The sequence below is a fragment of the Desmodus rotundus genome, chromosome 8, assembly GCF_022682495.2.
Source record: "Desmodus rotundus isolate HL8 chromosome 8, HLdesRot8A.1, whole genome shotgun sequence".
Taxonomy (NCBI): domain Eukaryota; kingdom Metazoa; phylum Chordata; class Mammalia; order Chiroptera; family Phyllostomidae; genus Desmodus; species Desmodus rotundus.
In genome coordinates, this window is record NC_071394.1 from 122,450,083 (window position 1) to 122,522,171 (window position 72,089).

The 72,089-nt window shown below is 38.4% G+C and overlaps 1 non-coding gene across 1 annotated transcript; it reads right to left on the bottom strand.

Annotated features, from left to right (window-relative positions):
• Positions 1-34,877: 34,877 nt before the first annotated feature.
• On the bottom strand, positions 34,878-34,982 carry LOC112310015 (U6 spliceosomal RNA). The gene has a single exon (XR_002975334.1). It is a non-coding gene; the product is annotated as a U6 spliceosomal RNA (small nuclear RNA).
• Positions 34,983-72,089: the final 37,107 nt, after the last annotated feature.

The following is a 72,089-nucleotide window of genomic DNA, read 5'->3' on the forward strand; positions in this document are numbered from 1 at the left end:
TACAGTTGTTTGTATGCAAAATTATACAAAAATTAATAAATAATAATACAAGAATAAACTCTGTTTTGCATACTCACAGCTGTAGCCCTACTTTGGTCTCATCCTGGATTGTGGCAACTCTGCATAGTGATGCTCACTCTCCTGGGGCTTGCTGTACTGTTGCTGTTTGCTTCCTTGTTACCTGATTTTGCACAACTATTTTAGTCATAAGTCACTCCCTTGAGAGCCTAGCCTTTGGCTTGTGCATGATCCCCCTGGGATGACTTTGGTTTTAACATGTCTTCTTTAGTTATCTCTTTGCTTAATATCTTTGTTATTAAGATATTGGTTACTGTCTGCTTTTGTGGGTATTATATGCAGGTAAGAGACACCACTAATTGCCAGATGATTACTCCATTGATTTTGACAATGTTTCAAGGCATAAATTAAATTGAGGCCCCTTTGTAGAGGTAATTTCTGAAGCCAGTCTTGGAGGTTTGTTCTCATCCTAGAAAGGCTCTTCTTGGCTGCCCCATTCCCTAGTTTTCTCTGGTAAACTAGCTGGCCTAGGTTTTAGCTTGGAGCTCTGATGAAGTTACCCAGCCTCCACTTACTTGTAACACCCCAAACAAACTGCCATTGTTTTCAAGAACACCCTTAGTCTTAAAGTTCTCCATAGTCTTTCTGAATCAAGTTAGTCTGTTTGAGGAGAGCTTCAGAGCTCTTTGTTCTCATGCTCTCTTAACCTGGGCAAAATCTCTAATTACACTACTCCAGACTCAGGGTATGGGTGGTGGCTTGATTCTCTTGGAGTAACACCTGTGTTTTATGAGCTGGAGGCTGGGTGGGTTGAAGAGAGTAGCTCTTAGCATGTCTCTCCCAGCATAGCATCTCTGCCCTGAGCAGACTGGGAGGAAGGTGATGAGGACCTAAAATCCTGGTCTGTCACTTCTGAACTAGAGATTCCACCTGTAAATTTAATTTCTCCAACACAGAGGTGAGGACGTGTTGAGAAAGGTCCTCTTGGGCACACTCACATGGAGTGGAGCTGGAAGTGGGAGGAGCAGCAGCCTTTGGCTCGCCTGCCACAGATTTTTGCTCTTCTTACTGAGATATAGTAGGCTTTAAAAATGTGTCCTGCATTTTGTGCGTGCCCTTAGGACAATTTCTGGAAACTTTAAATCATTGTTTTTAAATATAATTGTCATCAGTGATAATTGTTTCCCTGGGGAGTGAGTGGGTCTGTATAGCCCCTCATGCTGTCATTGCAAAGCAGATTCTTTTTCATTTCTCTTCATTGTCTTCCCTTTCCCTACTTCCCTATTTAACTGTGTACAGTATTTTTATCAAAGATGTTAATGACTGTGTGGTTTATTTCTATATGTTCTATACTTCAATTTCAAACATCTGAACATTTTCCATAATGACTAATCTCTACATTTTTCAAGTTAGCCCCTAATTTCTTTAAACTTGATTATTATAGTTTTCTAATCTGTCACATATATGTTTGTAGTAAAATATAAATAACACAACACTTACCATTTTAACCATTTTGAGTATATAATTCAGTGGCATGAAGTATATTCACATTGTTGTACTTTTATAATTTTAATATCTACTTCTCCCATATGTTATTTCTGCTGGGTTTTGTTCATGGTGTCTGTTTTATTGTATGTTCGATGAATTTTTAATAGAAGCCACTGGTTTTCTTGCAAACGTATTTATGAGCATTGTTGGAGGCCTACAGTAAAGCTATGCTACTCTAAAAAGGTTTGGATTAGCTTCTTCCAGGTGCCAAAGAAAATATGCAATAAAGTACTTTCTGAGACTGGCCACTCTGAATTAGTACGCTACTAGAGTTTTCTGGGTGACCTCCTACAGTCGGCTGAGCAATAATAGTCCCTGAAGATGCCCATGTCCTAGTCCCCGGGAATCTGTGAATATGTAATCTCGTTACTTGGGGAAAAGATTTTGCAAATATAATTGATATAGAGATTATGAGGTAGAGAAATTATTCTCAATTATTTGGTTGAGTTCAATGTAATTACAAGGGCCCTAATAGAGTGGGGCAAGGGGGTTCGTTATAAAAAGGATGTGAGGAGGGAAGCAGAGGTCACATAAGAGAGATGATAGGCTGCTGGCTTTGAAGGTTGAGTGGATGGCCTTTAGAAGTTAAAAAAAGCAAGAAAACATTTTTTTCTGTGGAGCCTGAAGAAGGACCCTAACCCTGCATATCCTTTTTATACTTAGAGAATATCTAATTCAGATTCACTCTGATTTGGAAGTTTTTGGAGTTCTTAATGAGGAACCTTCTCTTATGAGATCCTTCACTTTGATAGGCTCTAAGATTGTAGCTCTCCCCTCTGCACCCGCTGAACTTTACAACAGAGTTCGTGTTTCACTGGTTTGGCAAATATACTCAGGAGAAAGTTCTTTGGGGGCCTTTCTTTATTCTTTCATTTTATGTGTTTGTATAGATATCGGCCTCCCCTCTTGGCAGCTTGCTAACACTTTAAAAATATTCTATTCTTTTGTTGTAATTTTGTTTTACTGTTTGGTAATCGTTTCATCTGGAATGTTTGTGTAAGTAACCTAAACCGCCATGTTATCAGAATCCAGACAGTCATATTATTTCTTCAATCCTTCCTCCACTCTGATCTTTTTAAAGCAAATTCTTTAAAAGCCTGTAATATAATCAGTACTGGAACTCCCATATCTGTATTTCATGTCTCATAACCCTTTTATAATTATATACTTATTTAATTTATTTGTTTTTTTAGGGTAATATCTGAATTCAGGTTTTTTAAAATTTATTTTTTAAGGATTTTATTCATTTATTTTTAGAGAGAGGGGAAGGGAAGGAGAAAGAGAGGGAGAGAAACATCAATATGTGGTTGCCTCTCGCACGTCCTCCACTGGGACCCCACCCACCACCAGGCATGTGCCCTGACTGAGAATCGAACTGGTGACCCTTGGTTTGCAGGCTGGTGCTCAATCCACTGAGCCACTCCAGCCAGGGCTGTAAATTCAGGGTTTTATTAAATTTTATTAATTTGCTCTTTAATTATGCATATCTTATATATATTTAAATATTCAGCTTTATAGTTAATAGGCTACCTAATTTAAAAATCTAATATTTAAATTACATATACTGAAAAATTTTACATAATACACTATTATCTCCAATCCCCATACTTATTTAAAAGTCCTGTTCTGCTTGTCAGCTTAGTGCTATGCTCTTGCCTGTAAATAGTTTCTTTTATTATTTGTTATCTTTTTCTTTCTTGGGGTAACTCTCCTGCAATGGTTGTTGATCCTTTGCTCTTATCACATGCTTTGGATTGTCAACATTTGCTAAGAATAGCAACTATAGAATTGGCCTTTTTGGGGAACTGTAAGTCATGCTGCTGGTCTTTTCCCCGCAGTGTTGGAAAATGAAAATATATGCTGATATATGGAATTCCTTCGTGGATCTTACCTGCATATTTTCATACACAGTTTAATCAAACATTGAGACTTTGAGTCCAATGCCCCTATTTATTGATCTCTCTTAATTCTGGCATCTTAACTCTGTCAGTACCAAGGGGGCAAGAGGGAGACTGTGTAGGGGAAAATTCTCCTGGCAACCTCCAAGGGAACCCACATTAAAAATCGCAAGGTTTTTAGTCTGAGTCTCCTCCAGTTCATACTACCTACATCTTTAAGAAGGAAGCAAGAACTTGTATGCATTAGTCAGTGGATCCTGTCTTCTCACCAACTTTTAGGAATTTTGAACACTTTCTGAGACACAGAGAAATCTACTTTTTCCTCTCCGGCAGAAAATGATAATTAATTCATATATTTTAATAGCTTTTGGAAAATACCAGTAAAATATAGCATGTATCTGGTCCAATACCTTGAAATCAATATATAGCATATTGAAATCAATATAAGATAAATTGAGTATGTAAGGTATGACTTTGCGAGTCAGTGAGGTAAGAGTAAATTATTCAATAAATTGTGTTGGTACAATCGTTTAACTGTTTGAAAAATTGGAAAATTTGTCATATCATCATGTTTAAGAGGCTCCTTTAATCATAAAACAAACAGGAAAAATGATATATTTGACAATGTAAAAATTGAATATTTCATACATCAAAAATACTATAAATAAAATAATCACACACAGAATTGGGAAAGATAAATATAGAACTTATGTTTTCATTTTGGGGGGTTCTTAAGACACAGAAGTACAATGAAAGGTACAAATATATTTGAGAATAATTATTATTCACAGAAAACAGTTGAATACAGTGATATTGTATATTGGTGTCAACAGATGAAAATAGTTGAAATAATAATGGGTATTCAGTAACAGGTCTAATATTAATGTTTCAAATATTAACCTCCCTGTATATGATTTAATTTAAACATATTAAATAAAGGAGTCCACTTAATATCAAAAATATAAAATATCCAGTAAAAATATTTATTCATTTTAATATTTTTGTTTATATTGTTCTATTACAGTCATCCCAATTTTCCCCCGTTGTGCTCCCCTGCCCCACCCACCTCCACTCCCACAGTCAATCCCTATTCTGTCGTCCATCACCATGGGTCATTGGTACCTGTTCCTTCATTTGGCCCTTCCCCTTCTTTCCCTCCTTATCCCTCTCCCCTCTCCCTTCTGGTCACTGTAAGTCTGTTCTTTTTTTCCATGCTTCTAGTTCTATTTTGCTCGTTTATTTGTTTTGTTCATTAGGTTTCACTTATAGGTAAGATCATATGGTAATTATCTTTTGCAACCTGGCTTATTTCACTTAGCATAATACTGTCTAGTTACATCCATGCAGTCGTGAAGGGTAAGAGTTCCTTCTTTCTTTCTTCTGCGTAGTATTCCATTGCATAAATGTACCACAGTTCTTTGATCCACTCATTTACTGATGGGCACTTAGGCTGCACCCAGCTCCTGGCGATTGTAAATTATGCTTCTATGAACATTGGGATTCATGGGTTCTTTTGAATTGGTGTTTCAGGATTCTCAGAGTATAATCCCAGCAGTGGAATCACCGGGTCAAAAGGCAGTTCTGTTTTTAGTTTTTTGAGGAAATTCCACACTATTTTCCACAGTGGCTGTGCCAGTCTGCATTCTCACCAACAGTGCACTAAGGTTGCCTTTCCTCCACATCTTTGCCAGCACTTGTTTGTTGATTTATTCATGATGGCCATTCTGACTCGTGGGTATAAGGTGATATCTCATTTGCATCTCTCTGATGGTTAGTGTTGCTGAGCATCCTTTCATATGCCTATGGGCCCTCTGTATGTCCTCCTTGGAGTAGTGTCTGTTCAGTCCTTTACCCATTTTTTAATTGGACTGCTTGTCTTCCTGGTGTTGAGCCCTATGAGTTCATTTATTTTGGAGATCAAACCCTTGTCCAAGGTGTCACTGACAAATATGTTTTCTCACATGGTTTGGTGTCCTTTGCATTTTGCTGATGTTTTCTTTAGCCATGAAGCAGCTTTTTAATTTGATGTAGTCTTGTTTGTTTATTTCCTTTATTTCCTTCCTTTATTTCCCTTGCCCTAGAGGATGTATTGGTGAAAATATTGCTTCATGGAATATCTGAAATTTTACTGCCTATATTTTCCTCTAGGACTTTGATGGTGTCACGACTTATATATTTAAGTCTTTTATCCATCTTGAGTTTATTGCGGTGTATGGTGTAAGATAGTGGTCTATTTTCATTTTTGTGCATGTATCTTTCCAGATCTCCCAACACTATTTGTTGAAGATCTATTTTTACTGCATTTTATGCTTCTGCCCCTTTTGTCAAACATTAATTGACCATAGAGACATGAGTTTATTTCTGGGCTTTCTATTCTGTTCCATTGATCTGTGTGTCTGTTCTTATGCCAGTACCAGACTGATTTGATTACAGTGGCCTTATAGTATAGTTTGATATCAAGTATTGTGATCCCTCCCACTTTGTTCTTCTCAAGATTGCTGAGGCTATTTGGGGTCATTTTTCATTCCATATAAATTTTTGAAATATTTTTTCTAAATCTGTGAAATTTGTCATTGGTACTTTAACATGGATTGTATTGAATCTATAGATTTATTTGGGCAGTATGGACATTTTAATTTTGTTGATTCTTCCAATCTATGAACACAGTATATGCCTGTATTTGTTTGTGTCTTCCTTAATTTCTTTCTTCAGTGTTCTGTAGTTCTGCGGGTACAGGTCTTTTACCTCCTTGGTTAATTTTATTCTGAGGTACTTTATTTTTCTTGTTGCTATAGTAAATGGCATTTCTCCCCCTAGTTTCTGCTTCTGATATTTCATTGTTGGTATACGAAAATGCCTTTGATCAGAATATTGGCTCTATATCCAGCTATTTTGACAGATTCACTTGTTAGGTTGAGTAGTGTGTTGGTGCAGCCTATATGGTTTTCTATGTACACTATCATGTTGTCTACAAATAATGACAGTTTTACTTCCTCCTTTCCAATTTGGATGCCTTTTATTTCTTTTTCTTGTCAGATCATTGTGGCTAGAATTTCTAGTACTGTGTTGAATAAAAGTGGTGAAAGCGGACATCCTTGTCTTATTCCTCATCGTAGGGGAAAACTTTTAGGTTTTCCCATTGAAATGTACAGGACCCATATGAAAACAAAAAAAACTTTAATTTATCAGAGAGAAATGAAAGAAAATGGAAAAAAATGAAAACACTTTTAGATAATCAATGATACTGTAAATATACATATATATAACCAATATATATGTATCAATATATATGCAGAGAGAGAGAGTTTGTTCAGAAGGTATCCAGCCATATAATATGAAAAAAAGAGAGACCTTTATTGAAGAAGATACAAGAAACATTGTATATAGAACCAATGACACCTCATGAATCTCATCAACAGTCTGAAATCTCTTCCTTTTCAAAGGTGGTTTTAGTTTTGTGAAAAGCCAGAAGTCACAAGTCACCAAATGTGGACTGTAGGGGGCTGAGTCACCTGGGTGATTTGACGTTTTGCCAAAAAGCTCTGCACAAGACGCAATACGTGAGGGGGCTTATTGTCATGATGAAGCTGCCAGTCACCAGTTGCCCACATCTGCAGCCTTCTGAATCATCTGAATAGTTTCTACAGAGGAATGTTCAAGCTTAATGCAAAACTTGATGCAGATTCATTGCTTTACTTGCTCAGTCATTTTGAATGTGACGGCCACACAGAACACATGCTCACTCAACGGCATCTGCCACCCCCACTGACTAGTACAGTGAAGTCATTATCATTCACGCATGTGCACTTTCCTTGGCTGCCAGGTTATATCGATGTTGCACGAACAGTTCTCATTCTATTAACAATGGCTGGACTTTTTCTGGACAGACCTCGTCGTGTGTGTGTGTGTGTGTGTGTGTGTGTGTGTGTATTTCATTTAATATATCATGTTGTATCACTTAATGATGAGGATGTGTTCAGAGATAAACCTTGTTAGGGAATTTTGTCATTATGTAAACATCATCAAGTGCATTTACACCAACATGGATCGTCTACTACACACCTAGGCTGTATGGTAGAGCTTACTGCTCCTAGGCTATACAGCATGTTTTTCTACTGCTATAACAAACCTTTACAGCATGTTATTCTCCTGAATACTGTAGGGTAGTAAAAATAAAGTCTTAAAGATAAATGATATATCTGTATAGGGCATTTACAGATAGAGCTTCCAAGACTGGAAGTTGCTCTGCGTGGGTGAGTGTTGAGGGGACGTGAAGGACATTACTGTAAATTACTCTAGACTTTCTAAACAGTGTACACAGGTACACTAAATCAATTTAAAAAATTCCTCAGTAATAAATTAACAATTTACTGTAACATTTTTGCTTTATAAACTTTTAATTAAAAAAATTGTAATATCACAGCTTAAAACACAAACCCATTGAGTAGCAGCACTAAAATATTTTCTTTATTATTCTTATTCTATAAGCTTTTTCCTAGTCTTAAAATTTTCTATTTTATTTTTTGCTTTTTAAACTTTTGTTAAAAACCAGTACATAAATGCACACATTAGCCTAGGCCCACACAAGGTCAGGATCATTGGTATTGCTGTCTTCCACCTCCACACATGACTCTTCAGGGTCAATAATATGCATGGAGCTGTCGTTCCCGATGACAACTTACTACTTCTGGAACACCTCGTGAAGGACCTGCCTGAGGCTCTGCTTGAGGAGGTGTCACTGTTTCCAGAAATATGTCCGTGGTGGTTTGCTCGGCTTGATTCTTCCTTTCATTATAGATTTGCTTGTAAGCAGATGCACTGTGGACAGCCCTCTCTATTAATGAAAACCTTTTGGTGTTGGGGTCCATTTTTAAAACTTTCTAATGAGCTTGTTAAGGTCTGCAAAAGCTCCTCTAAACCTTTCACTGTGCATATTCTCGGGAGTAATTCTTTTTCTTCTCTCGCGGTTTTCTTTTCTCTTGCTTCTTCAGCCTATACTTTTCTGTTTGGGTTCCAACAATTCCTCATTAGTCAGGTCCTCAGGAACCACTTCTAGGAGCTCCTCCATGTCATAAACATCCCTGCCCAGGTTAAAGTTGTTTGCTGTCTTAACCACAGCCTGGTTGATGTTTGCAACTTCTTTGTCCTTGGTAAATCATTGGAAGTCATGGGCTATGAAAACAGTAGGTAATAGGAATTTTTCAGTTCCATTATAATCTTACAGGACCACTGTTACATTGGCAAGAGTCCATCGGTGATCAAAACATTGTTATGATTTATTACGAAGTGTATGTGAGGAGAAATGCTCAGAGCTAGACATATAACCTGAAGTATTATAGTAAAATTTGGGAAAGGAAGAGGCAAAGTCTGAAAACAGACTTGGTAGTTCATTGATTCCCAAGTTGGCAGGACCAGAAGAGTGGACACAGGGACTGAATCCTTGTGTGTGTTTTATTCAGATGGCTGGCGATCTGAGAGGATGTCAGGTTATGTACCGTAACAGACCGTCTTACATTTCACTTCAAGCCAGCCTTTTTTATAAGGAGGAATAAGTGTAGGTAAGGGGTTTGGGATTCAGGAAAAAAATGTGTAGGTAAGGGATTTGGAACTAAGGAAGAAGGTTAATCAGAAAGAAGCTACAGTGTGGCAATTTCCCAGCACCCTTTCATCCATTGACCAGTACAATCCTTTTTTATCTGTGTTTTGAGCACCTGTGTCCTGGGTGATTCTTCATCTGTGTCCTGTGTCCTGTGTCTTGGGCTTCCGGTTGTTTCTCCCTGGAACACAAAGGCTCAGATACCATCTTGATTGCTTGCAGTGCCCCGTAGGGCACAGAGGTTGAATTGCTTGTGGTCTCCTGGAGTTAGGGTGGGTCATGTCTTCAGTTTCTGAAACAACAGCTTTTTACATTTATTCATTACTAAGCTTATGAACTATTACTTAAAACTAAAATTCCCCAGCTCTTAAGATCCCCCATCAGGGTAATCACTGAAAAGCTTTCTGGACTATTCCTGAGCATCCCCTCTAATAAGTAGTGATACTGAAGCCACTGAATTGCTTCTTTCTGAAGACACACATTTAGCCAAGAGAAGGAAAGAGGTGGGAACTATTTCCATGTTTCTTTTTATCTTTACAGGATTCTAATATTTTATTGCAAGAATAACAATGATTAAAGCAATGTATAACAAAATGAAGGCTTCATTGAATTAGCAATTTCAACTTGTGCTATATTAGCATCATGTTGAATTATTACTCATCCTTGCTAATATAACATTTATCAGGGAATTACACTGTCATGCCAGACTAGTGTAAAAAGAAGCCCTAATGGGGCATGATGTAAAAGCTATTATAAAATATACTCACTATTAGGAATACATGCAGTTTTTCCAATAATACAATTTTGGATTTTCCCATAGGTATCTTCACTAAAGTAGGGAGCAGGAGTGGGCAGAGAATATTGACAGTGGGGAACAAAATTTGAATAGCTGAATGTTGTCCCAAGTAAGATTTCAATGGGGTCTAATCAACAAAACAAACAAACAAGCAAAATAGAACCAGAGACTTTGGAATAAAGAATAAACTGACAGTAACCAGAGGGGAGAGGGTGGGGGTAATGGGGGAAAGAAGGGGAAGGGTCATCAAGGAACATGTATAAAGGACCCACAGACAAAGACAACAGTGGGGTGGTAGGATTGATTGTGAGAGGTGGGGTAGGGGAGATAGGTATGTGTGGGGGGATGGGGACAATTGTGGTTGAACAACAATTAAAAAAAGATTTCAATGGGAGAACTAAATTATTTTTGTCATCATCCCTTGGGAAATTTCAAGACCTATTTTGATATCAGGGGCTTCTCTTAACCTGTTGACTTTTTAAAAAATTTCTTCTTTTCAAATCAGTGCATTATTTTTCTATTCTAGTGGCAGGATTGCTAAAGGATTGTTCTTAAACTCCTTGGATGTCCCTAAATGTGTAGTATATCCTTAATCTAACTAAGGCCTTTACAGTGAGCCAAATGTACTCGGTGAGTAGTGATGTAGAACTTACTTTGGATCTGTAGCAAATGGTCCTTGGATTGTTTTCATTTATACACAGGGCAGTGAATGTGGCATTGAATATCTGCTGATGTTGGAGGAAAATATGCTGTGGGCTCCTTTCTAAGTGTTCAAAGGTGATCGTAGGCAATGTTCGTGTTCTTTGGGGATCATTTTGTTTTGTGATCTGTATGAATGAAAAATCTCAAAAATTTATTTGAATGATAGTTTTAAAAATCTTGTAATAGTTCCGGACTCAACTTTATCGTTATATCTTTAACATGATCTCCTTCTTTCTCTTCCACACAGTACCAGAGCCTGCCATTCTCATTTCTCTGAACGTTTTCCCTGTGTTTCTAGGTGAGCCCCGCCCCATTCTCACAGTCCTGGCAGTCCTTGGAAGCTGGCGCATACCTTGCCATTTTTCAGAAACATTGTCCACCTCTTCCTTTTATTTACCTCTTTTAAAAACTGATTTTAAATGATATTTCTTTAGAGAGACTTTCCCCATTTCTGTTTATTTCCTTACTGGGCACCCTTTTCCTGCCTCATCTTTCATTTGATATATAATATTTTCTTCTTTGTAGGTTTGTGGTTGTCTTAAATCTTGGTCCCTGGATCTACTCCAACCTATTTGTTCTCACTGGGACTGATACCAGCCTCTCCCTGAGGTAGACTCAGCTTTGATGGAGCCAATTGGTACACTTGCTGGGGGTTGGGATGAGGGCTCCTTAGGAAAGGGAACACAGAATTATGAATAAAATATTAGGTGTAAAACTGAGTCTTCATCTTGAATAAGAAAATAAACCATGAAAATTATTATACTATCATTATGAATGAACCACCTGCTATAACTCTATAATGCTTTTCCATGTATTTTTGGCTAAATAGTCTTTAATTCTTTGATAGCATCTTCATATAGACAGGAATTATTTTTGTACTGTCTTCTGTAGAGCGAAGAGGAGGGTAATTCAATACTTTCTCTAGTATTGGTGCTTAAAATCTGTTGTGGTAATTATTAGCAGTAGTAGTAATAGTAGTGTTAATAGACATAGAGGTTTATGAGAATCTTCCTCCCACTTTATAACCCATTATGAATAATGCTATTGTTTATAAATGTTGTCAACAGAAACTTTATTGAATTTCTTTCATATGTAAGTTGTATAATTGCAGTGCTTTCAAATTTTCTCATGTAATGATATAAATATGATTTGAAATGACCACATATATAACCAGTTAGTTGCCATTGTCTTCATTTTAGTGGTACATGAACATTTTTTATTATCTTCCTTGATCTTAATATTTGTATCAAATGAGCAAGAAGTTTATTTTTATAAATGTGTTCTTATGTTTCATACCTCTTTGCTAGACTTTTCAAATAATTTATGGGTTTAGGCATTACTTCCATTTCAAAGTGGGCTTTTCCTCTTAATGAACTGCCACTTTTATTGATCTAATCATTTTGTGGGGTTACATTTGCTTCTCTGTTTAAGAGTATTTATAATTTTATTGTTTTATGGGCTTTTTTTATAATCAATTTTATCTGAATTTCCTGTGTTTTGTTTATTAAATAAAGATGAAAAAAGAACGCTATTCTTCATAAGTCCAAATCAGAGTCTTCAAATTCTCAGTTATTTCACTGGAAGGCTGATATGTGTCCATGTTGTTGTTAAAGTGGAGCAATTCTAAGTAACCTCCTTCTGAAATGGGTCCTGGCAATGTCCAGTGTACAGACAAAGAGGCGAACTGTAAAAAGAGACAGTGATCTTAACTACACGGATTAAATGATTTACATTCCGAATTTTTACGACAACCTGCAAGCACACACGTGACCACACCACTGGAGCTCCTACCAGAGTTCCAAAAGTGATTCATGTGTGTGAGGGGTCTGAGAGTGTGAGTTCTTAAGTGCTATCCCAAATCCTCTGCCTCTGGTTCTTTCCATTTCCTGTGACATGACCTTTTAGTCTGGAGTAGAGAAGACAGAGTTTAGTTGGGTTTAGAGAAATTTAAGCAAACTCATTCACCTTGTCAAAAATGCATCAAAAGTTTGTGTGCAGTAGACAAGCATATAAATGAATGGGTTTTAGGCAGGAGCATGCATTTGTGAAAGTTTGTTTGCAAAAGACTGACTCAATAGGAGAGTGCAAAAATATGACAGTGTCCAAGAGAATAAGAGTTTACATGCATGCACTCAAAATATGTTGTGAAAAACCATAGGGTGTGATTGGGAGAATCTGAGAATAAGTCTGGGTGTGCATGAGAGTGGGAATGCATCCGAATTTGAATGGGGAACTATGAATTTACAGAAGGTGCTGAGTAGGGCAGAATGTTGCTTTGGAATGCATTGGGATAAAACAACCGTAAGTAAAATAAAGCAACAAATAAGCCAAAACTTCCCACTGCTGCAGAGTTCATGTCTTCTGCCCATTACCATGACAACTGACAAAACATAAAAAACATCCAGAACATTATAAGGAGAGATGGGAAGTTCAAGCTGCCAATGCAAATATTTCCTCTGCTTGAAAATGCATTTCATTAGATTTTATACCTTCTTTCCTTCTTTTAAGGTCTTTGTTTTTCATTTCACTTGTTTCATTATTCATGAAAACTTTATTTTGTTTAGATTAATGCACCAACTCTTGAGGCCTTGTCACGGAGGGCATCTAACATGAGCAGAGATGAATTCCACAGTTACATGAGGTTTACATATCAAACAGAAGAGAGCTGCCAGTGAGTCATTCCAAGATGAAATGGAGTATTTGTTATCAGTAGGTATTCTGTGATGGAGGAGTGTGGGGACCCCCGGAAGACAAAGGTTGAGCATGCTACGTAAACAAATCACCATGACTCTGGTCTCCCCACCCTTCACAATTCATATTGAAGTTCTAAACATCAGTTTCGGCTGCATATACCAGAAAACCAACTACAGTTGCCTGAAACAGTTGGGAATTTACTTTATTGTAACATAAAATAAATCCAGATGTAAGCAGCACAGGGCTAGCTGAGAAGCATTAAGTCATCAGGGACCCAGCTCAGCTCTTTGCCATCCTTAGGTCACCTACGGCAGATTAAAGCCAGTACAAAATGTTTGCATTTCTCGCATTGTGAAATGAGGTCTATGTCCCACTCCTTCAACCTGGACAGGATATGTGACTATTTTGAATAATAGAATACGGCAGGAGTGACACTCTGCCAATTTCCAGGCCTATGCCTCAAGGCATTGTCAGTTTCTACTTCCTTTTTCTTGCAACATTTAGAGCTCTGAGCTGTCATGCAACACATCCAACTACCCTACTGGGGAGATTATCCAGACAGGCTGAGACTACGTGGAGAAGGAAAGGGGCCGCCACCATTATCTCAGTGCCAGAGAAGATAGTAAATGGTTGTGCTCCTGGCAGACCAGCCCTACTGCCCAGGTAAAGGCTAATGAGAGACCTCAAACGATGTTCCATGGAATAGAAGTATCATCTGATACACAGAATTGGCATACACAATTCAATGTTTGTTTTTTAAAGCCGCTAAGTTTTGGGAGATTTTATAATGTATCAGTAGACACCAGTGTCACGTTACGGTGCAAGAAGACCGTAAGCCATCCTATCCTGATGCGGGGAGCCATGCAACAGAAAGGAGGAAAGGACAAAAAATTACATGGTCTCTACCTCTAGGGAGACTTCCCAGAATTCACATATAACAATCCGTGTCTACGCAGTTGGCGAAAACTTGGTCCCATGGCCACGTGCAGCTACAAGTACTGGATAATGTAGTCTTCTGGGTGGGCATATTGCGAACCTCAACAAATTCAGCTGTTTTACCAAGGGAAGAGAGGAATTGGATGTTTGGCTAAGCAACTAGAGTATCTGTACTGCGTCTACTCAACTCTCTCATGAATAGAATCATCTTTTTCTCAAAGGTTTTGTTCTTAAGATTTTAGTTTTTAGAGTAGATTTTGTTCACAGCGAAATTGAAGAGAAGGTACAGACATTTCTCCGTGTGCCCTCTGCCCCCACGTATGCGTAGTCTCCTCCATTATGAACGTCCCTTACTGGACCTCTGCCTCTGTCACACTGATGAGCCTGCATAGATGTCTGGTCACCACCCGAGGTCTGTATTCACACTGCACTTCACTCGTGCTGCTGTACATTCTATGGATTTGGACAAATTCTATCCACCATTGTTGTATCGTACAGAGAATTTCACTGCTCTAAAATCCTGTGCTTTCTACCTATTTTTCCCCTACCCTCACAGCGGCCCCTGGCAACCACTTCCAGAGAACTTTGTAGGTCTTTTTACTGTTTCCATAGTTTTGTCTTTTCTAGAATGTCGTACGGTTGGAATCATACAGGATGCAGCCTTTCAAGATTAGATTCCTTCACATAATAATATGCATTTAAGGTTCCTTCATGTCTTTTTATGGCTTGATAGGCATTTTTTAGCACCGAATAATACTCCATTATATGAAAGTACCACAGTGTGTTTTTACCCATGCACCTACAGAAGGACATTTTGGTTGCTTCCAAGTCTAGCAGTTATGAATAAAGCTGCTATAAACATCTATATTCATTTCGTGTGTGTGTGTGGATGTAAGTTTTCAACTACTTCGGGTAAACACCAAGGAACACAATTACTGAACCATATAGTAAGAGTATGATCCTTCGTAAGAAGCTGCCACATTGTCATCCCAAGGGCTGTCTAATTTTGCATTCCCAACAGCAGTGTGTGAGAGCTTCTGTTGCTCCACATTCTTTCAGCATTTGGTGCAGTCATTGGTATGGGTTTTGGCCATTCTAATGTGTACAGATCTATGGTATGCCACAGTGGTATCTCACTGTGTTTTAACTCGCATTTTCAGGGTGTAACCTATGATGTGGAACATCTTCTTATATGTTTATTTACCATCTGTATATATTTTTGATGAGGTATTTGTCAAGGTCTTTGCCTCATTTTTTTAATTGGATTGTTTTCTTGTTGAGTTTTAAAAATTCTTTGCATATTTTGGGTAAAAGTTTTTTTTTATGAGATTTGTCTTGCACATATTTTCTCCAAGTCTATGGCTATCTTCTCATTTTATTCATGTTGTCATTTACTTAACAGAATTTTTAACTTTATCAGAATCCACCTGATCAGTTATTTCTTTCATGGATCACGACTTTAGAGTTGTATCTAGAAAAGCATCACCCACCAAAAGTCTTCTAATATTTCCTCTATGCAATCTTCTCAGAGTTTTACATTTTACATGTAGGCCTAAGATCAATTTTGAGTTTATTTTTATGAAGGGTTTAAGGTCTGTGTGGAGATTTTAGTGATTGATTGATTGATAGATTGATTGCATTGGACTCTCCAGTTGTTCTAGCACCATTTGTTGAACAAAGCATCTTTGCTATTTTGCAATGCTCCTTTGTCAAAGATCAGTTGATGCTATTTATAGAAGTCTGTTTCTGGGCTCTCTGTCCCATTCTAGTGATCTATTTGCTATTCTTTGCCATTACTACACTGCCTTGATTACTGTAGCTTTGCAATAAGTCTTGAATTCTGATAGCATCAGTTTTAAACTTTGTTCTTCTCCTTCAGTATTGTGTTGACTGTTCTGGGATTTTGCCTCTCCATATGTATATGTTAAGATCAGTTTGTTGATTACCATAATAAATCACTGGAATTTTTATTGAGATTGCATTGAATCTATAGATCAATTTGGGAACTGACATACTGACAATAATAGTAAATTTTCTTATCCATGAACCAGGAATATCTCTCCATTTATTTCTTTAATTTCATTCATCAGAGTTTTGTAGTTTTTCTCATGTAGATTTTGTATATATTTTGTAAGATTTATAGCTTAAGTATTTGATTTTTTGGTGTGCTAATTTAAATGGCATTGTGCATTTGCTTTTAATTTTAAATTACACCTATTTATTTCTGGCATAAGTGACAGCACTGACTTTTGTATATTAACCTTATATCCTGAACACTTGTTATATTCATTGATTGGTTCCAGGAGTTCTTTTGTCGATTCTTTTGGATTTTCTAAATAGACAATCATGTCATCCATGAACAACATTTTATCTCTCTTCTCAATTTGTATACCTTTTATGTCCTGTTTTTCCATTACTGCATTAGCCAGAATTTGCAGTATAATGTTGAGAAGGAATGGTGAGAAGGGACATTCTTGCCTGTGCCTGATCTTAGTGGGAAAGTGTAAAGTTTCTCACCACATAATGTTACCTGTAGGTTTTTTGTATATTGTCTTTATTCAGTTGAGGCCATTCTCCTCTATTCCTAGTTTACTGAGAGCTTCATTCATAAATGGGTATTGGATTTTGTCAAACAATGTTCTTGCATCTCCTGATATGATTACATGATTATTCTTCTTAGCCTGTTCATATGATGGATTCTAGTTATTGATTTTCAAATGTTGAATCAGCCATGCATACCTAGGATAGATACAACTTGTGGTATTTTTTATGCATCTTTTCCATTCAATTTCTAATATTTTCTTGAGGATTTTTGCACTTATGTTTATGAAAGATATTAGTCTGTAGCTCTTTTTTTTTCTTGTAATATCTTTGTCTGGCTTGGAGATTAGGGTAATGCCAACATCACAGAATAAATTTGGAAGTGTTTATGTTATTTGTCTTCTGAAACAGATTGTGGAGAATTGGTATAATTTCTTCCTTAAACATTTGAAAGAATTTCCAATGCACCCATGTGAGCCTGGTGCTTTCTCTCTTGGAAGGTTATAGATTATTGATTCTATTTATATACTACATATAGGGCTATTTAAGTTTTCTGTTTCATCCTTTGTGAGTTTTGACAGCTTCTGTTTTTCAAGGAATTGTTCCCATTTTACAATATGCTCACAGGAATGATATCTCATCATATTCACAGTTCTGTGGATTACAAAGGAATATATTTGCAGTATCTATTTAAAACCTCTGTCCACCATATAATTCAATGCTATGTTAATATTCATATGAAAGTTAGCACTAAACCAAAATATATGGCAAAAACAGAGATTTGGGGAAAAACCTTGTTTTCAAATTTGTGCTCAGCTGGCCTTTGGGAGTATAGAAATTTTTCAGGCTTTCTCCTTCAAGTTTCTTTATTAAATAAAGGGTTTTTAAAAAAATATATCTCTGTGTTTCACCCAGTATATTGGTGTGTGTGTGTGTGTATATATATATATATATATATATATATATATATATATATATATATATCTGTTCCTTTGCCACATTACTCAGAATTCCCTTTCCCATATGTGTGTTAGTGACCTTATGTTTCAATTCAACCATTATTTCCTCTATAAAATATTTCTTTTTCTCCTCCCTGACCCTAATAACATTGATAATTCCCTTATTTGTGCCTTCCTTGTATGTTCTGCAGAATTTTATCATGAATTATTACCAAATTTGTTCCGATTCTACTACTTCTGTGAAACTAAAAACTTTAAGCGTGGGTTAGTATCTGAACATGTAGCCTTGATCATGAGACATAGATGTTTGCTATGCATTTGTTGACAAAAAGTGAAGCTATCAGACATGGCATCTAGGTCAGATGAGCGTTAAGAGGTCTCTGCTCTCCTGCACGGATGACCAGAGGAATCTGGGGAAAGAAACCTGCTTCATGAAGCTGTAGTTTAACATGCCTTTGTATTATTTTTCTACTGCTTGAGCTTATGAATAACGGTGAGAGGATTCTTTATTTTCTTTGTGGATCTAGACATATATTTAATTGTTTTCAAGATGGCTCCTATACAGTGTGCTCAATAATAAATAGTTAACATGTTCACAGTCGAGTTGAATTGTCTGTGTGAAGAGCTGGTCCCACTGTCGTCCTTCTCACCATGTGGTTTTGGGCCATCACCCTCACTCAGAAAGTAGGCATTGAGTTCCTATTACACACAAAATGGGTCCTGAGAAGAGTGGATAGACGTTAAGTGTATGTGCTCAACAATCTCAGAGTTCAGTGGGGGAAGCAGAGAAGTAAACGAAGCTGATGTTATTTGGGTTGGTTTGGTAATGGGCAGCCCAGGGACTATACTGAGAAATTGAAATGGCGTCTCTGATCTGACCGACAGTGAGGGAAAGGTTTCCATGAGAGGTGACAGCAGAACTAAGTGTTGAAGAAGGTGTGTGAGTCAGCAGGGGAAGCGTTGGTACAGAAGGGAGTTTCACGCAGAGAGTGTCTCTTCTCTGCAATAAAGGTGCAAACACTTGCTGTTGGGAGCTTACAGGGTGATCGAGCTGCACTTGAGGGAGCAAACAGCAAACTGTTACTCTCTTCGCAGTTTCTGTAGTTAAATCTGCACCCAAACGGCAAGATTATCACATAGGCTGCACTGGAAATGTTTATAAATAACAGTAAGAGAACTCTGTACTTGCTTTCGACTCTAGACATATCTTTTATTTGTTAAAATTAGCTGCTAAATATTGTCCTACGTTATTTTTTAAAAATTTCCACAATGAAATAGTTGATCAGGTACTTTAATTGCAAAGGGGAAATTGAAGGAGACTGTTATTAAATAGGAATGGCACATTGGTTACCTATAATGAAAAAACTCAGCAGACTGAATAATAGGACTTCAACGGGCTTAGAAAACAATGGGTTGATGAGGCCGGAGTTTTGAATTGCTGCAGGTAATCAACTTTTCCATGGGTCTGTTAGAAAATACTTTTTTTCTGGCTGCACCTGAAGAGTTCTATGTTTGTCCTCCCTTTGACTTTGAATCTCCGTGTGTAGTGGTTTTTAGAAATTAGCTTTTATGTGATCAAGCTGCTCATTTTTGATTATGGAGTCAAAGCTTTTGCAATTATTTTCAGAGCGCTGTAAGAAAAAAAGTGTAAATGCATCTTTAATATATGGAGATTGGGAGATCAGTAGCCAAGTGAAACTCTGCCGCACTGGAGAGTGTGAAGGAGGTCAGTGGGACTGTGGAAAAGAATAGAAATGAGATCCTGTCAAAAAGGGTGGAAGAATCGGACTGCCCCTAAGGAAAGAGCTGCCAAAAAGGAATTTAATAATGTATCCTTTTATTTGTGGAGGCAGAATATTAGACGCTGATGAGAATGCTGACGACTTGAAACTTGGCAATACCTACGGACTGCATGCCCACCTACCACTACCGAGTCATGAGGAATTCAATTACTGGGTATTTCAAACATCCCTGTTGCATGCATAGTATTGACTGAGGGTTAGTAGAAATGTATGGTAGTTCATATTATATTTATGAATATCCATGACTGAAAAGAAAGCATGTAATATACGTTAGGTTATGGGAGAGTTTTCTGACCTCCAAAAATAAAAAAGCTGCATAATCAAAAACTCCTCCTGTTCTGCTTTGTAGTGTGAAACCCAACATGTGTCTGGGAGAAACAGCTGTCTCTCACATTGGGTGGTGTATTTTTTAGATTTCAAAAAAAAATAATGCACCTTTTTGCAATAACCCCCATAGCAGAAGCTCATTACTAAGGAAAATAAAACAGTTATATGACTAATTAGACTTCACCTTATCAGTTCAGGACAAGCCTGACAACCCGCCCCTTGTTATCATGAATTAATGATGCCTCCCCACATTACACGGAACGATCGACGGTGGTTCATCACAGCCACGTCAGCGTGCTCTGTAAATGTCAGGAGATTCAAAGTGAAAGCTTTGGCCTCGCATTTTTTTTGTAGATGGATTTTTAAAAGTTCAATGTGATCAGAATATTTTAAGACAACAGGGGGAGTTTCTTCATGATACCAAAATGTCTAGTAGAAAAGTCTAAAATCTTGTTCAAAAGCTTCTATATGTTCTTACTTGTATCCGTGTCAAATACTCTGTTTCATTTGATTTTTTTTGACTATAATAAGCCACTGACAAGATAAGCCAATGTTTGAAGTTGTGCAGAAAGAAAAAAGATGATTTCCGTGTTTCTCGGTTTCTGGTGAATTAACTTTGCGCTCAAGGTAGCGCTGTTCTGTGCCCAGCACACGCTCACACGGAGACTGCCAGGGCTCTTTAAAGACCGCCGCAGCTTTCAGAAAGCTAATAGCGAACTTGTTCGACTTACTTTAGTTCAACATCTCCAAAGTTTTGTAGTTAAGGCAGTCTCTCCAAGTGTATTGTAACTTTTTGTAGAAATTTTGCTTTCAAAACAAACTATGGGAAAAACTACTCTCATAGATTACAATACAGCGTGTCTGTGACTCATTCAACTATGCATGAAAAATCTTAATGTCTCATTGGAATGGATTTTTATAGTAATGACTTGAAGAGTCTGTGGCAGCCTCATCACCAATTTTGGGCTTGTACTGTTCTGGAAACCCTGTCCTATTCTAGCTCTTTCTGGAATTCAGTACCAAATTAGAGATCATAGGATGGGTGAGCATGATGATTCTAGGAGTTTCTCCTCACCTAGAAAATGAGAGTTGCATTAAACTGTTTCTAACATCTTTTGTAGTTTTAACTCTGATGTCTCAATGACCTAACTCGGTGACTGACAGATTAATGACACAGGAAAATCACATTTCCTGTAGCTTTACCTACTTCATTATTATTTCTCAATATTCATCTATCTCAAAAGAAAGTACCGCAGGTTGACGGACATGGAGCATATAAAATCACTGGACAAAATAACTGTAATGAGACAAAATATTTCTTGATACAAGTTTTAATATGTTACATGATTATTTTAAGCTTCACAATATATTTAATTGTGACTAGATACTAATAATCCTCATATCACAGAGGAGAATGAATCCCAAAAAGTTCATGTAAACTCTTCTGCAGCTTATATCTAGAGACAAAACAGTTTGGATGCAAATCCAGGTCAGGCTAATTTCCGTCTCATTTCTTTTTCATGTTATTATGCTGGTATTAGCATAACACACAACCAATTTCAAGTTAAATTATGGGAAGGAGATGGAAGAAAATGACATTTTAAAAGAAGAAAAAATACTGAGCAGAACCTGCCTGGGGGTACCCACTACCAACCCCTCAGATATGACCATGGTGAATATTAAAACTAGTTAACTTAGGATATTTTCTCATAAAGTCAGAAATACACATAAAATTACTCAGCTGAACACCTGATTTGTATTCAAACAATAAGATTTTAAGAGCATATTTTATTTTATTTTTTCTTATTGATATTTGCATTTATTATAAAAACTATCTTAATGTTTGGGAAATTATACATGTCACAAGGGAAGAAGAAATGCGTAATGGCTTTTTGAATTTGAGAAAAATTGTCTTCTAATATAAGACTAGATCCATGTAGGAGGTAGAAAGGTTCTTGGACTACAGAAATTTAATGTATGATGAAGTGAAAATAATTTTCCTAAAAAAATCAATTGTTTATAGGCAATTAGTCTTTTTTAAAACATTAGCTAAAAATATTAATGCCACCTTCCTACAGAAGACAGTATTTTTTATCATACTTTTAAAAAGAAATTACCTATAAATTTCCTCTCCATAAGAAAATTTTTAAAATTCTATCAGTAATAGTTCAACTTTTCAGAGGAAAAAAAAAGGCATTTATTTCAGGGATGATAAGGAACCTAAAGAACCAAATAATTTTTTTCCGGAGATGTTATTTGTGTTGCTAGGGAGGACTTAGTGATAGTCATGATGGAATGTGATAAAAGGGTTAAAATAAATGAGAAGAATTAAAAAATAAAAAACCCAGAGAGAAAAGAAAGCCACAAGAAAATAGGTTCACTAATGAATGAGGAAGGGCATGAAATTAATGATGAGTCTGAAACAGCTGAGTTATTGGACTCATTTTTTAAATCTGCCTTTAACAAGAGAAATGAAGCAAAAAATATATAGACAATTAGAGAGTAATGAAGACATTGCAAAAATTGTTCCAGCCAACATAAAGATAAGGGGACTCCTTAGCTGGCAATCAATGGAAAATCCCGTCACCCTGAGTTATTAGGAGACTGGCCAGCATGTTTACCAATCTGTGCTTATTTATTTTTAGAAAATGAGAGAATGTTAGCATATTGGGGAATACAGAGCAGAGTCTTTGAATAGTATTAGAAACTTCTACAAAGGAAGCTGACCATCAGTACAATGTAGAATTTAATACCCCTGAAAAATATTAAGGAAAACTGGCAGAGTGCCTTCAATAAGAATAAAGCAAACCATGAGAATTCATGGCTATTCCATTACCAACTCACTAAAGAAATTGAAAGAAAAATACAAAAAGTCAAGCACCTAGACCTTTGGATCATTTCTGATCTGGTGAGTCATGAAAAATTAATCAGAGTGAGTCGAAGAAAGGTGATTTAATCATGATTTTGGAAATAGGTTAAAGATCACCATGAGTGATGAAAATACATAGCGAGTTTTATAAATGACTAATGGGGCTCAGTATGGGTTACTGTTGGTTCTGTGTTGTTTAAAGGATTTAGTATTTATGATGAGCAAAATAATTGTTTAAAATATTTTAAATGATATTATTCTCTTAAAGTCAGGGTAAATTTAAAACCACCAAAGAGGCAAAGGATCAAAGAAGGACCATGAATCTCTAAGTGGAGTCTCACACTAAAAAAAAGGGGGTAAGAGTTCCCAAGACCTCAAGGGTCTTAGCTAACAAACTTATGCAGCATCTTGCCGTTCAACTGAGACAGACGTCCCGCACTGAGACAGAAGTACTAGTGAAAAAGATCATTGCTTTTTCTCCTTTCATCTCAGCTATCCTAAAATATCATCAATGCTAGAAAGACTAATAGGTGTCTTTTCTTATTAACTCAGTAAGCAGAGTGCAAAACATTGTATCCCGAGAACTGTAGTGTCATAGTTCTGCCCCCGGGGTTGGAAAAAAAGAGCAGAAATGGACACAAAAGGGCTTGAAGATGAGTAAGAAGAAGGTAGTCAAAATATCAGATGACTAATGAGAACCTTAGTTAGCTCTGAGCTCCAAGGGGTTTTTGAGGGAATTAGAGGAAGTGCCCAAATTAAAAAGTAGTAAAATTAGGAAAAGAAAATGAAAAAACTCTTGGTTGAGTTGGTGCTAATGTGTTACTGATTAACAGAAAATATAAAATCAGAAAACCTGAAACGGAGCAGAGGGGTAGAACACGCAGTGATGAGTTAGCATTTCAGAGGACTAACTCAACAGACAGACAAAGCGCACTTGCTGTCCTGGGGGAAAACGAAGATGTGACTGCAATGACGTAAGCTACTAGTGTGACTTGGTGGGCTTGATGCCTCGGATTTCACTCATGCAATGAAGAGTATTCTGACTGCCCCATTCAAGTGTTCTCAGTCTCTACTATTGTTGAAAGATCTCCACTTCTCCACGGGGATGCACTATATATTTTCCTTGTTTTACATGTAAACACACTGCTTCCTCGATGCTAATAACAGCTTGGCCCTATCAAACACGTGCGACATCTGACACACTGACTGCTATTACCACCACTCACATCACCCATCCAGGGCAGGCATTATTATCCAGGCATCACAAATAAGGAAAGTGACAGCACCTTTACATGGCATTTCCAGTGTGGAAGCTGTGAGGCTGGACGATAAGCCTAGGTAACAGGCTCCAAACCCTTGCTCTTGCTCCACTCACTGCTCCACACGAAGACTGACTAAAAATGCAGAATATGCAGGTCCTCTCACTCTCCATAAAAATCGGTGGCTTCAGGGTCCTGGTGCTGTCCTCAACAGAAGGGAGCTGAAATGGTTCTCATCAAAGTCAGTGATCTGAATGGCAGCAGCCCAAGGGATTGCTTGTCATGAAGACATTTCACTCTCCTGAAAGATGTGTGTTACATGAGGCCAGTGGTCACACTTCTCACCATGACCTTGGATGCCCTGCCCTTGATCCAAGGCATTTCAGCAGGTCTGCAAACAGCCTCTGCCTGTAACTCCCGTGGCAGGACAGTTGGAATTTCTGTGCCCAACAGCTATGTTTTTCTTGAATGAGACCCAGCAAGACAGATAAGGGAGTTTTTGCTTTGTATCCCTTGCGCGGCAGGTCTGTACACACACCATCACATACTGGCATCTCATCTTGGCAGCCTGTGATTTCAAATGCTTAATTCAAGGTTTTGGGGTTTGTGCCAGATGTCAAATTACTCAGAATATTTGCTGGTAGAGACTTAGATGTCATTAGATTCCCTAGAAGTTCTGTGTCTTCCCGAGCATAGCTTCAAATGAGAATATAATGTTAATTAACTAAGCAGTTCATTCATTCAGAGAGTCATTTTACATACATGTGCTGGGCTCTGACAGTGTTTATCAGTCAGTACATCCAGCCCGAGACACAAAACACAAAGACAACTGACCCTGAGTATTTATTTTTATTTTTTTAAGATTTTAATTATTTATTTTTAGACAGAGGGGAAGGGAAGGAGAAAGAGGGAGAGAAACATCAATGTGTGGTTGCCTCTGGTGCACCCCCTACTGGGGACCTGGCCTGCAGCTTAGGCATGTGCCCTGACTGGGAACTGGACCAGCCACCCTTTGGTCCACAGGCCCACACTCAATCCACTGAGCTACACCAGCCAGGGCTGACCCTGAGTATTCTCATTCTCTAGCTGGGGAACCTACTAAATTCTGAGGCATTCCACAAGGGTTTCCCATTATTTGTCAAAATGCTAAAGTTTACTGATGACTTACCTGTTATATAAAGTAAATTCAAAGTTTTCCTTTTAATAATATAGTTTTGACTCCCATGATTCTAATGTGAATTCCTAAATGTGGAAGCAATTTATTTACTGAGTAAGGACAAGAAATAGCTTATATTATTGAATATTCCCTCAAAAGTATGTTGCATAAGGGAATTTTGTGGTTAAAACAGAAAAAAAAATAAAGTTTTAAAACACTGGTTATTGGGAACAAATGTATATAAGCGACAGGAAAACCACAGCAGTGTACTATATAAAGCACTATAGTGCGCAGAGTACCGGGTCAACGTTTCCTACCAAAGGTGGAGTCGAAAGTGGTCCATGAAAAAGGAATCAGAATGGAAAACCATAGCAGTGCAATAGCGTAGGACAGAGAAAAGAACTGATGTTGTGGATAGAAGCAATGGTTTTGTCTGAATGGAGCATAGAGTTCATGCGCAAAGCACGGGGATGAGCTGAGTTGGGGGAGGAGGGTATTTGGGGCATTTTAAAACCATGCCAAGGGTATTTGGCTTGCATGCAGTCACTGGCAAGCCCACATACAACCATAGGGAGCTTCAAGACATCACCATTTGTGTGAAGCTTCTTTTCAATGAGCAATTATGAGCTAGGTCATCTGGGGAAGAACAACTTCTAGGTTCTCTTAAGTGTCAGCTCTCACAGTCTGGGCAATGTAAGTCCCAGACCATAAACTGGTTCTCCATCAAGGGACAGTTGAGTCTAGTCCACCATGAAGTCCATCCCTATGCCCATCATACACTGGTTCAGAGATAAACTCCTGGGCCTTCAATTCTCCACCACACCATCAGCCCAAACCATTCTCCATACTCTGCCTCCCTCATAGCCTCTGATGCCTTCTTCAACTCTCAAATACCCTTGAGAGTACTTGAGTATCTTAAGTACAAAATTCTTGTAGGTTCCTAACTTCTTCAATGAGTGGTTTTGCACTGACTGAAACATGGCTGTTACACAGTCTACCTTTTTCTGCTGCACATCTTACCTGTTTTAGTGGGAGCCAGGTCAGCTTTGCAAACTGGAGTTTTAAGCTGCTTACAGTCATCCCAGGAGAAGAGGTCAGGGAAGTCAGTGGGGAACAACCTGTTTAGGAAGGCCAATGTAGGCAGAGAGGGTCTAGAAATTAAAAAATGAGATATTCTAGAAGAGTCATAATAGTAAACAGACTTGAATCCTAATGGTCAGTTATTAATTCTCTTCTTTTTCAGGATCCCATGACTTCCATATAAAGTCCGTATTTAAGAAAGTTTATTTTGGAGGGCAAGGAGAAGCATGATATATTAATATTAATACACTGTAAAATCTACTGTAATTGAAGTATAAATGAAATGTAATGTGAATACATATACCCCCCCAAAAAGAAGGTTTGTAAAACCCTTGGTGTGCTTCCAAAGAGGTCCAGTTTGAACACAGAGCCATCAAAGTATTGTGTTTTTTGCTATAGTCATGGTGAATTCCCACCAATTCCCCCATGTGTCAAAACCTGTGTTTTTCCTTTCCTTCTGTCTGGAATGCCCTTTCCCATCCAATCCCTTTCTCACTTGACTAGCCCCTACTCACTCTGTACGTTGCAGATACAATGTTCCTTAACCCCGACACCACAGTTTGTACTTCCCCTCCCATTAGTACAGTCGTGCTGTTCTGTCGTTGCTCGTTCTGTGCTCCTTGATTTCCGAAATCCAGAACAGTGCTGGGCATCATCAGTGTTCGTATCGAGCGGCTAAATTAGTTGAACAAATACTTGATTGAATGGATGAATGGATAACATCATTGGACTGATGGATATATAGATATTTATTGCTGGCTTCTGAGAGTGAGTCATACCACAGAGAAAATTACTATGTATGGAAAGAATGAAGTCAAGAGAACTCAGTATCTGATGAAGGGAAACACACTACAGTAATACTCTATATATTCTTGTATCATTTATTCATCAAATATTTATTAAATGCCTAGCTGTTATGTTAAAAGGAACCCTTATTTTTTAAATTTATTCAAACACTTATTGGATGTCTACTAGGTATATAACAAATTATTTTTGCTTCTTTGCTCCAGTAATTTATTTGTTGTTTTTCATGTATTTTAGAAGCCAATAATGAACTAAATCATTTTTAAAAACTGCCAGTTGTACATAAAGAGCACATGTATAAAAGCTTGATAAATATTTTTTCCTCTTTTCCTTCAAAGGAATTTTAAAGCAAAGAATAATTGTTAAGCTAGGCCCAATGTGCACTTTTCATGGAAAATTAACCTGCATATGCATATACAAAATAAGTAATTATAAATGAATAGGGAAATTAGCTTCCATTCTCTCTGTGTGGCGATGCCATGGGTAGAATGATGGCCAGCATTCAGGTCAGCTACGGGCCTGCGATTGAAGTTCTGATGGTATACAGGGTGTTCTATGAGCTCTAACATGCCCTAACGACTACTTCAAATGTTGAAATTTTTTATTTCAGTTAAGAATTTTTTTTAATCAAGGGGAAACTGGACACGTGTAAAAAGTAATACTTATCTTAAATTAGAGCTGAGCTTCTACATATCTAGTCAAACCAAGTATGTTGTCCCGAAGGGAGAGGAAGGTTTCTGGACAGAAAGAAGATCCCTGAAGGCTCCAGACTCCATTCCTTATCAATCCTATGCCTTGTGGGCACCGGGGCTGATGTTCTCCCTGTGTTCAGAGTTGGTGCACTGCCCACTGCAAATGACTTGCTGATCATGCTCGCTATACTTGCCAAGGTATGGCCATTGATGAGAAAATCAGCCTTCCTTTGTGACCTTTACCTTCAATTTGTGCATATTTGTCTTTGGAGGTTTCATATCCTTTTTCTTGAGATGTTTTGGCAGCTTCGATCATTATGCACCTACTTAAAATCAGGGAAAATTATCCAGATGGAACTAGTTGTTACCAACATTTTGACATTATGCATATTATTACTCTTCCTTCTATACAGACTCAATAGACCGGAAAAACAAAATTGTAGAAAAAGTCTTTTATACTATCTGAATAGCTGAAAGTAGGTGGACAGTGAGCCTGCTCATATGCAGGGATAAAGCAATACAGACAGGAGAATTCCAGAAGGCATGGATGTTAGACAGTGGCACAGAAACGTAGGTGGCAGGAGTAGAGAGCACGAGGAAGACTCACAAGTGAAGGTTGCACCCACAGGTACATGTATGTTTGTAAAGATTGTGAGTGTGGGTCTGAGTGACATGGGAACCCACTGAAGCATTTTTTTTAATCCTTACCTGAGGCTATGTTTATTGATTTTAGGGAGAGGAGTTGGGGGAGAGAGATTGAGAGATCTATCAGTCGCCTCCCATAGGTGACCCAACAGGGGATCGAACCCACAATCTTTTGGTGTTTGGGATGACGCTCCAACCACCTGAGCCACCTGGCCAGGGCTGAAGCAATTTTTTAAGTTGAGGTTAATCTCACATAATTTAACAATTTTATTGTGAATAATTCAGTGACATGTTTTACATTACAACTACTGTGGATTATTTCCCATACATGAAGTCCTACAAGGAGCAACCTTGTGTGACTGGTTTCTTTCACTTAGTAAACTGCTTTTGAGGCTCAGCCTCTTAATGGGACCATCACGTCACATTGCAAAGGGGATGCAAAGTCAGGGAGGAATTGTTAGGTTTCTTTTTTCCATAATCTATCACACCATCAAAGTGAAGATACTGGGAACATATTCAGTTACATGCGTGCTCCTGACGTTCGGAAGGGAAGACTGGGCTGGAGGTAAGTGTAGGATAATGAATAAGAGAATCTCTCCAAAGCCTTGACGTTGTCCAAACATTTAAAAATGAATGAAATAAAAAGAAAACAGAAAAGTGAATCAGATGGATCAGTGAGGTAGGTAGAAGGAGATCAAGAAAGTTGTATCCAAGAAATTAAATTTAGCATTGAAATGCACCAGAATGCACATGTATTGTTTATAGGGTGGATAATGGCCTTTCTTACAATTAAACATCTTTGAAGTTATCTGACCAGTTTGCATTGGTGACTGTTTTCTCTCTAGCCCTAGGCAAAGAGAACAGCAGTAGTTTATGCGAATACCAAAATTCTTTCTGTAGTAAGCTCATTAAAAGATCTAAATTTCCATTAATGTCCAGGGAAACGAGGCCAGAAATCGTCTGCAATGCTAATAGGAGCTGTGAATTTAAATTTTCATTGAAGTAATAAGGCCAGGTGTTTTAAACACTGGCAAAACTTGGTGGTGAGGGCAACTGAAAGGCATTTGCTTTAGAACCATGTCGAAACGTGTAATACTTATTAAACATCTTCTTGTGTATAAAATCGTTCTGGGTCCTCACAGATATGCAAAGTTGAGTGAAGCACTTGATCTTGTTTTTCAGATGAGTTGTCATTTAAATAAGACACCATAGCTGAGATAATACATTTTATAAAATGCTAATGGGAAGGAAAAAGCGATATTGTTCACACAGAGACAGGTCTGTGAAAAGCATGGAAAGATGTACTTAGCAACAGAGAATAAGAGAGAAGCCATAGGAAAGAAAAGAATAAGCAATGGGGGGCCAGAGCAAAATCCCTACCAATTAGTAGTGTATGTAAACAAATCTCTTAGTCTAGTAAAAACCTCAGCTGCTGTTTATGGCTTTTATAATGTGCCAAGCACCATTTAAAGTGCATCCATATCAATTTACTTAGTCCTCATAGCAACCAATAAGGTGGGAGCCATTTTTTGTGCCTGTATCACATTCAACCGACCTACCTACTTGTTTTCAGTGCGCTCTGTCAGCACCTCCCCACAAATGCATCCTATGGCGACTCTGTGCTTTTCTACCTTTCAGATTGTCCCTAAAGCTTGAGAAAACCGATTCACTTGCATGCAGATGCATTTGGGGAGCAATCCTCAACCCATGGGGGACAGGAGTCAATGGATAGATACCTTGGCTCTCCTCACTTTGGAGGGATCACTTTGAGATGCATTCTGTGTGGCTTTTTGGGCAATCCCCAGGGTGATGGATGGAGCCGCAGTTGTCCAGCATAGAAACTAGCTCACAGCAGCACCTTTCCTTGCCTTCTTCCCTTCCTGTCTCATTATCCTTCCTTCCTCACTCTGCTCTCTGTAATCCCCTCCCTATAAACTCACTGCCTCCAGATCCATGTCTCAGGCACTTTTTGTGGAGAACCCAAACTAAGACAGGAACAAATTATTCCATACTTTTTTTATATGTATTTTATTTTACTTAAGAATATATACACACACTTCAGACAGGACAAAGTCTAGATTTAACCCTGATCTTCCAGGTTAAGTAATACTGAATCTCTTAGAATTAAGGTTTTCATTATTTAATTGTTATAGATAAATAAAATATTTATAGAGTCAACTATGGAATTCTGTGATTCTAAAGTATAATTTCTTATGCAGAAAAGCAGGAAAGAAATATTTTTTATAAGAATTTAAGACCTAGAACACTGGATATTCTGGGCAAGAAAAATTCTCTTACCCTTATAGTTTAATCTCTGAATGTTTTATTTCAATAGACAATGCATGGAAAAACCCTATTTTTCAGTATTTTCTAAAAAGTGTTCATTGTGTTCTCTGGCTCTTGGTTAAGGTCCTTCCTCCCAGGTTTATGGGGACTTAGATGACAATTACAGCCCACATTTGGATCGCGTTCTCCTGGTTAGCACGCTTGTGCACACGCGATTCCATTACCTGCTGGAACTGCATTCCGTGAGCTATCTGGCGTCAGTTTACAGATGAGGAAACTTACTGCATTGAGAGCATCCTGCCCAGGCCGATGTACGTGGCATGGGGCAGAACCAGGTAATGAATCCACATCTTCTTGTATCCCAGGCATTACATGAAAAATTAACCTGCATGTGCATATACAGAATAAATCATTATCAACAAATGGGGAAATATTCTTGTGTATTTCCTCAGCATCACCATTTATGAAGTCTTTGACTACAGTCCGTGCTGAGGAAAGTAGTAAAGAATGAACTCTCCGTGTGGAAAGGAAGTTGTTTAAATGCATTTATCAATAGCTGCTTCCAATTAGTTGGCATCTTTTATTCTCTGCATTTCCAGAACACATGTGGATGCAAGGGGAAGACTGATTCTAATAAAAGTCATAGAAAAGAATCATAGCGAAGTACCGAGGAATCCAGTTAAAGACCCCGACAGCCATAGGCAATCGTTCAGCTCCTCCACTTACATCTTCAGTCTCTGGGTCCTCAGTTTGTTTATTTTTAAGGTGGTATTGATAATCTAGTGCCAAATAAGAATATAAACAAACTTACATTTAAACCGTGAAACAGTCAAATCATAAATGGCTGTATGGACACCTTTTGCTAATTTCAAGCTGCTGGCTCTCAGCTCACGTGAAATGGGGAAGATAAGAACCTGTGTAGGAGTAGTGAGCCATTTGCCCTTTCTTAAAAGTCAGGGAAACCTTTTTTTTTTAATTAGTCTTTTCTGTGGTGTTTGCAGAGGGTAGGGGTTTTCTACAGTCTTCATCTCTTCATCCGACTGAGGAGCAATAAATTCTTTCAATCTGCAAGACATTTCCCGGTGGTCTTAAGAGGCCAACATTACCTAATTCTTCTCCTGATCTACGATGTCCCAAGCTCTGTTCTGTTCTGTGGCTATCATGACCTCTTCTTCTCTACAGGTTGTTGATACTTTGATTTTTTTGTTCTAAAAAAAAAAAGCATGACGAAATTTACCATGTTAATTCTAAGTTGACAGTTTGGTACTATTATGTATATTCACGTTATTGTGCAACTATTATCACCATCCATTCTCATGACTATTTCCTTTCTTTAAAACTGACACTCTATACTTATGAAACAATAGCCACCATTCTGCCCTCCCAACAGCCCCCGGCACCAACTCTTCTACTTTCTGTCCCTTTGTATTTGACTTTTCTGAGGACCTCAACCATTATCACCATCCATTCCCATGATATATTTTTTTAAACTGACACTCTGTGCTATTACACAAAGTAAAGCATAGGGAATATAGTAAGTAATATTTTAATAACTGTGTGTGGTGTCAGACAGGCACTAGACTTATGGGGGTGATCACTTCCTGAGGTATATAAATATCTAATCACTCTATTGTTCATTTAAGTATAGTATACTATAGCTTGTCAACTGTAATTGAAAAATAAATTTACAAAACAATAACTTCCCACTACTCCCTCCTAATGCCCCTGACAACCACCATTCTGCTTTGTTCGTGCATTTGACTCCTCTGAGCACCTTATGTAGGTGGAGTCACATAGTATTTGTCCTTTTGTGACTCGATTGTTTCATTTAGTATTATGTCCTCATGATTCATTTAAATTGTAGCATGTAACAGAATTTCCTTCTTTTTTGAAGGCTGAATAGTATTCCATTGTATGTATACACTACATTTTGTTTATTCATCAATCCATTGATGAACACTGGGATTATTAAACCTCTTGGCTATTGTGAATAGAGCTGCTCTGAACATGGGTGAATAATTTTTTTGATATCCTGCTTTTAATTTTTTTTTTTTTTTATATTTAGTGGTCACTTTATTTTATTTTTTTTAATATATTTATTGATTATGCTATTACAGTTGTCCCATTCCCCCCCCACTCCACTCCATCCTGCCCACCCCCCTCCCTCCCACGTTCCCCCCCCATAGTTCATGTCCATGGGTCATACTTATAAGTTCTTTGGCTTCTACATTTCCTACACTATTTTTACCCTCCCCCTGTCTATTTTCCACCTATCATCTATGCTACTTATTCTCTGTACCTTTACCCCCCTCTCCCTCTCCCACTCCCTTATTGACAACCCTCATGTTCTAGTTGTTTGCCTAGTTTGCTCTCGTTTTTGTTTTATGTGTGGTCGTTAATAACTGTGAGTTTGCTGTCATTTTTACTGTTCCTATTTTTGATCTTCTTTTTCTTAGGTAACTCCCTTTAACATTTCATATAATAAGGGCTTGGTGATGATGAGCCTCTTCAACTTGACCGTATCTGAGAAGCACTTTATCCTCCCTTCCATTCTAAATGATAGCTTTGCTGGATACAGTAATCTTGGATGTAGGTCCTTGCGTTTAATCTTGGGTAATGTAATTATGGTGTGCCTTGTTGTGTTCCTCCTTGGGTCCAGCTTCTTTGGGACTCTCTGAGCTTCCTGGACTTCCCGGAAGTCTATTTCCTTTGCCAGATAGGGGAAGTTCTCCATTATTTGTTCAAATAAGTTTTCAATTTTTTGTTCTTCCTCTTCTCCTTCTGGCACCCCTGTAATTCGGATGTTGGAACGTTTCAAGGTGTCCTGGAGGTTCCTAAGCCTCTCCTCATTTTTCCAAGTTCTTGTTTCTTCATTCTTTTCTGGTTGGATGTTTGTTTCTTCCTTCTGGTCCATACCATTGATTTGAGTCCCAGTTTCCTTCTCATCACTATTGGTTCCCTGTACATTTTCCTTTGTTTCTCTTAGCATAGGCTTCATTTTTTCATCTGTTTTTCGAATAGATTCAACCAAGTCTGTGAGCATATTGATAACCAGTGCTTTGAACTGTGCATCCGATAGGTTGGCTATCTCTTCGTCGCTTAGTTGTATTTTTTCTGGAGCTTTGAAGGGTTCTGTCATTTGGGCCATTTTTTTTTTGTTTGTTTGTCTTGGCGCCTCTGTTACTTTAAGGGGCGGAGCCTCAGGTGTTCACCGGGGTGGGGTAATGCTGGTCACAGCGCTGTGACGCTGTACGTGGGGGAGGGGCCGAGAGGGAGCAATGGCGCCCGCTTCACTCTCCTCCGGATTTCAGTCTTTCACTCCGCTACCCACAATCAAACTGGGCCCCTCTGGTGCTGGTTCCCGAGTAAGTGGGCCTGTGCGCACTCTAGGCCCCTGTGGGTCTCTCCAACAACCTCTCCTGTGAGGCTGGGAGTCTCTCCTGCCGCCCCAACCCCCAGGGGCGCTTTCAATCAGAGGTTTGAGGCTTTATTTCCCTGAGCTGGAGCCCTTGGTTGCGCAGTGGTCTGCTTCTCTGCCCGCCGTTCGTCCGGTTTATCTGTGGGCGAATGTGTTGCCGCAAGGTGCTACCTGCCACTCTGCCTGCCCCACTCTCCGCCACTCTGAGTCCGGCCCTCTGGGTTTATCTGTGCAAATGTGGGACTGCAGGGTCTGCTAGTGCTCGGACTGCCTGCGCCATTTGTCCCACACTCCGCCAGTCTCAGTCCCGCCACAGCCACGCGAGTCCTCTCCACCCCAGTGCCGTCTCCGCCCCTCCTACCAGTCTGGATGAATGATTATTTTCTGTTTCCTTGGTGTTGGTCCCCCTTGCCGTTCGATTCTCTGTCAGTTCTGGTTGTGCGAGGAGGCGCAGTGTGTCTACCTACGCCGCCATCTTGGTTCTCCGCTTTCAATTTTTTTTTTGGCATGAAGTGGAATTGATAGATCATACAGTAGTTCTATTTTAAATTTTTTGAGAAAATTCCATACATTTTTCCCATGCCAGTTGCACCATAATTTTTATTCTGACCAAATTTTTATTCTTTATACACAAGAGTTGCAATTTCTTTGCATCCTCACCAACACTTGTTATTTCCTGGCTCTTAGCATACTTTTTATAGTAGCTAATAATAGGTGTGAGGTGTATTTCATTGAAGTTTTGATTTGCATTTCCCTAATGATTAGTAATATTGAGCATCTTTTCATATGCTTGTTGGCCATTTGCATATCATCTTTGGAGAAATGTTTATTCGAGTCCTTTGTTCACTTTTAAGAATATGGAATACTTCAGGAATTTATGTCATCCTTACACAGGAGCTGTGTTCATTTTCTCTGTACCTTTCCAATTTTAGTATATGTTCTACCAAAGCAGGCACATATAGTTGTTGTTTCTTAATGAGAATTTTCAATGTTTTATTAACATGTTTTCCTCTTCTCAATAAACCATCCCCCACTATGCACCTACACCCAATGTTTTTGTCCTTAAAAAACATAGAAGGGGATGTGTATTTATTCTTAAAACTTCTTATTTGCACCTCTCAGGTCATCTGCTCTTTACATTGCGTGATCACTGGTAGTCTTTGTGATTTTCGGTTTTGGGTTTGTTTTGTGTTTGCTCACATTCCTAGATTTGTGGGAGAGAATACTTGTAAGGTCTGGTTTGACTCTGCCACCTTAAACGACCCGATCAAGGTGGAGATGAGTAAGGAGCAATATTTCAACCTCGCCTCTAAAGGGGACATAAATCTTGCTCTTCTTTTAAAATTTTAATCAGAAGTTCTTAATTTTCTCACCATTGATGTTCAAATCATTTATGTTTGCACTGCAACCAACATAAATCATTAACACAAAAGAATAGTAAACAACCTTTAATCAATATCACTTCCTTCTACGCGACCCTGTGAGAACGCAGGAGTGCAATCTGTCATCGATCCCAAGTCTCACAAACATTTAGTCAGGCCCTTGTCTCTTTCCAGCACTTACCTTGCTCCGGCGACACTGGCCTTCCTTAGGTCTTTCGGACAAATCACGTTCATTTCCTGCACTAAAACTTTGCACATCTTGTTCTTTTCATCCTTACATCATTTTTATTGAGGTCTTAGCTTAATACCCTCTCCTTGGAGGGGCCCTCCTGACCCCTCACCCAGTGGTGCTGCCTCCTGACAGTTACTTTCGATCACTGCACCCACTTGATTTTCTTCACAGCACAAATCCCTTCTGAAATTATGGCATTAATTATTTTCCTGTGTGTTTGTTTCTCGTCAGCCACCATCACCCACCATTCAAATATATGTCCCGTGACTGCCAAGGCCTGTTTCTTTGGCTGACCTCTACATCCTCAGTGCCCGAAACAGTGCCTATTCATAGCACTATTTAATAAGTTCTCATATACGTTGAATGAATACACAGTGACGGTGTCAATCAAGGGTCAGCAAACTCTTTCTGGACAAGGCCATATGGTCCCTGTTGCAACTGCTGAACTCTTCCACCGTAATGCAAAAGCAATCAAAGACAATATAAAAGCAAATTAGCATGACTGTGCTGCACAACTATTTTATTTACAGAAACAGAAGTTGGGCTGGATTTGGCCTGTGAACCGTGGTGTGCTAACTGCTGGAGTAGATCATTTGTTAACAATTTGGGTGTCAGGGCACACCAGGATGCTGATTCACATGCTGCTATTTGCCAGAAAATGTGTTAGTAATAATAAAGAGCCAAAGACAACACTGGATTTACTTCAAATATAGAGACAATAATTAAGATACAGATTAAGAGAACATTCCATATTTTCTATATATAATTAGGACTCTTGTTCCCTCAGAGGCTTCAGTGGGAAGAGAAATTTTGGCATTGAATATATGTACCAAGACATATACTTTTGTTAGCAGTCAGGAAATGGATGGTCGTTGAACGCACGGGAACATGTGAAATAAGGCTCAGTGGCTATGAGGGACGAGAAGAGGAGAGAGTCTCAGGAATTCTCAGCTGTGCCTGGCTAAGTGCATCTTCTTCTTTAACAGACGTACCACACTGGTAGTCATAGAGCTGCACTTGATTAAGCATGGCATTTGCCAATATATTTTTTTGATATTATATTGGATAAAATGAGCTGCTCACTTTGACAGCATATGGTGTTAATACCTGATTTTATGAACGTAGATAATAGGTATTGACACAAGAGCAAACCAACGTGAAGGAGGATGACTGAAAGCATCGCAGTAGCCTCTCCCCTCAGCTGTATCCCCATTGGTAGATCTGTCAGGACAGGCAAATTGATGCTTTTGACGTGAAACTGAAAGAAATGGGATGAATGAGGGAATATATATGCTAAGATGGAGTAAAGGTTAGATCTTATCTTACCAGAAGAATTTTTTAAAAAGTAAATCTAGCTTTTCATTTAAAAACTGATAAAAAGGAAGATAAAAAAGAAGGAAGAGAGAACTGAAGAACATGTGGAACTGACATGTCAATATTAAGACGAGAGACATCCGCTCAAATGTTTATAGAACCTCATTAAATGTAGATGGACCAAATCTTCCAATTAAAAGGCAGAGGACTTCAGAATAAAATAAAAACCAAGACCAAAACCCTGTGCTGTCTCTGTGATGGGATCAAAACAAACAAACAAACAAAAGATGTGGTTTGCACACAACAGTGCTAAGAAAATGTATCAAAGTAGACTTTAGGACAAGGGTTGTTATCTAAAATAAAGTGGGCATTTTATAGTGATGAAAACAACACTTCGCCAGGAGGATGCGCTAATATTAAACATAAACATACCTAATAGGAGAGTTTCAATAGGCATATAGCAAAAAATGGTCAGTTCAAAGAGAGAAATAGAAAAATCTGCAATTAGTCTTGTTGATTTTCACTTTTCTCTTTCAATCATTAGCAGAACAACTAGGCGAACAATTCGGTAAATATATATTAGCCTTAAACAACAGTCAGCTTAAACTAGTTGGTATTTAGAGAATTTTCTTCTTAAGGATCGAAAGCCACAAGCTTTTGGAGGAAAGGCAGCAAACCTCCAAGAGGTTCTTCCACATTTCTGACTTTGAGAAATGTGTATCAGCAATGGCTTTGGGGATATATATCCTCTCAGGGGCCTGGGCTCCTTTTGTGGCCCACTTCCTGCCGAGGCCTATGTTCAGACTTACTTAAAAAAAAATAGAAGTTTTAGATGAGGCTAGTGTTCTCTGGCAACTTAATTTCTTCAAAACCTTATTAATTTTATGATTTGTGTACTTCTAGTCAGTTTCATGTGTGGGTAGCCACGTAAAAAGTTCTATTTGAAACCATTCTCTGGCACGCACATGTCCTTGTTTCCTGGTTTCTTCTTGTATCTCCACAAAACTTGACTACCTCGAGTGAATGAGGCCTACAGAGGAAACATTCCAAACCTGATGACTTTATTGAGATTTTTCATCACGTCTTTGTGGGGAAAAAAAGAAACACTTAAAAAGTTTCATCTGATATTTAGGATGTAGAATCTGTCAATTTTTCCAATATCGCAGGCCTATATAGGTGGTCTCTCTTTATCCTTATATTTCTGCTCCTACACTGTCTCATTTCGTAGTTGCTAAACAGACACAATGACAATCAACACGTATTAAAATGACCTTTTCCAACCTCTTTCTCCAGCTTAGTATCATTTGTTCAGTCTTACACATTACTGCAGACAAGAGGTTTAGCAAATATTTTGCATTTGAATGACATGGATGAAGAGCTACGGAGATGGTTGTATGCGTTGTCTTGTCCTCTTCCATTCAGTCATTGGGCCAGTGGAACATTTTTTGCAATGTGATTCCGGTTCCGGTATTAACTTCCGTGTTCATAACAATAAGTCAGGCTGGCTGCTGAAACAATACAGGATCTCAGTGGCTTTAAATAATTAGGCTACTTGGTGTCCATGCATGTGTGTGCGTGCACCGGCCCACAGACGTAGCAGGGAAGGAGGATGTAGCAGGAAGGAGAGGGAGAAGGAGAACTGATGCTCCAACCTGTGTCTTTAGAAAGATGGATTTTAGAGGGCTGATCAGAGGTAAAAACTGGATCCAACTGCTGCTTGAACTCTGAACTGCTGCTGCCAGCTTGAAGAGCCATTGCCGATGTGCCATATCCCCACCAAGAAGGAGCTGATCACTGCGTCTTTTGTCTCCTGCCCTTCCAGGCACAAGCAGCAGGAAGCCAGCTTACATGAGAAACGTAACTGTAGATTCCCAGCCCCAGCATTAGAGATAACTCTAGAGGAGGGGTGGATTTTGAGTTGAGCAACAATAGTTTATTAAGAGGTGCAATGTTGTCTGACCTATTAATTGTACAGGTATGCTTGCATCTTACCCCAGTTCTGGTAACTGAGAACTGATAATATCAACTCATAAAATTATACACAGCATTGTAATTGAAAGATTAGTGATTTCTCAAATAAAATTTCATGAGTCCGGTCTCTAACTGGTAACGCGATTAAGACTCTGGTTACACTGGGAGGAAGTTGTTGCATTGCTTTTGCCAACACACACTGTACCCAGCCCTATCTACAACCACTGGGGTAGATTTCACAATGGGGGCCCTGATTCTGTCATTTTTTCCCCACTGAAAACCCTTGGCTTGGAAAACCGAACACATGTAATTAATCATCTCATTCAAAGTAACATCTTCCATTGTTTGACTTGAAATCTGCTCATCTGAGGAGTTGGTTTTGTCCAAATGTCCAGCTTCTAGTTCTCTCTCAACAATGGAGTTGCTGAGGGAAGTTCCACATCCAAAAATAATTATATTTTCCAACTATTGCCAAAGTTGATGAGTCCTTAACAGTGTTCCTTTATTCATTGCTTTAAAAACAACTAGTTTCAAATAACAGTGTTATTAGGTTACATAACTGTGTGGGTTAGGAATCTGGGCAGGGCTCAGATGAACAGTTCTTCTGCTCATGTGTTATCAACGTGAGTCACTCAGTGCTCTTAGCTGAGAGTTGGGTTTGTCTGGAGGGTCCACGATAGCTTCATTCATATGGCTGCCATCCTCTAGGCTGATCTCAGGGGGACCCTCTCCCTATCAGTGCAGTTACAGGGATTCTATATTATCTCTCAGCTAATGGGGGCATTTTACATGGTGGCTCAGGTCTCAAAGAAACGAAGACGCAAACCATCAGTCTTAAAGGCTAGACTCAGAAATGATAGTCATTTCTCCCATAAGCAATGCAAAGGAAATATATTCTCCAAGTTGCCTATATCATTCATAGGAGATAATTTTTTAAAGGAGACATCTTTCCACATATAGGCAGGCAGAATTAATTAGATTAGCATATGCTAATGAACTGACTAATTAGGCTTTCTTGAGTATGTCAGCATTCTCAGAAACAGAAAACAAGCAGAAACTGGGCTTGGAAGCATAAAAGTCTGCTTTCCTGGTGATTTTGTTTCAAACAGGAGGAAAAATAAGAAACATTGCCCTTGTGCCCAGTGTGTCAAACAGTGGTCTAACAGTGCATGTTAATTCGGAGACTGAGAAGTTGAGTCCAGCCATACGTGAAACTCCACATGGGTCCAATCCAGAGGAAAGGGTGTTTAGTTTGGTCCTGTGTTTAAATTTTGTGCCTTTCCCCCAACAATGCAGAGAGTCTGTTCTTTCGACATTAATATATTAATGGTCCAATTTGGGCTACAACATCTGAAGTCTTTTACCTTGTATCTGAAATAGCTGCAACCACTCACCCTTCAGCCTGCAATACCCTTAACTTGTTCCTTGTCTCAGCTCACTAGTCCTTCCTGGTATAGTTCCATCCTTCTTTTAAGGAGCTTATTATTATCATTATCATTATTTTGCTGTAGTAAGGGGTGGAAAGGAAGTCTTCATTATGTAAAATGTGATATATAAATCTATGGGGAGTGCTTCTAAAAGTAGAACGTCTGCCAAGTTCTCTAGCAACTTTACCAGTATGCAATTAAGTACTCATTTAAACTATAGTTTTTGTTTGTGTGAAGGGAGAGTGTGGAACTCAGAAATAGAAGTTGTTGTAGGGTAGTTTTTCTTTCTGTATTTTCAAATTATATGTTAGACTCTGGTTTTGACAGCTGTGACTTTTAAAGGAACAAAACTTGATTTTCGGTTCTAGTAATATGGTGGCCTAGATGACCAAAAAACCCTCTTGGTGCAGGATACATAAATGTCCTAGATAAAGTATAAGATCGAGTGTGAAGTAAGGCAATCTTCAGAGGCTAGAGACCGAGAATAAAAGCAAGTTTAGAACAATACTTAGAATTGATTATGGCATAGTTTCCGAAGCATCTGAGTATCTCTGATGACTTAGAGCTAAATATTTAAGTCTGCGCTTTTGTGGTAGACTGGAGAGAAGGCCTGAGACCTGTGCAGTGCAGGTGGGGGTGATCCAAGACCCCAGTACCAAGTCTGCATTTAGGAAGTCAACACAAACAGTAAACTGAAGGAAAAATAACGCAGAGGGAGATGGGCAAGACAGCTGTGCGTCTCATCCTTGACTTTGAATAGCAGACAAAGAAAAATATAAATGCATAAATTATGTATACATGTTTGTATGTGTACATATATATATACTCAATTACTTTGAGAATTGCTTTAAAAAACCTGATCCTGTATAAATTACAGACAAATTGTTTTATCTGTTCGATTAAAACTCTCTCTTGGTTTATGGTCATTCCACATGGCTGAAATGCCTCCACGTTGAGAGTAGAGCAATAGAGATACTCTCTGGTGAAACATAATATGAACCCCAGGAGTCAAAGATATTTTACAGATAGTGTTTCAGAAAGTATGAACTGCGGGGTCATTTATGGTTCCATGTAAATTGTTTAAGTATTTGTTCTATATGTGCGAAATGTGTCATTGGTGTTTTAACAGGGATTGTGTTGAGTGTATAGATTGCTTCAGGTAGTGTGGACATTTTAATTATGTTGATTCTTCCAATCCATGAACACAGTACACACTTCCATATATCTGTGTCTGCATTCATTTCTTTCTTCAGTGTTCTGTAGTTTTCTGAGTACAGGACTTTTTCCTCCTTGGTTAAGTTTATTCCTAGGTACTTTATTTTTCTTCTTGCTATATAGTAAATGGGATTTTTTTCCTAGTTTCTGTTTCTGATTTTTCATTGTTAGTGTATCAAAATGCCTTCGATTTCTGAGTGTTGACTTTGTACCCTGCTGTTTTGCCAAATTCATTTATTAGATTGAGCTGTTTTTTGGTGGAGCCTATGAAGTTTTCTATGTACACTCTCATGTCACCTGCAAACAATGATAATTTTACTTCCTAATGAACAAAACAAACAATTGAGCAAAATAGAACTGGAAACATGGAAATAAAGAACAAACTGACTGTGAACAGAGGGGAGGGGAGAGAGGGATAACAGGGGAAAGAAGAGGAAAGAAGAGGAAGAGTCTAGTCGAGGAACATGAATAAGGGACCCATAGATATGGACAACAGGGTGGGGACTGTGGGAACAGAGGGGGTGCAGTGGGCAGAGTGGGGGAGAGCAACCATGGAAACACTGGGACAACTGTAATTGAACAACAATCAAAAAAACTGTGAACATCACAGTGGCAACAACAAAAAAAGAATAGATTTAAAAAATCCAATATAAAAGAAAGACACTATGAATAGAGGTTATGGTGAAAGTTAAAACAAAATAAAACAGTTTGATCAGATACATTAAGACAGTAGAGCTTGAATTTATCAGATATAAATTTTGTATTTAAGCATATTAATATGACTATTTAAAGATTATATGTATGAAGAAGGAATAAGTAACTATCAAATTAACAGATGTATTTGTAAGACCTATTTTCCCCTCTATTTCCTTTACATAATAACCATATTTTTAAGTGGCCTGGGTATATTATTAGTTCTTTCTTTCAATCATAGATATTTATTTTATTTCCTTCAGATATATCTAGTAATTTTTAATTTAATGCCAAACATTGTAATGAAAGAGGCATAGAGGCTATATAGATTGCTGTATTCAGTGAAAGTCCTCTTTACTTTTGTTAGGAAAGAGTAAGAAAATGGTGGGTTGTCATTTAAAACTCAGGGAGTATGAATGAATGTATGTATGTATGTATGTATGTATTTTTGTCTCACCTCAGATGAACCCAACAAGGATTTTGATGGTCAGTCTTAGTGGCCTGGGGGACAGGGGGGGCGGGTGGAAACTGCAGGAAGCATTTGCTCTGCCATTTAGACTTTTCCACTCAGGTCTCAGTCTCCTCCTAACCCATGTAGCTTTAATTTATAGAAAAGTCTTGAGAGAAAACAGAAATTGTATCTGATCCAGGACTTCTGCCCTGTAGGTCTTTGCTTCCTAACAAGGTTTTGACTTAAATCTCTAGCTTCCCAAGCCACCAGAGCACCCAGGAAATATCTTGTAGGAAAAAAATGATGATGGTTTTTCTTCCCTCAAGTTTTTAATTTGTTTTGTCAGCACCGGTGACTGAATCCTTTGCCTATTTCTGTTACCTCTAGCAGTGCTGATCTGCCTGCGAGGGATACTCAACTTGCATTGAGATCAGAAAGTTCTACCGCCACCCCTGCCCCCACCCCCACAATTTAAAGGCTGTAGATTTTTAACTTGAATCAGAGATGTTCTCTCCAGAATTTTAATTTCTAACGATCGTTGCTCCAATAGCTCTGTCATACCTTTAAATTATGAGATTTATACATTTTCTAGTTGTTGCTATTACTGTCCTGCCATGAACTTCTACCTCTTACCTGTAATGCCCACCCGTCCCTGATGACTAATGATGTTGAGGACATGTCCATAGGTTTATTGGCCATTCAGACACCCTCCTTCATTTGTCTTGACTAGTTTTTCATTGTTTCTTATAACTTTTCTTGTTGATTAATGGGTTATTTTTTATATACTGAATAATTCTTTTGATGTCTATGTATGTTGCAAGTAACTTCTCCTGGTCTAAAGGCTAGCTAACTGTTTGCTCCGTTCATTGATAAACAGAAGTTTATAACTACAATTTAATTAGCCTTATATAATTATATTTTTGATATAATTATAGTTCAAATTTATAAATAGTTTTTGTTGTAGCCAGTGATATTTGATATATCTTTTCTTATTCCATAATCATTAATATGTTTTTTATTGTTGTTCAATTACAGTTGTCCCCATCCCCCCCATTATTCTCCCCTGCCCTACCCACCCCCCCAACCTCCCACATGCAATCCTCACCTCCTGCCCCATTGTCTTTGTCCAGGGTCATTTCTACGTGTTCCTTGTTGAGCCTTCCCCTTCTTTCCCCCGTTACCCGCCTCCTCCCTCCCCCTGGTCACTGTCGGTTTGTTCTTTATTACTGTCAGGTTCTCACTTGTTTATTTTGTTGATGAGGTTACCCTTATAGTGAGATCATATGGTATTTGTCTTATTTCACATAGCATAATGCTAGTATATTCTTTGATGGTAAACTTCTTGGAAGTTTATTGGTTTTTTCTTACATGTGGGTTAAAAAAATAGCCAGTGATTATTGTTACATGGGGTGATGTAGTTATGTTACATTGGTTTTCGATTGGCATATCCAAATGACCAACACAACTTGGTGAAAGACTGTCTTTTCCTACTGTTCTAGTCATCAACGATATCATAAATCAAAAGTTAATATGTTACCAAGTTCTATTCTGCCTCATTTGTCACCTTAATTACTATAAATTTATTATGAATTTTAATAGATGACATAATTAAGTCTTATAACTTAGTTTATCCTCAATACTGTCATAGCTTGTCATAGCTCATTTCTGTTTGTAGATGGGTTGAAGTATTATCTCATCAAGAAATAGTCTATTTATGTTCCCCTTAAATCTGGGGTGGTCTTGTAACTTGCATGGCCAATAAGATGTAGCAGAAGTGACGCTGTGCCAGTCCAAGCCGAGGCCTCAGGAGACCCTGCAAGTTTCCACCCTGTGTCGTGAATCTCTTTCTTGCCATGAGGCCATTGGCAGGCTAATTTATTGCAGGGATGGAAGAGCAGAGACAAGGTCCTCGAGCCAACAGTCAGCCAGTCCCTGGAAGCGAAGCCTCCTAATTGGGTGGAGAAGCATGACCGAGTTTAGCTAAGACAAAGCGTGTCCATCTAGACCCACAGGCCAACACGCAGAATAAGGAGCTGCACAGGACATGTATGTGAGTCAGGGTATTGTGCGTAGGACGTTGTATGTCACTACATTGTGGAGGTATTTTTTTCACAACATTTCGAACACATGACCAATGTAGGTTTGCATTATAAATCAATTTGAGTATAATCATCATCTTTACAATATTAAATCTTGTGTTTCATGGATATAGATTACCTTTTGTTGACTTAAATCTTTCATTTCTCTCAGTAGAATGGTAGGTGTGTGTGTAGAGGTCTTACATTCTTTTAGATAGATTTGTTTCTAGTTATTCGACTATTGATATGCTTATCTAATTGTCTTTTAAACGTATTTTAAGATCATTATTACAACATGAAAATATATTAGTATTTGTATATTGACATTATATTTTCATAAAATTGCTAAATTCACTTATAAACTCTAACAATATACCAAAATATATTTTAATTTTGTATATAAAGAAAATATTTGCAATTAATGACAGTCTTTTTTCTTTGTTTCCAAACCATGTCTTTTAATTATTCTACCTGCTTCTTTGCACTAACACATATTTGTAGTCCAGTGGTGAAAGACTATTCAACAGGGTATTTTTTGTCAGTCATTTATAGCTACTCTATATAAAATTGTGAAAGTACTATTTTGTTTCAAATTTTCTAAGTTATTACTTCCGTAAATTGCTGAGAAGTTGTATCAGATACTCTTGTATCTATGAGGTGACCATGTTGTTTTGCAGCTGTGTTTGGACATAGTACAAAGTTGATCTGCATTCCTCCTCTTTTCCCATGCCCTTGTCAGGTTTTGAGTGTCGGTGTCCTGCTGTCCTCCTGCTCACCTACGAAGACTCACAGACCTGTTTGGAAGAAGTTGCTCCTGAAGGTATGTAAACACGGAGATTTCTATGTTGGAATGACTCAATGGTAGAATCAATGAAGTAGTTGTAGCATAAGTTGATATTTTATTTCTCCTTATATTGGTTCTTAGAATTTATATTTTTGTCAGTTGTCAAGTGCACTGCTATACTTCATAATACGTCTATATCTTTTTAATTTAAGTGGAATAAATATTTGTGCCTCTATTTTTACTCCAACTATTAGTCTCTTTTTTAAAAAGAAAATCTGTCTTGCCAAGGGTGTATGACTTTTAGTAGTGTTTTGGAGTATAATCGTTTGTTTTTGGTGGTCTTTTCTAGTAATGTTCTATATTTTATTAATATCAAATTCTATGTATTTTTTTCTGTTTAAGTTCAGTTTGCTATTCTATTTCTATCTTCTATAGATGATTGATTTTTTAACCTTCTTTTATAATATATAAGCACATCATTAATTCTTTTCTGTTTTTATATGTAGTATTTTTCTTTCACTGAATTTAATGTTTAAAATACTATCTAACTTTTATCATTTTTATCCATTCATTGTTTAGAAGTACATTTTAATTTCAAATTATTTCTGATTATTTATGTTGTTTTATTGTCAATTTTTAATGATTTCATTTTCATAAGGGGAAATCTCAGTATATCAGTCATTTGAAATCTGTTTTGTGGTATAGATCTTAATAATTTTTGTAAATGTTTTATGTGCAGTTGAAAGATGTATACTCTACAGTTTTGATATTTAGTGATTTATGCATCAATTACATGTATTCATGTTGCTTAAATCTAGTACAGTTCTTAATGTTTTGCATTTGATGAGTTACTGAGAGGTGTGATGAGTTACTGAGACAAAGTCATCCACTATGTCTTCACTTGCTGTGGTCAGAAGGAGGAATGACAAAGAGCAACAATGAATCTTTCTGGAGATAGATAATGTTCATTGTTGTGGTTGTAGTGATGGTCTCGAGTGTGGGTGTGTGTACCAAATAGTACACTTTCAACATGCCAAATTTATTATATATGAATACTATCTCAAAAAAGGAAATAAACAAGAAAATGCACGTGATTACCTAAATATGCTAAATATGTGCTGAAAATCATTTGATAAATTTCAATGTTCATGTAAGAAGATATTAGAGTATTAGTATTGATAGAAAACCTCTTAATCTATTGTAGAAAATAGCGTACTCCCCCCCCCACACATATATGTATTTAGTAACTCTTCTTCAAAGGTTGACCTTTTTAAGAATTTTCCTGATGACAGACAGAACATAGTGACACCTAATGTATAAAAGAGCTATTGGCCACTTCGTTAAATGATATTAATTCTAAATCGAGTCACTTTCCCCAAGGATATTTGTGTGTTTCTTTTAACAAGTGTGTCTCTTTTTCTGACTCTCTTCCACCTGCTCAGAAAACCTTGGAATTGTTTTACTGCCTTCAGTAAGTTTTGTCAGCTAGAAAGAAACTTTATAAGCTACTGCTCCAATGCAACAATTAGTTATTTTTCCATTTAATTTCAGTACAAATTAACTTATCTCTGTGCAGGTAGCATTAAAGCTAATAACCCTAAAAGGATTCAGATTGGAAAGTAATGCTGCCAGTGACAAAGCTCATTAACAGCCTTTCTCACTACAACCTGATGAACTACATCTGGGGTAATTGGCAGAATGATAATACATTTGTTTCTTTAGCCAAGTATTCTTCATTTCACTCTCTATTGATTATTTATGGGTCTCGGTTTGGCCAATTAAATTCTCCTTTCACTCTCTCCATTTCTAAAATTGACAGTGTAGAGCTCCGATGTCAGTGTACCTATGCTCTGTGTAGTTAAAAGCTGCGTTCGGGAGATGAGAAATAGAGACGCAAAAAGAGTTTTATCCTAGTGTGCAAGTCATAAAACAACATGCAGAGTGAATAACAATTCTTTGGGGTTTCCACTTACTTCTTTTAAGTGGAAATTTATTTAAAACCTAATTATACCTTCTATCCCTGATACTATATTCTAGTTGATCCATCCCCATAAAGCACTTTCAGTTACTTTATTTTCATGACAAATTACAGAGCACCCAAATAATAACAAAACAAAAAATATGAAGTTATTTTATGCCAGACATAGATTGGAATTAGAGTTTCACATTTGGAAGAGTAGCTAAAGAATATCTTGAAGGACCGTTTTGCTTGGCTTCTCCTCCTCCATCCTCAGGATATCAGTTTTTTTGTTTCTTGTACCTATAGGCCCTCTTTGTTTTAAGATGATTTCAACAACTGTAGACATCAGGACCTCATTCAAAGGCTTGAAGCAGATATAAACTAGGACAGTGCAAGTGAATTACCCCATGATTCTCTCTTCTATAATCAGAAAAGAAACAGTCCTGGATGACCTCCTCTTACTTCTCATTGGCCAAAAATTGATTAACATATTCATGTCTACATAAGAGACAGATTGGGGATATTCCTGGATTTTTCTATTAGCTTTTAGTAAGAAAGCCATGGGTAATAGCTTTTGAGTATCCAGCTAAAAGTGTGTTTAAGAGGAAGAAGGTTCCTTTTCTGGTAAGTGGAAATCTCCATGGAACTTTATTTCTCCATATTTATCCTGAGTGCACCATGTACCTTTCATGGAGGGACAAATCTGAATTCAAGTACTTGGAGTTATATTAGTGTTTCTAGCTGAGTTCTAACGGGACATTAGGATCTAGCGCGATGAGAATGGTCCAGGAATTCATCGTCCAGAATGCACATGTTTAAGAGTGAAATGGGGACTACTGATGCTCACTCTTGGACAACTGAAGATCAGTAATATCCCAAGCAAGTGGGATGTATGATCATCTTGTTTTTTAAAAAATTTACTTTTATTTTTTCCACTACCATTTAGTCCCCTTGTACCCTCTCCCACCTGCAATCAACACATGGTTCTCCATGCCCATGAATCCTTTTTCCTTTTTGCTCAATCCCTCCACCCACTAACCACCCCCCTCCTCGAGCTCTCCACTTGCTCTCAATCTATGAGTCTATCTCTATTTTGTTTGTTAGTTCGATGTGTTCATTCGATTCCACATATGAGTGAAATCATACAGTATGTATCTTTCTCTGGCTGGCTTATTTTATTAGCATAATGTTCTCCAGGTCCATCCGTGCTGTTGCAAAGCGTAAAATTTTCTTCTTTCTTATGACTGAGTAGTATTCCAATGTGTAAATGTCCCAGAGTTGTTTTATCCACTCATCTATTGATGGACACTTGGGCTGCTCCCATATCTTGGCGATTGTAAATAAAGCGGCAATGAACACAGGGGTGCTATGTCCTTTTGAATGAGCGCTTAGGGTTCCTTTGCGGAATTCTTTGCCATATGGTATACAATAATTCCCTTAATCATTACTGATAGAAATGTAACCACCCTTTTCCTCTATTTTCACTATTGTTATCACTATGTCACATATGTTTTGATAAGGATACAGAATTATAAAACTTGGGTCTCCCCAATTAGACAGACATGAACAAAATAAGCAAAAGTAGAAGCTATGTTGGAAGAGGTCCTCCCGAATCTCCTCACCAAAAGCAGTGGTCTGAGGTAAAACAATTCTCAACGTTTTCACAGAGAGTTTCAAGTCAGATGGGAAGAAGAATAAGGGAGCAGTCTGGGGGGGATATTAAAATGCTTTTTTCTTATAGAAAACTCTTCTTCCACGTGCTTCTCTCTCTGTTTGTAATGAGTGTTCCTACTCCTTTTTACAGGGCAAATTGTTACTTCTTGTTTGATTATATCTAAAAACCTCATTCCCTAAATTAAAAATGTCCTTCATCAAATGGTCATTGTCTTACACATATCGGGAGACTTGCTGCCCGTCTTTCAGAGTGCCTGACGCAGCGGTCGTGCCGGGATTATTTGTTGATTATTCGATTATTGTGTATTCACTCTACACTGCAAATTATCTGTACTGACAGTGAAATAATTAAGTTGCTAAGTACTTATTGAATGCTTGAAATACATCCAGTATAGAAGTATAATAAATATTTAAAGAAAAGCTACATAACATAATTTAAAAAATATGTATGTCTAAAGGAATACAAAGTACCAATACATGGAGAGAAGAAAATAGCGTGTCAAATATTTTAAATGTACTAATTTCTCTACCTTTCATAGCACATTGTAACATTAAAGAGTTGGTAAGCTAAAAAACAGACATTTTGGTCTATTATTAAAAATGTAAAGACAACAAGTAATAAATTAAAATTAGACTCAGTAAATTGCAAATGATTAAAAGAGGAAACAAAAGGAAGGTATAAACAGTATAGCAAATATAAATGTGACAAAAGATAGATACAAAGTATATAAAGTTAACTTTCTTCAATTCTTTGGTAAACTAGAAAGTTGGCAAAGTAAATGAGAAAATATTCCTAAGAAATACTATTCTTGTTTTGTCAAAGAGATACATGTAAAAGAAAGTGACACATTATTATTGAAAATAATAACTATTGACAAAAATACACAAGACAAATGCAAACAAATATTAGGCAGGTCCTGACATTAACATCATGTGATGATTTAATTAAAGGCCAAAAGCATTATATGAGACAAATGTGGTGTGTCTTATAATTATATATATTCAATTTCAAAAATATATTACAGTTATTAATATTTATACACCAAATAACTTGGCATCAAAAATATAGATCCCAAACTGGATGAAATTAAAGGAAAATTAAAAATTCAATACTGTTGGCCATATTAGATAAAAACCATTAAAATAAGTAAGATTGTAGGGGCTTCGATTAATCATTCTTCAAATAAAATACTCTTTTAAAGCATGCTTAAAATAATTTTAAAATATTTGTATATTAAGCCACAAAAACCTCACAGCAAATTCCCAAAACTGTAAACGACATATTACAATCTTTCTGAAAATTCATAGGAAAAGGTAGTAGCAAATTAACCTAGATAAGTTTATGCAGTTTAAAAATATTTTTCAAAGAACTCTTGATTTAAAGAACTGAAATTTTATAATTTGTTTATTATCTGAGGGCAATTTTTAGAGCAGTTTTAAACATATAATAAAATTGAAAGGAAGGTCCAGATTTCTCACGTACCACTCTCCTCGCGTGTGCGTGGGCTCCCCTGCTGTCAAATCACTGGCCAGAATGTTTTGTCGTTTTTTTTAACCAAGGATGAACCTACACTGACACATCATAATTCCCTACAGTCCGTCGCCTACCTTAGGGTTCGCTCTTTGTGTTGCATAACCTTTGGGTTTGGATACATGTATAAAGGCACATATCCATCGCTCTAATGCCACACAGAGTGTTCTCTCTGCCTCAGTACTCATCTATGCCCAGTCTGCTCTCTCCCTTCCTCCACCAATTCACTGTCTGATCTAAGTGGTACCTAGTCAAACCTACAGAGTAGAACTAAATTCAGTCTGAAAGGACCAATTTTTGCCTCAAAAATTTATGCAACTTAAAAAGGAAGGAATGGAAATTTGTGAAAAAGTAAATTCAATGTGTTTGAAATGAAAGAAGAAAGAAAGAAAAAGTTGGGATGAAGGAATTAGTAAATATAAATTTTGATATATTTATGGACAAAATAATTAGAGCATAAATAATTTAAAGTACAGTTAATTCTTAAGGAAACAAAGCAATAAAACAAGTCACTAAATAAACCAAATGAAAGATAAAACAGTTTATAGAATAGAACTGAGAATTCAGAAATAATCGTAGATGTAAGGTTATGGAAAGAAGTAGTGGGAAGAATTCTTCACAGTCACACATTCAAATAAATTTGAAAATCTGTATAAAATAAATGATTTCTCAGAAAATATCAATGACAAAGAAATGACTCTGGATAGAAAAGAAAATATAACCATGTAAATAATTACAGAATATATTAAGGAAGTTAAAAAATAGTGCCAAACAAAGGTGCTTTCACAGTTATTTAAAGTCTCCAAAGGACAGGTATGTTTAAGCACTAAACAGGGCATAGAAGGAAAGCTTTGAAAACCATTTCAAGAAAAGCAAGAAAGAACAAAAAATTATTCAGAATAGCCCATAGAAAAGCGTAGACCTGCACTAGCCAATATGGTAGTGACTAGCCTTACATGGCTATTTAAACTTAAGATGCGGTTGCTCAGTTGCACGAATCCATGTCACATTTCAATTGCTTGATAGCCACACTTGTCTCGTGGTTACCATTCTGGACAAGACAGAAATAGATCATTTTTCGATTTCACAGGTAGTTCTGAGGGGTGGGGGGAAGCACCAGTGAGTTTCCCCATCTGGAACACATCACTGAGAAAAAAGCAAACCAACAGACTGGCACAGCCTCAGGGGCTAAACCTGGTTCAACCTCAGAGTCCAGGGCACAAGAAGACAGGGAGAAGACTGTGATTTCTGGTTCCTGTAGAATCTCAAGAGAAGATAAACAATCATGTCAGCATGCACTTTCAGATACATCGTACTTCCTTAGTACAATAGCTTTCAGAGATGCATAGATGTTACACTAGTCTTAGAGCTGAAAGAAGGCTCACAGTGAACTTGCTCAAGTTCACTCTGCCGATTAATGCCAGTGGTAGGTCTTAAATGCAGCTCTTCTGAGTCCAGGCCCACTGCAGTCTTCATAATATATCAACCAGTTCTTGCTCAAAGCAGGAGCTGTGGCCTTCTCTGGGTGCTTAGACCTACTGGTACAGTACTGTGTCCATGGAACTGAAAGATAACTTGTAATCCACAAGAGCCTGCAAAGGCTAAGTGCTCGCTATGGAGTGCTCAGCGTGCAGACCTGAGGGAATTGATATCAGCGCTTATTATTTGCCAGGATTAATAAACCTTATAACATTTATTATACATCATACACAACAAAAAGAGAAAGATAGAGGAGGGGATAGAAATAATTGGCTTAAAACAATACTATAAAGTAAATTAGAAAACATAAGTTTAAGCCAGTCTTATATGGAGATTGATAAATTGGGAAAACAGAAGAAAATACTCATTGTAAAGTATCTAGCACAGTTGCTTACTCATAGTAGGTACTCAAAAAAAAATGTTTCTGGCTGTGTGTTGCTGTCAACACTTGGATAGAGCTGAAATGGTAACCCCCACTCTGTAAACAGTGGCCTGTGGTTCTTGGAAACCGGGTATCTAAAACAGGACCTAAGAAGAAATCAAGGAACACACATACTACAAATGTCATATTTATCAATCTGGTGGCCTCCCTTTTGGTCTTATTATGGAGGGCTCAGTGTCAGAGGAGTATGTAGGTTGATGTCAGAACCACCACAAACAAATCTGTAAGTGAAATAACCCCATTGCAATCTGCTGCTGTTATCTCAGTGAGCAATGTGCATGGCCAAAGCCCATGAAGTGGCAGATCTGATTCTAGTGGAGTGGGGAGACCACCCACAGAGTACTGAGCTCATTTAATGCCTTTGTTCCCACTCTCGGTGGCGGTGTTGACCTAACCTCAGACTGGAATGCCAGAAAACCCATTTCCGTAGGAGAGCTCAGGAGGGGTTTCTGCGTAGGCATCAGTGGAAGGTCTAGGAGCATTGTTAACTCTGAAACTAACCGGAGATTGGGGCGAAGAAAGGTTATGGGCCCTAAGAGGGACAAAGTTCACCACCCTGAAAAATTGGGAATTGCTTCTCCTACGTCTCGGACATGGTTCGGGAAAATATTAGACTGGTGGTATTTATGCCAAGTAAGTTGGAGAGGGGAGTGGCATAGACAAGAGACCAGTGAGGAATCTAACTGAGTTTTAAATGCATGCCACCATGGGAGTGAGGAGGACAGAAGTGTGAAGAGACCTTAGCATGTTGCTAAACTGATTGATTCATCCAACCAGAATTGAATATTTCCTATCCCAAGCCTCAGTTTTCAGTGAGCTGGTACAGCAGAGATAGAAAATAAAGATAAAAATAACCCAAATCCGGTGCCTGTATTTCAACAAGTCAAAGACTAGAGTGGATAAAGATGCATTAACGAATAATAAAAGTGCGCGAATAATGTCCATTTGGTAAAACCAGTGATGTAAAGCCTGTGATGGGTAACAAGAAAGCAAATAGGAAAGGTTTGTAGGCCTTGTGATGAGAACTGACCAGGCAAAGAAGCAGGCGTCCTATAACGAGAGGGGGAATGGATCGGCACTGCGTGCAAGTTTAAGTTGCCGGAACAGTGATGGGTGTTAAGAGTGTGATAAGAGGAAGGGACAGAGTTGGGATGAACCTAAAAAGTCAAATCAACGTAAAAAAGCCAAGACGTTTGTTTTTAGCTAACTTTAACAAAGAATATTGCATTTCAAGTACCAGGAAAAGGCACATATTTTTGTTGGTGTCTAATAGTGAGAAGGAAATATTTATGGCATAATAATCATATGCAGTTCTAATGATATGGATTGTAACCTGAGAGCAACTGCTTATTAACTGTAAAAAAAGTCACTTAGAAATCATGAAATAACGGGAATCAACTGTGCACTTCTTGGGAGTAAGGAACGCTGAAAGCTCCTCAGGGAAGGTAGGCCCTGGTGGTGAATCTGAGCTGTACCACTTGTGTGTTGTGACCACAGAAAATGCATTTCTGCACAATGCATCTTTTTCTACAGGCCTAAAAAAAAAAAAAATGAAGCAGCAGTGGGAATCAGTGCCCTTACGAACTTCGAAAGCTGTATGAAATGAAGATAGCAGTGCAATTACTTAGCAGCATTGTTTAAACTGAAAGCAGTTCTCGCATATGCCAGGCATTGCGCTTAGGCAGTGGGCACTCAAAGATGAAGAGAAAACAGTCCAACTCCTCAAAAGTCCGGTTGAGAATAAAAAATGCACACATTGGCAATTATGTATCGGAAAGCAAAGGGTTTTGTTAAATGCATTTGTCTGGTTACAAAACACAAAACACGTTTTCTTTATTTCACTGGATCCTCACACTAATGCTGTGAGATAGCAGTTTAGTATTATCAGATTTATCGTCCCTGCCTTGGGATACAGATAATGAAACTGAGTCATAGAAGGCTTATTGACTGGACTAGAGTTATCATTTTGCAGGAAAAGAACCCAGGTTTTCTAACTAGAATGATTGATTTTTGCATTCAAGTAATAATGGTCTTCCAAAAACGGAAATGGATTTTTTCCCCTGTTGTTGGAATGGTGAAGATACGAAACAAGACACTGTGTCTATAGAAAACCAAAAAAATCAATCGGCTCAGTCAATGATTCAGTAAATTATCTGGAAATGTGGTCCCCGTGATGTTATTTATCTGCATTGTTTGCTTCTGTTCCTGATCTGACCAAACATTCTGGCATAGCCTCAACGTAGACTTAAAGCCTAACACATTGGAAAAATATTTCACTCACTGACTCAAAATGTCACTCACATAATCTGCCCAATTTGTCCTGCTGCCACAAACACATTTCCCTAAAATGCAAACAATCAGACGAGGGCAATGAGCACTGCAGAGCTCATGCAGATGCCCAGGAATGATAAAGGCTAGTCTTTATCCAACCTTCATTCTAATGTAATGATGGCAGAGGAGAGAGAAGGAAGTGAGGCCATGAATGAGACAGCCTGGGCTCTCCACATCCCTGTCCAGCTCTGCAAGCCCCTGGTCATCTCGGAGTGCAGCTCAGGTACGTGTTGTCAGTCATTCTTCGGGTGACTTTGGGCAACACTTTTTACTGACCTGAAGATTGACGTGGGGGAATGCTACCAAAAGTTGTCCTCAGAATTGACAACATCAACCTGAGATAATGAAATACATTTATTAAGTTCCTACTGCATGTTAGCCCTTTTTACCCATGTAAAACATTGCACTATAAAGGTATACATTTTCAGAGATGGGCTCTGAGTCTCACGGAGGTTGCACACCTGTGACAAAGGTGTAATTTGTAGTAAAGGAGGTGCTCCCTTGATCTGGGCACTTCCTACGATGCTAACATGAAAAATGCGGGAGGGCCTGGCTGAGAACAATGCTCATGAAAAAGTCACTAGCATGAAAGCTGACACTGAAGAGGCAGGAGCTACCTGAAACGGTGAAGGAAAAACAACTGAGGATTATAAGAGTGAGTTTGGGAGTCAGGGTTAGATGGTGAGTGTGTCTGGGTTGAAGACAGTTCAACTCCACATTTAATACGTGAATTCCCTCCCTAAGATCCACCACCCTGTCATCCTGCTGAGGACTCTACTTTCGGCTTCCGTGTATTTGGCACCACATCTGTTCCCTCTTGCACCACACTGCATATCCTCTCAATCCCCCTTTATCTCATCCATTGCTGCAACGAGTGACTTCATGCAGGGTGAACTGGCAACATGCTGTCTCTGCTGTCCAAGTGTAAATGTTTTCTTCCGTGGACGTTCTCAAAGGCCATTGCCAGAGAGCTACAGGAACTCATACACACATAAGGAAATAGGAGGAATGTGGCGACTCTGACCGATGGGGCGTGAGAGCTAGCAGGTAAATGCTGCTTCACTCCTCGGGGAGAAACTTCTGAGGCAAGTTTTACATGAATGTTTAGAGGCATCCAGAGGATTACGTCCAGTTGCCAGAGCATGGACAAGCTCAACAGTACCCCTTGCATTTGCTTTCTCTCCTTTTCTCTTTCATACTTGCCTTCTTCCCATTCCTGTGCCCTTGCATTGCTTCCTAAAATAAAGTGCATTTTTTTTTGTCTGTATTTTCTGAGTAGCCCAGACTGAGACTGGGCACTCATGGGCCAGTGTGAGTCGAGACACTTTCAAGTCCTGGCCTAACGTGCAGAGTGGCCTCAAGACTTTCTGTTTCATTGGCTTGTGTCTGATTAATCTCTGCATACTTAGCACTTGACACAGACTTTAATCCCATAAAAGGGATTCACGATATATTCATGAGGCATCCAATGGTTGGATGGGTGGGTGCCTAAACCAGTGGAGTAAATGTGGCAAAGTCATTCATTCAAATGTACTCTGAATTAATCTCTAAGGTTGAAGCAAAGAGCCCCAAGTAATGACCTCCAAAACTAGTTATAGCAGAAGTGGGAAGCATGAAGAGGCATAGGGTTCATTTGCTCCCCATCAGGACACGTCAGGACTCCAGTAACCTGTCGCTAGCACAGAAATCAGTGAGTCTGTATTCTTGATGATAAGACTGCAGATTTTTTTATATATTGAGTGTTTACATTTAAAGGCATATTTTAAATAAATAGACTCAAAGACTGGTCATGACGTCCTTAGGGCTCTCTTTGGATATACGAGCTGACATAGGTAAAAAGAGTAAAAGCAGAAATATGAGGAAAGTGAATAAGGTAGAATCCTTGTGAGATTGACATGTATGCCTGTTTATTTCTGTCTGAGAAAGACGATTGCTGGTTTCGGGTCCATATGTAGCTCTGTCTCTGCTAACCCTATTGAAACTTGAGTAGCGTTATGAAAAGACCTCTGATCTTGGCACTTGGAAATGTGACCCCTCGCAAGAGCCACTTACTGTTGGGTTGTACATCTACCAACTAAAGTCAATGCAAAAAAAAAGGGGGGCGGGGTATATTCAAGATCCTGTATTACACTTCAGAGGACACAATTCGCCAGACTTTGACTCAAAATATTTGGTTCAAGGAGCTGTGTGTTTTAGACAAGCCACAGCCTCCCCAAGGCTGTGCTATGCTATTGATAGAAGAGGGTGTTCATTCTTGGTCTACCTGTCTTAAAGGGTTGATGATGGTCCCAAATGAATAAATGTGTGATAAGGAGTTTTAATCATACAATATCATGTGTCTTTGAAGCGTTATTGCTTATGCGAGCTGATCAGGCACCATGCCTACTGTTCATATTTTCCAGGGTGCCTGGAGCAGGCTTCTGTCTAAATGAAGCTGTTTCCATTGAGTCCTCAGCAGATTGAGGAAATAAGTCAAAGGCTGAAGGGACTGATGTACAGGGCAAGATTAAAGGAGGACACACAGTTCATCATTCTGTTAGGCAGCGCCTAATAGAGGGTCAGGATTGCAAAGATATATATCATCGAAGGGGTAAACAGCAAAGATGAGGAAGAATTATTTCAGTTGAGACCTACAGAAATATGTAAGACCATTGAAAGTGAAATGAAAAGTGGCTGGATACCAGAAAATGGTCAAAGTTCTCTTATTTGGAGTCTTTAAGCTAATACGAAAAAGCCTAGATTTTCCCCTCATTACTCCATTTGATCATTTACATGGCCTTCAAAGACTCGCATGTATTTACTTATATTATCACTGTCCCCCCCTCCCGGTGTTAGACAGACTCTCAACCTAAATCAGTGTCTTATCTCTTGAATGCAATTATTGATGGGAGAAATAGCATCACAAAATATATTGTTTTTTTTTTCCAAGATGCCAAGTTCTTTTCTACTGTCCCTTTTAAAAAAAATGTTCTTACCCACCATGAACTTTTCATTTCATAGTTTCTTTGGGGAATGCTTCTGCAACTGTATGAGTGGAACTAATTGAAAAGATCAAATTTAATAGAATTTAAACTTACTGAAGGGGGAGATAAGTTTAGTTGCAGTAGTATCGGGGGATATGCTACAAGACCAAGTGAGATCCTGAAAACCAGACACTGGAACTGCTCTGTAAATGCAACCCAGGCACAAGTCTGTGTTTATTTGACCTGAAAGAAGATAGAAGTTATTCAGTCTAATATGTGACACATTTTTTTTAATTTGAAGGGACACACATCAGTATTTTTTGCTAGTGAAGAAATTTGATCCAAATGTGAGAAGAAAAAAAAAATAAATTCTCCCCTTTCTGAAAACAGCAAGGCTATGTTTTCTTTGTGTCTAATTGGAATTGGCATTTCACTAGAACAAGGCAATAGTTTATTTGATCTTTTTCAAAGGATGGACCATAAGCAATTTCATGACCCTGGGGAAGTCTGCCTTCAAAATCACTTCGAACATATCCTGACTTAGTCTTGAGCCTGATACTTCCTTTGCTTTTTACATTTCTTGGAGTCACTTCCTTGAATTTCTGTGTAGGCCTATTCTTACTGGGCTGGGCCTGCTGGTAATTATTGATAATAAGGTCTCGAACCACAGCTTGGAGTAGTCCTGTGTATATTGATTTTCATATTAATAGTAGAAATTTTGATTTCTGGGTCAGAGGTCCCTCTCCCAATCCTGTGATGCTGAAGTCCTCATATTTTGGTTCTTCTGATCCTTGCATTGTCCTTTCCACCAAAAGTACTCATTCTCTGAGTCCTCTCGTGTGTGGGCTGTCATCCTGGAGGATGTAGGGATTTGCCAATAACCAGCTGTAAATTCTTGCATCACTTAACCACCCTCTGTGACTCCGTTTCCTCATTCGTCTAATGAGATGGTTTCAAACCTATCACTGACTTTAAATTAGGGTTTCTCAACCTCAGAACTATTGACATTTTGGGCTGGATAATTCTTTGTGGTAAGGGGATGACCTGTGCCTAATAGGATATTGTAGCAACACTGCTGACTGCTACACAGTAGACCCCAGTAGCAAGGGAGACCCCTCCATAGACATGGAGGACGTCTCCAAACATTCATTGACAATATTCTCTTTGGGGACACATCACCTACTGTCCAGAGCCACCATTCCAACTTAGTATCAACAAAAGCATTTCCTCCTACAACATGCTAACATAGGTTTCATGCAATTATCTTGAGGAAATTCCGTAAGCATAAGCTGGCCTACAATATTAGTTCCATATTTTGGAGAATTCTATATTTTGGAGAATGCCCCCAACCATTCCTGCACTATAGCAGATACTGGCTGTCACTTGATTCCCTGTTGAAATGCTGCTTCTGCGCCCCTAGCTGTGGTCTGATTAAGGCTGCTCTGACAGCGTGCGCCCTGAGCTGGCAATGAGCTGCAGCTGGTGTGCGGCATTCGGTTAGTCTCTCTGTGGTTGCAGGCCGGTGTGTCTCAGAGTCTGTCTTTTGACATCTGGTTGAGCTCCCTGAAATCCTACCTGCATACCCCCCTCCCCCCTCCCTGCCCCCACACCTGAAAGAGATTTGCTGTTCATATTTGTGGTTTACCTCCCCCCAGCCCTGGGGACAAGTGGTGACTGTTGAGAGGAGCCACATCAGTGAAGAAGTGCTTCCCCACCTGGACTGTGTCTGGGAGTCTGAGAGCAGCCGTGCTGCTCTGTTCCCTCAGTGTCCTCGGCTCTGCACTGTGCCGTGGAAGAAACAATGGAAAATAATCAGTCCCGCTGCAGCCTCATCTGTGAGTGTGGTATTTGAAGATCCATGTCTCCTACTTACACACTTTCTGGCGCTCTGATTCAAGGTATGCTATGTGAGGCCAGCATTAACAATTACTCATAATCATTATTTTCTGTACTTGCTACTAATAGCCATGTATTGATACCTACTGAAGACAGAACAAAAGCTTTTGTTTCCATGTTGCCAACAGCACCAGCCATGTGGACCCTTCAAATAATCATGCATTCCCTTTGTAGAAACCTGTTAGAGGGATTGTCTCATTTGCATTGCCAGGGGGCAAAGTTGTAGCTCTGGAAATGTGATGGGGACAGATTTATTCAATGGGACAACTAGGCCATGAGGTGTGTATGGTACTTCAGACAAAAGAGACCCTCACCTTCCTCGAGACTTGGCGAGTTGTGGAACCTGCGATGCACGGCAGCACGTCCACTCCGCAGGCCCTCCCGCCCCTCATGCCTGTGCTCCCGCCGGCAAAGACTAGTGAACACTGTGCTGATTACTGCAGAACGTGCGCTGGTGTCTCTTAGTGTGACCATGGGGTTTGATAATTTCAAAAGAGGTTACGGCCTATTTGCATACGGAGCCTAGTCCACGGCCAGGCTAATTGGGACTGGACTTTTATATCATTTTCTTTGGGGAACAGTGTGCTCAGGGCCCTGTGGAAACCAAGCAAAATGTCTTACCATTGACTGGCATGCGATGGGGTCCTCTGTCTGAACTACAAAGAGCAGGGGTCCGATATCTGTTCTGAATTCCTCAACCCTACGTGCAAAGGGCTGCCTCAGGGAAACTTCAACCTGATACGCACAAAACACAAGAGGAAACCTACAGTGAAAAACTCAGTAATAAATGTCCACATCCAGGCCCAGTTCATCACTAGATGGGATGGGATTGCTGTCATGAAGAAGATAGCACCAAGTAGGGTCCATTTTCAAAGATCAACAAATGACTCTGTGTTTAAAATCCAACGAAGTATGTTCAAGCTCTATAAAAGGGCCCTCACCATGTACACAGTCTACTGGCCGTTCTTAAACCACGTTTTGTGAAGCATCTGTAACGAGATCTAATCCACAACCCACTGCAGTTTACACATTAACAGTGTGAAATTCAATGGTCTCTGGTATATTACGGTATTAATGTTTTAGCTGTGGTAAAATATATATAACAGAATTTGCCCTTCTTACTATTTTTAAGTATGTAATTCATTGGCATTAATTACATTCACAATGTTATGCAACCATCCCTTCTATTTACAAAACCTTTCAATCAGACCAAACGTAAATGCTGAGCCCATTAGACAATAACTCCCCATTTCTTCCTCCATGCCCCACCCCAGCCCCTGAGGAAGAAGACTAACCCTTCTGTCTCCATAAACTTGCCTATTTTGGATACTTCAGATAGGGGGGATCATACACTATTTGTCCTTTTATCTCGGGCTTAGTAGAACATGTTCAAGGTTCATCCATGTTCTAACATGTACCACTACTTTATTCCTTTTTGTGGCTAAAAAATATTCCATTTTATGCATATACCACACACTGTTTATCCATTCATCTGTTGATGAACACTTGGATTGTGTTTTTCAGTAATACTGCAGTTCACCTTGGCAAATAAGTATTTTTGAAGTCCTCCTTTCAGTTCCTTTGGGCATACACCTAGGAATGGAATTGCTGGGTCATGGGTAATTCTAGAGTTAGCTCTTTGTGGACCTACCAGGCTTTTTCCACAGTGGTTGCACCATTTTACACTCCCCTCAGCAATACATGGAGGTTCCAATTTTTCTATATCCTTACCAACTCTTCTTTTCTTTTTTATTATGGCCATCCTAGTAGATGTGAAGAAGTACCACACTGTAGTTTTGAGTTGCATTTTTCTAATGATCAGTGATGCTGAACATATTTCTATATGCTTATTGGTAAAATTGGTATATAGTCTTTGGAGAAATGTCTCTTCAAGTCCTTTCCTCATTCTTAAATTGGGCTGTTTTTTGTTTTTGAATTGTAGGGCTTCTTGATATATTCTCAATACTAACCTCTTATTAGATGCATGATTTGCAAATTATTTTTTTCCATTCTGTAGGGTATCTTTTTACGTCCTTGACAAGGTACTTTGATGCATAAAAAATTTTAATTTTGATCAAGCCTAGTTTATTTATTTCTATTGAATAACTTTTAATAAAGCAAGAGTTAAATAGAAGATATTATAGGACTTCTATTTTCCATATTTTTTGAGCAAAGTTATTATTAGGTTACTGTTCTACCAGCTAATCAAAAACCTATAGCTTGTGTTATAGCTTGACAATGGAAATGTCGAGCTATTTCCCAGCCACATAATCCAACATCGTTATGGTTCTTTTGTTCTACAAATATTATTCAAGTATACCAAGGGCTCAGGCACTGAGGAAAAAAAATACAACATATATAAGGCATTACCCCTACTCTGAAAAACACACACAGCTTAGCAGAAGGGGTAGGTACACAAACAACTTTCTCAAAAGCCAAGGGATAAACGCTACCATTGACATTTTGTAAAGTATGAAATAAAAACAGATAATAAACAAATGAATTACAATTGTTGGGGAAAACAGAGATGTGACATTTTTAAAAAGGGGTCTTTAGATTACAAGATGGGCAATAGGCAAAGGGCATCGAAGCTAAAGGGACAAGCTCGAGCAAAGTCTTTGATTACCTTGGAGACACTGGCTGGACATTCCTAATGTTGATAAAACAATACACCTTTACTCTTGGGCTTTTCAACTTGACATCTTGATGACTGTTTTGTTTTTAAACATTTTTGTTAATATATAATTCATGTTTCAAACTCCATTAATGTGCAAAATTTTAATGTGTTTGAGTACATCCAAGGATTTTTACACCCATCATCAAAAACTAAGTTCAGAACTTCCACTCACAAGAAATGCCAAACCCATTAGTAACAACTATATATTCTTCCCATGTCCCTCTCTAGTCCTTGGTAACCACAAACTTACTTTGTGTCTCTATGGATTTCCCTATTCTGGATGGTTTATATAAATGGAATTATACAATTGTGCAGTATTTCATAACTTGCTTCTTCCACTTAGCATAATGGGCTTCCCATGCTGCAACATGAGCCAGTACTTGATTCCTTTTAACTGCTGAATGATAACCCATTCGCTTTTAATGTTATGATTGATTTGGGTGTATTTCCATCTGCCATTTTGCTTATTGATTCCTATATGTGTCGTGTTTTATTTATTCCTTTATTCCTCTTTTCTTGCTTTCTTTTGTATTAGTGAATATTTTATAGTGCAACTGGTTAATACCTTCAGATACCTTCAATGATTTGTTAAATATATTTTTAAATTATTTTCTTAGCGATTGCACAAGAACTTTCAATGTATCTGTTAACTTATCAAAATTTACTTCAGATTTATACTTTTACTGGAACTCTTGGACTTCAATTACTGTCTGGTTTTGCTTATTTGCAGCCTGGGAAACTCCCCTCAGCATTTCCCATGGAGCAGGACTCTGAGAGTAGCAACTCCACAGCCCAATTTTCTGTGACTTTGTCTTTATTTTGCCTTCTTTTTTGCAGAATACTTTTTGTTGGATATAACATTGTTCCTTGAGAGATTTTTACATTCAGCATTTTAAGTGTGCCATTCCACTGCCTCTGGCCTTCATTGTTTCAAACATGGAGTCTGCTGTTAATCTTATTGGGGTTCCCTTGTGCACTATGAGTCAGTCATATATCTCTTAGTGCTTTAAGATTTTCTGTATCTCTGGCTTTCAACATTTTTATTATGGGGTTCCTGAGTCTCTTTGTTTTCATACTGGTTGGAATTTATTGTGCTTCTTGTAAATATAGATTATTGTTTTTTCATCAGATTTCTGGAGTCTTTGCCATTATTTCCTTGAATATCTTCTCTGTACCTTTCTCTATTTTATGTCTTTTTGTTACCAATTACGAACATGTTGCTATGCTTAATTCTGTCCGAAGTTTCCTGGGGTTCTGTTCATTTTACCTCATTTTTTCTGTTCTTCAGATTGCATAATCTATTTTTAAGTTTGTTGATGTCTTCCTCTGCTACCTCAGGTCTATTTTTGAGCCTTTTTATTAATTTTTAATTTTTTGGTTATAACTTTCAAATTCAGAATTTTCTATTGCATATACATAGAAATGGATATATAGGTAGATAGATATAAATATATATAGTTATAGATATATAGTTTCTCTGTCTCTTCATTGATGCTTTCTAATTGATGGGACATTGTCATTATACAGTCTTTTAATTCTTTAGACATGGTTTTTGTTAGTTCTTTCAACTTACTTATAAAAGCTTCTGTGAATTCTCTGTCTGCTAATTTAGACATTTGCTCCCTAACCCCCAGGGGTAGGTTTGCTTTCTTTTGTTACTGTGTATCAGGCATACTTTTCCTATTTCTTGGCATGTCTTTTAATTTTTAGTAAAAACAGGGTTTTTTTTTAGAAAATACATTATAGCAACTCTTAAATAGTGATTCCCTAGCCCCTCTTTATAGAAAAGGCCAAAGTAAGAGGCAACAAGTAATTTTATTTGAGATCCAAAAGAATTCAGGAAGCACTAGTCTTGGCAGAAACCCAAATGTTATTCCAATTAGGAGGTGAAGGCAAGGGGTATTTATGAAAAAGGCAATGGGAGCAATTACATCAATAGAAGAAAGCTATTTCTACAAATACAGATAAGCTAACACAGTGATGTTAATTCTAAAGGATATTTTTAATTTTCTGTCTGGTAGTCATTAGACAGATACTCATAATATCTGCTTTCTCCTTATCGTTCCAAACAGTAAGTTGAGATACAATGTTGCTTCAGGCCTAGTTCAAATGTTATTTTACCTTATTTTAACATTTCAGAGGTTGGAGGAATAAGACCTTCAAAGCAATTCTTCCAGGATTGCAGCTCCCACTCCATTTTAAAGATACATTTTTATACATTGTCATTTTGCTTAGTCATTTATTGTGTATTGACTTGGCTGAAATAACCCTGGGAGGTTTATTCCCCCCACTATACACAGCCTCTGATGTTCCTGTTCAGATTTTGGTTTTTGTTTTCATCTTCTAGTCTAGCTACTTAGGGTTGCCCCTGGGTCAGCATAAACATAAGCCATTTGTTGAAAGGCTGTCCTTGAGTCTTCTAGCTATTTATTTGCTTATTTTTTTTTTAATGTTGGATGTGTGTGGCTTTGAGGCTGCTATCCTATTTTATTTACATTCTTGCCCCATGTTCAGCCAGGAAATACTTGCTTGGAAGTTTTCTCTCCGATTGCTCCCGAGAGAGCAGACAGGGGCATGCATCAGGTCTTACAGATGGTGAGAATGAGTGTGTGTGTGTGTGTGTGTGTGTGTGTGTTTAAGTTGGGCTTTCTGGGAAATTTTCAGAGGATGAGAGCAGCTTATTATTCAGCCAGTATTTAATCAAAGACGATGCTTAATTCTGTGTCAGTGAGGCTTACCTTGTGTTAATGGCTCTGTGTGTGACTTGAGGAATGCTTGCAGGTCTGTCTTAGGTCTTGCCCTGATGGCCTCTGAGTGGATGAAGCCTCACACAAGTGCATAACCTTACCAATCTCTGGGGTTGTCTGGGATCCCAGGAGGGATCTTCTTTGTGATGTCTTTCCCTGGTTCTCTCTGCTAAACTTCAGGCTGCTCTGCCATTTTATATGTTGTTACCTAAAGCACCCTCTTACTCCTCCCCACCAAGATACCATTGTGTAGGAATGTGATTCTTTACATGATGTTTCAAATAAAGGCATTCCCCTAAGTAAGGATGCAGAGCTCTTTATCCTTAAGACCTGCCTCTCACCCTTGGCCACAATCGCTATGGACAGTGAACCCTGCTGTTCAAGTGCGTGTCAGATTCCGCTATTCTCAGTTTGCCCTTCCTGGAATGAAACCTTTGCCCTAGTAGGTACCTGCAGTTGTAGGGGGGTAGGGGGGGTGGTGTTCAGGGCTTCAGTAACCTCAGCCTGTCATGTGTCAGGAGATCGTTCACCCTATGAGTAGGGGCAGTGAGGGAGAAAGGAGTCTCCATTATTTCACTACGTCCTCTGGAATAGAGCTTCTGCAACACAAGACTGGGGAGGGGAGTGTCGTTCGAGAAACACCAGTAGTCTGCTCCTCCTAGGTTCAAACTGCACAGCCCCAAACTGGGAGCTAAGGGGAGAGGAAGCCCCTATCTTTTTGGCTGTGCCCACCAGTTTCCATAACACGAAGCAGAGGTGGGGAATGAGGGAAAAGGGCATGGATGTGGCTCAAAGGCCCCAGAGTCCCAGTGTTGTACTGAGATTTACTAGACTTCCGTGAACAAGTATGTCTCCATTTTCTGTGTGCTTTTAGGAAACTCTTCAGAAATTTTAAATAATTGTTCTGCATGATTTTCACCAGATAAATTATTTTTTGTTTGGTAGAGGTTCTGTAGAACTCCTCCCTCCTCCATTCTGGAAGCCCCACCCCTCCATCAGCTATTTCTAACACATAGTCCAGGAAAATTGTTCTGCTTAATTATTATCTTCTCTCAATATCTCATTTCCTCTGACCTCACCGAGGATATAAATAGCATGGTCATAAATTTGGTAGACACCCATTCCTTGAGGCTTCCTGTCTCGGCCATATTGCTCCCAACCTCTTTATTTCTGTTTTATCTATTATTTAACTTTTGGTTTCCCCAGTTCCTTCACATCTTTGTTAATCTTCTGTCCAGTTCTCTAAAATAGCCATAAGGGTAGTGTGATGACACACGCTTTCATTATTCACGACTGCAGCGATCATCACACACCCTGTCAGAGGAGCCCCATGTCGATTGTTCTTAAGATGAGCATCTTCCTCTGGTCCAGAGAGGTTACCACTGGGGTATCTCAAACCTACGAGGAGCAGCCATCAATAGCTTTTCAGTTAATTTGGCCATTAGATTGATAATCATTTATTAAACTGCTAAATTTCTTGTGAAAATAGACAATATTTTCAGTAATTTTTTTTGATAAAAGTTTTATGTCCAGTGTCTTTAACAGACATTTGCTGGTTATTCTTGTTTTAAATTTTTCCATCAGCTAGGAACGTCCTTAAGATTAGAATAAAATTAATATTAATAATAATGTTCTTAAAATAATTAACATTTGCAGCTGTTCGTCAGGTATTTTCTTCACAACTGCTCTGTGAAGTATACACTGTACCTTCTCTTTTCTGATGAGGAAATTGCAGTGAAATTCACTGATCAGTTTTGCATACTGGTGGCAGATGTCTGTCTGAAGCCTGTCCTCAAAGCCTGTACTCTTACCAACTGTATTCTCAAGTGATTGTTACTAAGGACCTGACTTTCAACACTCCAAGCATCTAAAAACTAGGTAATAGAAACCATGTGCCAAGGCACAGAGGGGTAGAAAACAGGCTGCGTGGTGGCCATCTGCTTGCAGACAGGGGCCCTTGAAGCCCACACAAGGCCTCGGGCTCCTGCCCGACAGGCCTTAGGAATTATCAACAGCCCGTGGAAGCCAACTCTTTTAGAAAATGTGCAACCATTAAACCCACAATAAGAAATTAATTGATTCAAAGATTTGTGCCACAACTCACCATGTCTTCTGCCCCTGCTATCCCTGCCCCTGTCCTCTTCACCTGGCTAACATGTGCTTTCTTCACATCTCACTTAGGGCTTCCTGCTTTCCTCTGTCATTTTTACCTGGCTGTACTCACCTTCACGGTTCTGGTCACATGACATTAGATTCTCTGTTTATTGTTTCCATGCCTCTCCTAAACAGTGAGTTCTGCTAGGACAATCCCTGAGGTTATCCTAGTGCGTTGTAGTTAATCAATACAAATTTGTTCAATAACACTGTGAACAAAAATATCCCTTCGCATTATTAACTGCTGAAGACATTTGTAGATTTCCTACAGTTTTTGTGTATCTGTGGAAACACTTGCAACCTGTTCTTTCTCCTTGTCTTGCCTTCTAATTATTTGTTTTTTACTTTTCACCACTTTTATAGCTTAGTAGTGAAGTTATTTGGCTTCCCTTTGTTAAGCCTACCTCTTTGCTTAAACATAATATACTTGTATAATGGAGATATTACTGATTCTCCTGACTATCCAGCTAGAATATGAACTTAGATTTTAATGACGAATATGTAATCTTTTCTCTCTTACATTAACCGCATAGCCCTTTGATTTTTTTAGAATATAATTCTGATAGCCTTTCTTTTGTCCTTCATTAATAAACACTCATCTTTTCACTCTCGTACACACATTTATTAATGGCAACAATGTGACAAGTGCTGTGTTGGTGATGCTGGGGATTGAATGGCACGTAGGATTGGCATACGTTCCCCAGGTTCTCACCGTCACAGGGAAACCATACATCACATACACACGGCAAGCTGTTAAGAGTGTTCTAAAGGATGTTCCTCAGTAAAACAAGTTGCTCTGTGACTGAACATTAAAATCTGTGCCTCTTGATCCCATGCATAGTACGTGCCAGGAAAAATATATGATTCTTGGCTCTGGGCAAATATGTCCTGAAAATATCACAACCTCAAGAAAGCAAAGTGAAAGGCATCTGGCTAGAATATTTGCTGAAAAGAAGCATGAAAAATAAATAAATAAACCCCCCTAAATTGACCTTACCAAATAAATACATGCCTTATGTTTCCTTTCATGAAAAAAAGAAAAAGGAAGCATGAGAAGAGTAGGTACTATGTTTTTGGAGACTGGAGAAGGGAGGCCTCTTTTATTATTTTTGCCATAAACTTTTATGTATCTCCCTTTTTAGAGGAACTCCATCTTCTTGACCCAATACCATACAGGACATTCTCAAAAGAGTAAAAATTATCTCTATGCTTTTGGCAAAAGCTGCATAAATCTATACTTCCTGCTTTAGAATTCTTCGTGTCACGATAAAGTGCTACACTCTTTGTTGTTTCTTTTCACCTGTGTTTTCATTAAGCTTTCAACCTAACTGTTACTCAACTCGGGCACATTCAGAACTGGTGCCAGCTCTTAGTTCAGCTCATTTCCCTGATAGCCAGCCCACTCCTCCATCTCGTCTGGGACCATCCACCGGAACTCCTGTAAAGAGGGTCTCCTGGGCTTACTTGCATGATTCCGAGTCAGCTTCTGCCCTGTGTTTGGGAAGTGTTAAAATCACTCTAAGCCATTTCTTCGATATACAGGGTGGGGCAAAGTAGATTTACAGTTGCTTATATAGAAAATAATATAATAATTAATAAATAATAACAAGAATAAACAGTTTTCATGTACTCACAACTGTAAACCTACTTTTACCACACCGTGTACACGGTAGTATTGAAGGCCTGTTCTCAACTGAAATTTCCAGGAAACATATGTAGAAAAGTTAAAAACAAAACAGAGTAGAATTAAGTTTGAATGTTAAAGGCAGACACTATCTTTTGATTGCTCTTGGTTTTTTCTTGGTTATCTATTTAGTGGTTTAAAATTATATGCAGTCTGGTTCTCAGAGATTAAGGCTCTGTTTTCTCCTTGTTATTATGGTTTTTGATGCACAAAACACACCTCAAGTTTGATTTTTCTTTTTTCTACGTTTAAAGCCATAGTCCTTTAGTTCTGCTCCATTTTCTGGCTGGATCCTAAAAGTGTCAAGAGTGTCTTTTCCAAGAAATAGGAATCCTCAACTTCTCTCACTTTCTTAAGAAATATTGTGTCTTCAGCATTGAGATTCTTATTTCTTTTGTAAAAGTAAATTCAGTTTTACTCCTATTAGAATAATAATTCCATAAGTTGTTTTTTGTTGTTAAAACCAAAATTAAAAGGCTGTTGAATGTCCCAGAACTATAAGTGTTTCTATCAGTGAACATTTAGCTGTATCCAGAAACTTCTAGCCTTAGAAAGTCTTCAGGTAGTATTTCACTTTGAGAAACTACTCTTTAATTCATATGTTGTGTTGCATTTTCTTCCTTCATTTGGAATAGGTTGAAACTGCCTTCCAGTGCTCTCATGGATTTATTGTAGAGAATGGCTGTAGACATCCTGGAACCTATAATATAAACAGGGGGATAATTTCACAGAGGGCTGTGGCTCACAGTTAGATTAAGTAGAAGCTACATCCCATGCAAAGTGTGCCTCGTAACAGAGAAGAAAACTATCCAAATGTATTTCAAGAAAACTACAAAAAGGTAGGCTAGAGCTTAAAATTTACTGTTTTTTTCCACATCATCCTCCAGTCTGCCTCAGCCTCATGTCACTGTGTGCTCAGGCTTTAACAGGGAAATAGCGAGCTCACCATACCACGTTCAGTTCCTACGTCTGTGGACGGGCACACCGCTGCTGTGTTTAACCTGAGTTCCAGGTGGCGAGAGGTTTAAAATGAGAATGAAGATACACCCTCAGGTCTGATGGAAGGGAGGATCCCTCATGCTTGAATCTCTACTGTGATCTATAAAAAATGCAGTTTATACTGCTAATCCCTAATTTTTCTTTTAAATGAAGCATAATAAGTACGAGCTATTTTTAAAGAAATATCGCACACCTTATTCACAGCCTGTTAAAAGAACCCATTGTCTTAAGTGTTCGGGAGTGCTGAGGGATAGTATTTCTTGCCTTGTGAAGCATGGATAATATACAGAATGCTGACTAAAACCCTGCCAATCTGGTGCCTCCAGATGGTTGGGCGATAGGAATTTATCAAATGGATTGCTACCTTTACTGAACACATCATACATTTGCTGGTCATTTCTCCCTTACAATATGCCTCGTTAAGGAAAGGTTTTAAAAATGCTTGGTAAAATTGTGCATAAGTTCATATCCAGGTGTCCAGAATAACGTGACTCTGTTTCCCTGTGAGTCTGATCTGCACTTGGGGATTTTATCAGACCCTTTAATATGCTAGTTCTCTGACTATTTGAGGCATTAACTAGTGCATGTATGTCCCTTTAGGAAAAGTTGGAGAATATTAAATTGATTTGGAAATATAAATTCATCTTCTCGTGCAGTGTCATTTAGTTAAAAATCTTTGATATGCTCTGCCCTAAATCAAGTACAGCTATAAATACACTTGGCTTATATATATATATATGGAATACAACAAGAGGTTTCGTTGACAAGTAGTTGAAGTGACTTTTGAAATTTGAAAGAAAGTAAATGCAGTGCAGCCACAGCACATAATTACATTACTCATTGTCCTACTACCCAATAATTAAGTGACATAACTGACAGTGACATAAATTAAAGTTTCTATTTATAGCTTAATATACATGTGCTCTCGTTCAGAAGGAGATGGATGAAAGTGAAACTGAACTTTGAAGGAATATTATGGCTATTAAGTGTCATCAGGGAATGTAGAAGAACTGACCATCACACGTCAAGCCGAACCATATGATGAAATTTCTTATAAATCTAGGTCCACGAGCATTGAATTCAATTTTCCAAAAACTTGACTCGGTTAACTAATGAGTACATTGGACCCCTAATGTCACCAATTATTTTCCTGGCACACTTAAGATGAGTAAATAATGTCTGTTTAAGAGAAACCAACAGGGAATTGTGAAACTTTGGGGGGTAAAAAACAGAGGGAAGCAATTGCCAAACCTAAGCTGATGGGATGAGTAGGAAGAGGGAGCTGCTAGAACAGAGGGGGCAAATTGTAAAGCAGGGCCGCTGGTGGGACAGGAGGCCTGTACGGAGGAGATGCACCCACTGTCACTCCGTGATTTAGGCAGAAGAGATGTGGGGGAATGAATACCCAAAACTATGTTTCTCTGTTGTTCTGATCCCCTGCTGTGCCTCCCGTTGACCACATGCAGCCTGAAGTCAGACAACAAGGAAATGTCACTCCCAAATGACGAAGAAGAGTGGGCGGGACCTGTGAAAAGTAGATTTTGTATTCAAAGTCTTCAGAGGAAGTCAACCCTAATCACAGGGTTTTTGTTTGTTTGTTTGTTTTAATGTGGTGATGGATGTTAACTAAACTTATTATAGTAACATCTCACATTATATATGTATAGAAAGCTACTATGCTGATGCCTGAAACTTACACTGTATGGACATCAATTGTATCTCAGCCAGACTGGAAAAGAATGAAAGAAACGTAGATTCGGTGTGGTAAAGGGAGAATACCACCCAGGCTCGGGGACTCTGCTGAATCGCAGTCTCAGATGTGGCTGCCGCGCCTCTTTCACGTGAGAGTCATGAAGGCAAATTTTGTCTGACTCGCTTATAATAATATATAATAATAATAATAAGCTGTCTAACAGCTTATTACTGTTTATAGACGTTCCATCTGCAGGCAAGCAAAAGTGGCCTCTGTTCCCCATGCC